Here is a 64,102-nt window from a genome sequence, read left to right on the forward strand (position 1 = left end):
AAATTTATGCAATAATACTCACATCTACTATAAGATCGGCTATTTTCAGAAAATCTTCTCCTTGCATGAAAATTAGAGCGCGTATATGGTGCCACATCCCTTCCTGTGCGATCTATAAAAGATGAGTAAACAAAGTAAGAATGGAAAATTCTTCCCTTTGTCTAGAATCTAATTCTATTATAATTCAGATAGCGCTAAATTAATAATACAAACTTGTCATATATTAACATTCACATACAGTTACCATAAGATGGACTATCAGAATATCTCCTCCTTTTTCCAGGATAACCTGATCGTGAAATTGGTTGATCCGGACCCAGAGTATCAGAATATCTGCCTCTTCTTTCAGGATAACTTGATCGTGAACTTGGTTGGTTCGGAACCACCTCTGCCAGGCGAGCTAAGAAAGATCAGCAAACAAGTTAAGAAGGCAAACTTTTGAACCCTCCTTAAATTGGCACCTTAATAGAGTAATTTGAGCTAACATGACCAAAACATTCACAGCTACTACATACAATAAGCATGAGCAAAAAAGAACATTGTTGTATACTATCTGTACAATGAATCAATCAACATATGAAGTACATAATTCTAAGGAAATATCATACCTTAACTATAACATGCCAGATTTAGCTCGAGCCTAAAAGTATAGTTACTTAAGTACATTCACCAGTCTTATGCAATACTTGTTACTTTGACTAACTAATTTGATTGTTTCATAAATGAAGCATTAAAATGTGAAAATTAGTTATCATAAATAATTTCCTCCAACCAAACATAGCCCTATTTCCACTCCTCCTTTACCCAAATTCCACCCATGAGGCCACGACAAGCCTGTCATGATTCAAAATCTAGCACCATATATAGCCCCATCTCCAAGCCTTTTCCACTACAATGTATACTTTATCAATAAAACAGTCCAATTATTAGAGCGAGAAAGAGACTGAGAGAAGTGCATATCACACTAACAGTGTAATTTACATTTAAATACGGATTATGTAAAAACTATAAATAAACAGAAGAGGATACTTAAATGACTTTCTATAGTCTGAACAAACTTGTGATAAAATTACATTAACAATTACCATAAGATGGAGAGTCATATCTGCTTCTTTCAGGAGTAGGTGATCGTAAAGATGGTTGATCTAGAGCCATTTCCTCATCCGGGTGACCTAAAAGAAAATTAGCAAACAAGTTAGGAAGGCAAAAATAATCTCTCCATCCAAGAACCAATTGTCGCATTGATAGTGTAATTTAAACTAAACATGCAACAACTAATCCTAGCAGAAGTAATACTTAATTTGGATTCTCTTATCCAAAGTAAATTGTAAACAAACTAATGAAATAACACTCACAGCTAATATAAGATGGATCACCAGGATAATCTCCTCTATGAAGAAAATCTGACCGCGATAATGGTTGATCCGGATGCACATCCTCTTCCATGTAATCTCTAATAGTTGCATTTACTGGTCTTATCACTGTCATAGGTTGATTAGTGTGAAATGTTCCAGGGTATTCAGAATCATCCACTAGCTGCTGGGACCTATAACCAAAACTTCTAGAGCGTCCATGATCAATAGGGACTACAATCCCAGAAGACTCTCGTTGTTGGTAGTATTGAATATAATCCCCTTGATTGCTTCTTAGTCTTTTTGGCAACGAGCCAGTTTTTTCCACGTAAAATGATTCATTTATACGCATATCAATCTTCAATGTAAACTACAGCTGGAAATAGGCATGAGTATATTGTGAGTTGTAAGTATACATATATATACAATATGCATGAGCAAGAGCAAGAGCAAGAGAATGGTACTATGTTATGACCAAAAAAAGGCTGTTGTACATTTGCAAGATGAGATAATTAACACGAATGTGATCAGAAGTATCATAGTTAATTAGTTATCACATGGCCAAACTTAGCTCGAGCCTAAAAGTACAACTACTATACTCTCACCATTCTTATGTAGTACTTGTCTATTTAACTAATTTGTTTGTTTGTTCCATGATGATGATATTTTGCATTGTCCATCTCCGTGCTTTGTTCTACAACCATGTATTACTATTTGATAGTCGTAGTCCAATTATTAGTATCGGAACAAAGTCACAAATCAAAGCTCAAAACACCAAGGTAGCCAAAGTGACAAACACCTCATATGCTAACAAACTCCTATACATTATACTTATATACTTCGTATTAAACACCCTAATAGGCAAAATATATCTATCACCTGAAAATATAAGATTACCTGAAAACATAAGATTATTGGATATCTATAACACTTAACACGACACAACTCGATACTGTACACTATGCATTTATTAGATCATCACCCCAAAATCAAAATCTAGGCAGTATTAAAACATCCTATCTTTAATATAATCTATAGTTTTCCAAACTTAGGAATACTTTCTTTGGTAGCCATACAATCCCCAAATTACTCATCTTCACTCTTGTCATCTCTTAAACCAAGATCAAGATTTGCAAACTCATTAAGCCCCCAAGCCTCACCATTCTTATTAGTCAATTAAAATTCAAATGTTTCAAAAAAGAAACCACATGACAATATCAGATTGCCTATAAAATTGAGGGAGAAACAATGCGAAGATATGACTTCAAACACGTTATATAAAACAATTGAGTGTCAACGTCAATAACATTACTAACATGACAATCCCCGTCGAGACAAATCAAACAAGACCGCATGTAGATGTATCAAAAAAATGAAAAACAGAGGGAGTAATTAAAACTAATGTGATTTTTAAACATCAAAATTGTTTTTTTACTTTTCAAACTAATTTTACCAGTCAAAGTTATGTTCACTCTGAATTCTATTCTGTAAAACTCTTAAAGAACAGGGTTATAGTCTTTTATAGTCAATAAACTGTAAAAAAAATAAAAAAAAATAAAAAAAAATAAAAAAAAAAAGCCCTATTTAATTGTAAAATTGACATGTCGGCCATATATCATAATCAAGATCTCTACTTTTTCCTTCTACAGTACTATTTTAAAGTACATAGTTTCTAGAAAATCAAGAACTTAAAAAAGCAATAAACAACCAAAAAGAAAAACTCAAATACATCAGAATTTATACAGAATTTATACTTTTAAGTACAAAAAAAATGCTGAAAAGACTTGAGGAGAAGTATGTATACCTTTACGAGTATTTAAGAAGAAGACGGTTTTTTTTTGGGTTTGAAAATTGTGAGAGAAAAGAGGAATAAAAAGAAGAAGAAAATATTACTGTACTCTGCAAATTTAGTGGTTGGGGTAATTGTTAGCCAAACTAGGGAATGTTGGATTTTTTTTTTTTTTTTTCCTGAAGATTTGCTATACCAAAAATCTTGATGCTATCGATTCAAAAAAAAAAAAAAAAAAAAAGAAAAGAAAATCTTGATGCTATCATTTCGATTTTCGAGGATAAACAGTGTACAAAATTATTTCTAACTTTATTTACTGTTTTGGTGAAAAGATACTGTGATTTTAGTGGGTCTCTCTTGTGGATGGAAACTACGGAGTAATATACTTCAATTTGCACTAATCTTCTTTTCTTTTCAAAATACATATTAGACCTTTACATTATAGTCCATAATAGGTTGAACCCGGTGTCGGAATTTCACGATACATTACGTGATACATCCCGGAGTCATATAATATTGTTTTGATCTATATATAACCATTATCCGGCTACGTACAGGCCCGTGAAAGCTTATAGCCAATACAAGAGACGTGTACGAAAACAAATAATTTAACTGTTTTAAGACAAATTGGGTCGTTCCACCCACCCAATTGGACTACCGGAGGATATTAGGGACCATGGTAAACATCTCGGAAATTTTTATTTCCAGGTCAAAATAAGTGCAAAATTGTCCAAAATTGAAGTCTATAATACACGTTTTTTGAGGTTACGGGCCCGGTGGCGAAAAGTCTTGAGACCCTAAGGGATACATTTTAGGGTCATATAATGCCGTTTGGAATCATATATGATCATTATATGTTGTCATAAATGTCCGTGGTAGGCTTGAGTTCACTAAATCGGTGCAAGTTTCGAACGGGTAAATTGACTGTTTAAAGGCATCTTGGATGGTTGCACTCACCCAAATAGACTCCCGGTGAGTATTGGTGCATGAAAGATAAAGTTAATAGACCATGGATTTAATATTTTAATGAAAATAACACGTATTGTTGTTATATAATTAGGATTCCTTGGTTGGATTATGCAATGCTGTTTTATACTTTTATGAAAAATATTTTTCAAAAAAATTAAAGTATATTGATAATATTTTGAGTATTTGTTATATACACCCATGAGTATTTGTTCTCATTTTGATGATTGTTTTTCATTTTATCATCAAATGAGTAAAAACTAACCTCTTGTCAAAAAAAAAAAAAACTTAAGTTGGGTGTATATAACAAATTCTAAATTCTTTAGTATGTACACTACAAGTAGGTCTATATTTTTCATGGTCCCTTTTAGAGGAATAATTATATAGACATGTCCTTATTTTTTCAAAACAAGTATTGTGTCTGGTTTTGTATTGTGATTATAAATTTATAAGTTGTATGACAAATGAGGTTAGTAACGTAATCAGAACTTACAAGTTTCAATGTCAGAAGTTGTTAGAAATTATATATTGATAATAACTTTGTTACTTTCTTCGTTGATCATAAACTAAAACATACACTACTATTTGCATGATATTGAATTTTTTTTAATTTTATCAAAGCTAATTTAAACTACATTACTTTCTTGTCTTGCATCACATTATCCATTTTTGTATATGAGTAATCCATTTTTTTAAAAAAAAAAGTCGAAGTATCAAGGGCCTGCCCATTGAGTTGAACTGTTATGATTTATGAAGTAGAATAATGTGGTAAATTGAGTCAAACTGAACAAAAAAAAAAGTCCAATGAGAAATAAAAATTTGATTACTCCCTAGCATGGGGGACCCCTAAAATCCCTACAATACAAAAAACATTCTATACAAATAAGTGTTAATATATCAGTAAAGAACATAGAATTATAACAAGACACCACCAGTAAAATCGAACTCAGACACAAGAGCAAGCAAGTAAATGCCCCAGTTCTCGATCATTTCCTCGGCGTTAATGTGATATAAGCAGATAATACAAAAATTCACTGTTGAAAAGAAACCAAGTACAATCCAAGTTCAAGAAGCACTTTTCGGTTCTGAGACTTGCAACCAATTATTCTTAATGTGCCAGTACCAGTGCCATTTGGCATCACTTTTGGCTACTTCACAGTATCTAAGGTAATTGAGGCATGCTAAACCATGCGTAATGTATTAGGGCAGATCAAAAAATAACCTCTTGGCAATTCAATTCATAACAGCATGAAGTCTTACCAAGTCTTCCAAAAAGTTCAGCATATACTGTCAGTTTAAAAGAATGAAGGTCTGTTCTGCACCTTTCTGGAATGGTGATTTCTTCTTGTACTATTTTCACAAGTCACACTCATTAGCAACACCATAAGAAACGAAGTGACATGAAGAACAAGGTCAGATTGGCACATTAGAATCTATCTTCAGAGTGTTGATTTGTAGACTGAAATGATTCTTACAACAGGCCAACAGCCATCTTCAGATTATTTGACCTCAAAGACCCATCACGTCAAAACCCCATGCCTCTTCACAGAAGAAACGATGTACTAAATGTACAATCATGGATCCCAAGTAAAAAGTATAATTTATAAGATGACACTAAATCTATTCAGCGGCAAGCATCACAGGTTCAGCACTATATTCCATAGTTTTCATCTCAAACTGAGGCTTTACAGGGAACACAAAAATAGTAGAAGCAGCGACTGAAGGTTGGAATGTAGCTGAATATCTTGAGGAAGTCACAGTAACTCTGGGCAGCTGTTGCGCACCAGAGGCCAGCGGAACAAGTTTGTAACTTAAGATATGCTCCGACTTAGGTAAGACAAAGATTGTATCATTGTGAGACCCAGATGAAACAAAGCTTTGTGAATCCAGTAATGAATACTTTATCTCCTGAAGTAACTCTGTCTGGTTCTGAACTATGATGAAGTAGGTGAAGGGATCTCCAAGGACACCATGAGGTGGACATTTCAAGCTCACTATCAGTGGAGATGGTTCCACATTCGCATCAGGAAGTTTATGTTTGGTCAAAACCCCAGAAACTCCTTGATTTAGTGGCCCTGTATCTCTCATCCATTTGAGGCACACTGTACCAATTCTCGTCCTAGGGGTATTAGCCACAGGGATGACAGAAAAGACTTTCTTATATTCCTCACCTGGCACAACAATATTGAGTGGTGCAGCATCTGTGTGTTGGTTACTGGCTGGATGCACCGTACAAGAGTTTTCCAAGGAATTATCATCTTTTTCAATAGTCATTGACAATACCCTTAATGGTACCTCAGTGCAATTTTTAGCACTGACAACAAGTATACTTGTTTCATTCAGTGGCAAACATGGCATCTTCTCAGCATCAGCAGGGGGCTTAACTCTAGAAAGCAGTAGTGCATCACGCCGAAATGGCAGCATCATATGATGGCTAATCAAAACAGGAGTCTGCCCTTCAATCTGCAAGCTCTTATGAACATGAATTTTTTGCATATTAACATCATGACCCTGAGACGAATAGCTTAAGGAAACATACAACATAATCGGCTTTGGCCTGTGCCATTTTATTTCTAATTTACAGGACCAAGATTCTCCGCCGTTAAGAAATGGAACGGATATCAATCCAAATGAGTGCTGAATATTTCTGATGTTGTCAGAGGTTGTAAGAGCATTTTCATCACCTGGTCCAGAAACTCCAAGGAGCTCAACATGATGACTTTCAGTTGAATGTGGCTCAAATTCTCTTGGACTCACCAGTCCACCCCCTCTGGTGTCTACAAGGTTTATTTTCAATTCACCAGAGTAAACAGAATGGCCCTTTGAGGAAATAGTAACTGGAACTATGAAATTTTCACCAATCAATGCAGGACCGTCAGCATCCACACTCAGATCAACTTGAGCATCAGGTTCTTCAACTTGAATCGCCTTTTGACCAGAAAATGATTGAGCAGGATCCTTGGTTGGGAAACTCTCTAAACGCTCCTCGAACTTCCAAAGTGGTAGATCATCCATGGAGGCAGGACTTTCAGCCCTACAGCAGATTGTGAAGTGGGATCCAATTCTTAAAATTATCGATATGCAATCAAGCTTTCCACTTCGATCTGTAAAAAAACAAAGAGGCCATACACAATGGAAACAATAGTATTAAGCCAATTATAGACAGGGTAAATTATATGCAAAACCTGACAAAGATCGTAAGAGATACAAAAATGTACAAAATTCTTTCACCTCATCTAAAGATGAAACATGTACAAATTCAAATAAGGATACACTACAACACTCTTAAACAGTGATAATTTTCAAGTAGAATCCACATGGAAAGTGAATGTGAATGAAATCTCGGCGTTTAATTCACACAGTTTGATTATGTCATATACATAATACTTTGTATTAAATTAGCAAACTGCAATATCTCCTCTGCCTTGTAACACTTCAAAAACCATTAATTAGACAGAGTGAACATCATGCACCACTGTCAATTTTCCAATTATACAGAATCAAGTGTTACACTGACTTGTCTTTCCTTTACCTACCTGAGTTTTTTGTATATCATTCTTGTCCTTTATAACTTCCCCGTTTTCAAATCAACACAGGATTTTAGACAGATTACACAAACACAAATTAACATCTGAAATGAATTACAAGCAAATATGCTACAATACTTACCAGATTTAACATCATAGGTCAACCTTAGCCATTTATTTGTAGAAAGTGCCAAAGCTGGAGCAGTCTCTACTCGATAACCTGCTTGATTGGTAAAATTAGTGGGTGATGAAGCTTTTTGAGAGTTCTGGATGACAAAATTACATTCTGACTGATTGAATTGGACATCTATTGCATCAATCTCAAAAGTGAGAGGAAGTTGCGATAGGAGAGACAGCGTAAATTGTGTAGGCATGCCTGGCTTGACTACTTGTTCATGAAATGCAACCGAAGCAAGTAGAACAACTCTTAAGGGGCTGACAAGATCAATTTCAATGTGAAGAGGAGAATCTTTAGTTACCCTAAGATTCTGATCAGCACCTTTCAATGCAAACTCTGATTCCCCAGTAACAAGGCCCAAAATCTCCTTGTGAATAATCTCCCTCTGTTGGAAATTTGGAGGACCAGCTGGGCCACATTCTTTATAGGTAGAATCTCCAGATGTAATGGGCAATGCAGCCATCTCAAGTGAATACTCAAGAAACTCTTTTAAAGAACCATCTTGACTAGCACACTCACGCAAATAACCCAAAATTTCCCAAAGCAGCGTTGTCCAACTTTCATGCCTATATAATTTTACAGCAGAATCAAAATATTGTTTTGCATTCTTTATCTCTCCGAGAGAAAAATATTCTTTAGCAATGTGAAAACTGCAATATGATGCCATCCTTGGAAATTTTAAGCCAGCGTAAACTTCATAGGACTTTTTCAAAAGAGCAATGATTTCAAAAGAATCCTGGAATCTCTTTCCTTCTGCAATAGAATAGCGAATGAACTCCTCATCTGTCAGACTGCAGAGGCAGAAACAATGAAAAAGAAGATTCAACATTAGTTTAATAGACTATAGCTAAATACTTAAGACTCTGTCAGCAGCAATTGAAACTTACGGTTGCAAAGCCACTTCCTCGTGACCTTGCTCTAGTAATCGTGCAAACTGCCCAACATAAGTAGAAGGTATAACTGATTCAGCAGGATTATTACTTTCGCCGAAAATCTCCCACATGGAAAGAGCAAGTTCCAAGCAAGATCTCTTCTCCATCAAGTAACGAGATGCCAGCTGCCAAGAGGTAACAAATGTTAGAACAACTAAAAAATCAATTACAAAACTTCAAATCCTCATTAGAAACCTATTTGAAGATGAGCACAACATGCTAGGATCGGCACATTCAGCAGGATATAGAGTACAAATTTCTTCCCACCATTATTGTCCATTAAGAATCTACTCATGTCATTGAAATATTACAAATGCATTCGCTGCAAGAGGCAATACCGTAACAGGATTTGATAACAGGTGTTAGAAGGAGACCTGATACAAGCTCATGTACCAGAAAGAAAAGCAAAAGAAGAGAACAAAAGGGAAAGCATCAAGGTTTTTCTCAAGAAGAAGGAATAATGAAGCATATAGACATCTCCAAGGACATAACTAATGCTGCTCTACAGCATGCAGGTGCATATGGCTATATTGATGGATCTTTCACTAATGAGTTTTAATAACTTCATTACTTGTCCAATCTTCTAATGATGAGACATCAACAAGACCTTGAATAAAGATCCAGATTTTCATGATATGGTAAAGTTTATGACAGACACCTAAAATATACAAGCCTATTGGCCTTATTCCTTAACAAAATGAAACAAAGGGTCAAACTGAGAGTTAGCAGCATAAACAAATATGGACTTGTGAATGAAAAACACAAGTTTCCTGATCTCATAGGTCCTATGCAAGAATAAGAAGTTGCTCACGTGGGCTGTTGGGAATTTTGATGTCCTCTGCAGTACAGAGCACCCCCAAACAGGAATAACAAAGAAGCACCTCAGTATAGAAAACAATACAGTAGCTTTGTTCAATTAGAGTTGACACACTGTTTAGTGGCATGACTTCATAATATAATTTTAGGCCTCACCCGCTTTCATCAAAATGATATAGCTAATCACCTGATAGTAATAAGCTGGTTGAAGTTCCCACTCAGTCAGAGCCTTGTCTTTGACGCCCGGAACTTGGGCTGGAAGGGCTGGAAGGTTTTTGGAACTAGTTTCTAAAAGCTCGGCAAAGACCAAAAACTGTCTACTTAGCCATTCCCAGTGAAGAAAAGTAGCTTCTGCTGTTCCAACAAGCTTCTTGTAAGAGGTACAGTGCTGACGGAACCATAAAATTGCTTCTACAATTTTACCACCATGCAGTAACAAAGTTGATATCTTGAAATGCAGTTGTTCTGCAAGTGTTTTTATCTCTACTAAGCGTTGTATTGCAGGCAGCCTGGTAGATGTCCCAACCATCTGTATATTAAACCAAGTATCAATTTGAAAGAAAAGGTACATCGATATTCAACATTTCAACTTGAAAAAAAAAATAGTATATAAAACAAAAGTGCATGTAGAACATTCCTTAGACATTTATATATTCAATTATACCATCAAGGTGTGTAGTAAAGCTTTATTTGCAAGGAACACTGCATGTAATAGAGAAGTAAGATGACTTTGACCTATTGGTCAGAGGATCCATAATAGGTAATTCTCTTCTAGGAAAAAGGTTAATAGCAAAAACGATATGCCGTATCTGGTAGAGAAGTTACATTTGCACCTACTATAGCCTAAGCTTCAATAAAGGTGTACAAGGGATGTGAAAATTAATCAAATGATTATCACAGTAAAATGGCTGTCCTAATTCAATTTACTACTTAAGGGCAACTAGTTGCAAATGAACTTAACATATATGACAGGATCTCCTATGGAGAGGGAATATATGTATCATTACCTCTCTCAATGCATGATATGCGTCCTCATAAAACTTTAGTGCTTCAACCCAATCTCTACGAAACTCTGCATATACAGCAACCTGCAAAATTAATAACACGATAACTAGATAGAAATTGTTTCAAGTCTTAAAATTCAAAGATTGATCAATTATGCATTTGACAGTGACTCTCTGCCTTTAGCGGAATATTTTGGTTCCATAAACAACATATTAATATGAACTAAAATTAGTAATTATCACTCTTTTTTATGATCGTTTGATAGGTATAGGGAATTAGCTAAAAAGGATACAAATGTATAATAGGAAGGCGATCAATTACATGTTTACAAAAAAAAGTAACTTCCCTTTTCTTCAAATGAAATTATGGGCAAAATTTACAGAGCCTAACGTCCCTTATCCTCAATGGGAATTATACAGGGAGATATGTACACAGCCAAGTGAATCTGTTCAGGGTTGTATTCATCTGACACTTTCTGAAGAAGGTTTACATTTACGCGGTAGTTACTAACAAACTAAAGCAACAGTAAAAACTAGATAAAAGAGGAAATCTGTGATGTAGAGATCATTTAAAATCCATTTCATATAACAACAGAATATAGCTAAAAAGCATATTCATCTCTTTCATTAGTAAAGTAAAGATGAGTGATCCACCTTGAAGCAACAGCGGATATGCAATTCTGCAGAGTTGAAATTTCTCTTTTCAACCCGTGTTTTTACACGTCTTCCTTCCTCCCGGTAATATATGTGTATTAAGTCGGCCAACACGCTTCCTAGCCTGCAAAAGAAGTACATAAGAAAAGATATACACACAAGATAAAAAAAAAAATAAAAAAAAAATATGTGTACGATAAAGAAACAAGAAGACTATCATGCCTGTTAAGGGACTGCTTCACTTCAGATGAATCTCTCATAGAAAAGTTTACAATGTACTTGGAATCCAATTCCACTCGTTTGCGCAAGGCAGCCATACGATCTTCACTCATATCATCTGTTTAATAGCAAGTTAATAATATTTCATAAGATACTCCACGGCTCAAGATACAGTTCCATTATTCACAACAATTCCGTCACATGGACTACAATGCATGTCATGATGGTTCCTATGGGCATAAGTTTAAGGCACAGCAATTGTTGCGTATTTAGTTCAAGACAATCATAGTATAAAATCATCTACTGAAGATTCAAGATCTACCCCTCAACAGCAAGCATTTACCTTCGGGAGATGTTTGCACCACCACCACAACCAGTTTGGTATTCCTTGTACGAATAACTGTTCTGCCAACGATAATAAATCCAAAGTAAGGAAAAAGAAACTATAAAAAAATCATGTCCTTAACCATTAAATTACTCTTATTTAGTTATTTACGCATCCAAACTATTGAAAGAACTGACAGGAAAAGAAGGATTGAAATATGAAATATTAATAAAATACACATGGAACATTCAAATGAGGAAATCATAAGAAACGGGCATGGTGAAATCCAGGAGTAACCAATGAGATTGACATTGCATCTCTTCCTAACTTACATAACCCATTTCACTTTCACCTTTTAACTTTTCCTCCTCTGCCTCTATTTCCAACAGAGATTAAGAATAAAAACTCTTAGATCATATAATTTGGGCGAACTAATTACCTAAGCAATTTATCTATAATTAATAACTAAAACAAAAGGAAATAGCAACCACAGTACTATGTATTTACACATCACATCCAACTATCCTTCCGGCTCGTATATCTCAATAATATCAGAGTCACTAGAGTGAAACGCAAGGTCACAATCAAGCACGCTGCAGTAGCTAGCATCTTCTAGATCAAATTATGCTCAAAGCCTCCAACAAGTTTTCAAGTTTCACCCTTGGATCCTTGATTTAGCTAGAAGGTTTGTAGGTCGAACGCTACAGTTAAAAGTACTTAAAAGTGGAATAACCATGACTTGCCCGGCCTAAAAATCCGAACTATACCCATCTAAGCAAACTACATAATGGTATGATCTAATACTTACTAATCTCCTGCACTACAATATAATGTAGGGCTAAAAAGTGTCATGGCATTGTATTGAAATATTGAATAGCATGAAGCTATGGAATACCAGTTCATACGATTAAACGGCTTATTCAACAAAACCCCATCAATCAAAATCACACATTCAGTTTTATGCAAAATTCAAGCTCCCTATCAAATTCTAACCCATCAACATTCAGCAAACAATAACACAAATTGCAATAAAATTAGCATTACTTGTCATCATATATTCATATCCCAGCAATCAACTCAAGCATTTCACAAATTAAATTAGGGTTCATCAAAAAATTATCAAAAAGGAGAGAGAAAGAGGGAAAATTACTTGAGATGATCAAGAAGAGTAGAGAGCTGAAGCCACTGAGAAGGGTCACCAGAAATATGATCAGAAGAGAATAAAGCGACAGCAACAGAAGGGATCTTAGTGCGATGCTTAAGCAACCAATCTCGCTTAAGAATGCCGGCAGGCGGCGACGAAGAAGAATCGGCGGAATCGATGGGTTTTGCGAAGACGGCGATCTTGTCGAAATCCGGCAATGCAAGGGTGTTGATCGGGGGTTTCTCGGCGTTGAGGTGGGCGGAGATTGTGGGGTGGAGCTCCGGGCAACCCACCAAGGTTATCAATGGAACTGGGGGTGTTCGTAGCTCTTCTGGGTATTCCTCCATTGTTGTTGAATTGAGGTGATTTGGGGTTTGAATGTGATTTAGAGAGGTGGGGTTGGATCTATCATTGATTTTGGATGAACAGAGAAGAGAGAAAGTGCAGAAATGGGGGTGTTGTGGTGTATTTGACCCGAGTTTGATTGCCTGAAAGTGAAGGTGAATGGTGATGGATGATGGTCCAGGAGTTGTGAATTGGGGCTAAGGAAATGAACGCTCACGGTGAGTGAGCGAGATTGAGGCCCGTTCTCTTCGGCTTAGTTTTAATTCCATTTCTAATTTTCTTCTCTCGTACACAACGCAAGCAATTAACAACACAAGCAGCCTTTTCTTTTTTTTTTTCAAGCGAGTGAGGTTGGATAAATTGATAAAAGTTGTCATATTCTTAGACTTGTCAGTGACAATAATAACTTTATCATCAACAAACGGAATACTGTAATCTTTGTGCAAATGATATAAAAAAAAAAAAACAATGTAATCTTTATGCAAGAATGGTATTTTCGAGGTCTTTTGTAACCATCAACAATGAGTCCTGCAAGTCTGCAACGAGCGCAACCCTCGTGTTTAGTAAAAGTTGCAAGTTTTAACTACAATCCTCTTTTTTTTTTTTAGCTCAAACTGCATACACATTCTCAAAGTTATGTCAATTTAAGAAGGCATATAAGCTACAAGCTTTTATCTAAAAAATGACATGTGATTATACTTAAGTTTCATGTTAGCTTACAATCACACCTTGACATTCCATGTTACCATTATTTTGTGGCTCACTTAAGATTCATTGGTGTCAATTTTGAAGAAGTTTTTCAAATGTGAATTTTATTTCTTTTAAAATACTGAATAAAAAAGGAGATACCAATAACTAGAAACCTAAAATATCGAAGGTGATCATCATCATCATCAACCTCATCAAGTTTGTTGTGGAACACCTATAATCAACTAATTAACATTGTTAACAATGCGAAGAGGTATAGATTGGATTAGGGACCATATGAGCACAAGGTTAAGGTGTTTGTATGCAAAGCAATATGCTCGCGACTTGTGCAAGTTCATGATGAAATGGTTGTTGGATGGTGGTTGATACGGTTAAAGATGATGGTTAGGAAAGAAAAAAAAAATTGAAGTCATGCACCACTCATGTGATGGTTTTGGGTGATTTATTTATAGTCAGTTGCTGAACTTCGCACAAAGGTTCTAGACTTCTAGTCGAACAATTTTTTTTTTAGAACTTTAAAAGTCCCAAATTGACACTTTTTTTTGTTATACTGAATAGCATGTCATTTATCATAAAATAACTAATTTATACAACATTTTCAACATTTTTATTCTAAAACTATTTTTTTTTTATAATCATACTTACATTCAAAATTACATTATGATAAAGAAATAAAAAAAGAGCCGCTAATTATTAAGAAAAGACTGTTCTAACCTTCTTGTACGCCTTCCATTTTAATCTTCCTTATACCTTATAAAAAGTAGGAGATTGCGCTTATGAATAGTGCATGGACCTATATGCCCTTCAAAATGTTTGTTTACGTTCTTACCCCCATATGTAATTTCTTACATTTATGTCCTTCCATATGTACAAATGTAATAATGAGTGTTAAGCTTTCTCTCTCCTTACATTATGCACTTTTATATTATTTATTTATATAAAATATATTATAGATAAATTAAAAGTTCACCTCTCATGATCAAAATCAATAAGATGATTTATTAGATGGATGAATTTAAAAGATCTTTCTATTCAATTAATTAAATTAAATGGAAATTAAATAATAAAATTTAAAATGTTCGATATTTAATGGAGGTTATAGCTTAATTGCATGACAACTTTATCAATTGGACAAGCAAAAAGGTGTTTATTTGTGAAGGTCAAACTTAACGACTTACACATAATTGCGTTTACATGACATTGAGACCAACGAAATGAATCTGATGATTTTGCCAAAATAGATGTACTAGGAAGAAAGGAAACCAAACTGACTACGGTGAAAAAGGGAAAAAAAAGCAAGAAGAAAGTCAAGGGAATTATCAAGGATTTAAAGGCTACAATTGGGGCTGTATAATACTTTTTCTACTGCAAAACCAATCCACATTTTTGGAAGAAAGTTGCAAATGCAAGCTGATATTGTATTTTCTCTGATTGCATGATTGTTAATGATGCGAGTTTGGTGTAACTGTTTCTCTTTTTTAGTTTCATATAGTTAATCTCATATAATTTATGTAGAGTAATGACTAGGTTGGGTTAAAGTATACACTTGTAAATACATGCTTCGAAATTTTTTTCCATTATTATATGCATATGCAATGTTAAATTACTTCTGTAAGTATATAATATGTGCTCTATGAATTTTTAATTATATTTAATCTATCCGTGTTTGTAGATGTTTTTGCAATATTGCTCTATTGAATAATTGCATAGATGTTTCTATAGGAAAAGTTGCAAACAGCTGGTAAAGTTGTGCAGGAAAAATGAAAAGTTTAAACATAACCCAATATAAACATTTCATTAATTTATTAAACTATTTTATCTAAAAACCCAATGTCGTAAAGATTTTAAACACAACCCAATACAAATATCAAGAAAGGACAAGTCACTCCGCACGCATCGCACGCATTTGTTGTCCTAGTAACAAGAAAAAAAAAATGTCACCAATCTTCTCGTGTACACTTATGGTCGTGCACTCAGCTACTAGTACTCACTCCATATAATCTCCCATAATTTTCAAAACTAAAAAATAAAAACAAAACCCCCCCCGCCTTCTCCACTCCCGAAGAACTCTCCTTCTCTTCCCAAAAACCAAAAGCAAAAACAAAAACCCTCCATAAATTATTCTCTGAGAAATTGGAGTTTTACACCAAGCTCAATCAATGTCAACATTGGATTTAGATCCTGACGAAGTTTTCGCCGACGATGAAGACGATCTCAACGCAAATTCTCTTCTTGTATTTCTCTGCTTTTTTTTTTTTTTTTTTTTTTTTCATTTTTACACAATTTTTATCAATATTTGTGTTAATTGGGGTTTTCTGAGTTTGTAGGACAGAGAATCAAGCAAAGAGTATGTGGTTTACGTTGTTGATGCTTCCCCCAAAATGTTCTCCACTTCTTGCCCTGCTGTAAGTTTTTCTTCATTATTAATTACTTTTTTTTTTTTTTTTTTTTTCATTATTAATTACTTATTGTAGGTAATTTGTTGAAATTTAATTACAAAATTAAGCACTTTTATCATTTTTATATATTATAAGGAGTTGTTTATTGTTTGACATTAGTGCATGTGTTGTTCGCCCAATTTTCTCGAATTTTCGTCGGAAGTTAAATTATATACTCCCTCCGTTCTTGGGTATAGTAAATGATTCGAACTTTTAGAAACGGAGGTAATGCAACGGATCAAGTGTTATACTCCCATCTAGAAAGATATTCTTGTTTGGAGTACTATTAACCAAGGATCCAGAACCTTGGTTATTAGAGAAGTACTCAACACCCATTGATATAAGAAAAAGTTAATCATATGTGGTCTTGTTAGGTTCGTCTTTAATTTTTAATAATATAAATTTTATAATGTCAATGCATAAAGATGTGTCTTTGTTACATGGACTTGGGTGCTCTTGTCTAACATGGGTATGTGTCCAAGTGTCTAACTTGCCTGTTTTGTGAAAAATTTCCATGATTTTGAACTAAAATGAAGGTATGACATGGGCAGTCGAGGTGAAATGAAGAATTTGAATAACATAGGATGTGCACATGAAGTTGTGCGAGACAAAGGGAGCCGAGTGTAGTATAACTACCTAGATATGGAAAGTGGCCTATTATCTTGGACGTACAACATAACCTACTAAAGCTTGAGAAGAGAGGGGGGGGGGGGGGGGGAGGGTCGTATCTTAAAAAGTAAGTGCTTTTTGATAGCTTAAAATTGAAAGAGTAATTTTTAATTTTGGGCTATTAAAATGTCTATCATCCAAATAAGAAAGGAAGAAGATAAGGATGCCTGGAAATGTTTTGAACTATTGTACACCATGATTTTATCTATCTACAGTGTGACAGTCTAAGACCAGGCAACACTGTAACAGATGACTGACATATTTCATTTTTGTTGACGTAACCTTTTTTTTCCCCCTTGCAGGAAGATAAAAAAGATCAGACTCATTTTCAAATGGCTATCAGCTGTATCTCCGAGTCCTTGAAGAATCGTATTATTAATAGTTCCTATGATGAGATCGCAATTTGTTTTTACAACACTGTAAGACATTCTCCAATGTTTAGTTAAATCTGTTGAGTGTTGACCCATAGTTCTATCATGAGTTATATCTTTGGAACTATTGTTACCATATACTTTAAACTAGTGCAGTGTTTGTCCTGATAGTTCGTGTATTAGTTTTCATGCTTCACTGGATATTGTCCTTAATGTAGCTGATGCATTTGGCACTGCTTGTCTAATTTACATGAGTCAATTGAAGTTTGAATGTCTTGCATCTGTGCATTTTTGTGACATGTTGCTAACTTGCTAAAATTTCCAAAAAAGATTGAGACTTGCATCTCCATATGCTGTAGTTGGTTGCTCATTGAAATAAAATATGTGACTGATATTGACCCCTGCAATCCTTCAATTTGTCAGAGATAAGATTATACTGCTGGCCTGTTGCCTTGTAACCCGCAACCTGCAACTCTTGCAAGGAGCAAAAGAGTTAGGGACTGTAATAGGAGATTCTAGAGAAAGGTTATTTTAAATTTTTGAGTGTGCATCAAGGCTATTTTGGTGTTTTGTTTGTTAGTTAGTTTGTTTGTTTTTGTGTGTGTGTGTGTGTATGTGTTGTTGTTGTTTAATGTTATTTTCACATGTTTTGATACCTTCTGGAATCTAAGTGTATACTTAGGAAATATCACAATTAGAGGGAAGAATAATATGGTTCTGGTCTTGTAGAGAAATAACTAGGGCTATTGAAATGCTAATATCTGCCATCTACTTTATGAGTTGGTATGTCTTTTCCAGTAATAACTTTGTGCGAAATCTGCGAATCATATCAAAATTGCTGTAGGTTGCTAGTGATTCATCTGTGTTTTCTGTTTACTCCAGTCTTTTCGTTTATATACTATGGTTCTGTGATTTCTAGGTCATTTCAAGTAGCAAGAATTAAATGAGTTCTATCATTCCATGTGCTTCAATATGAACTATGCTTTTATATCATGTATTTTTTTAAAAATTTCGATTGTCATCATTTGCAGCGAGAAAAGAAGAATTTGCAGGATATAAATGGTGTTTTTGTATTTACTGTTGCTGGTGAAGATGGTCTTGGCAGGCCAACAGCCAGGCTTATAAAAGAATTTGATCAAATTGAGGGTAAAGCCACTATTTTTTTTTTTCTTTGATTCGATTTGACATGCCATAATTCTAATAATCTTATGGTTTTTCATCTATACAATGTTCTCCACTTTTTCTCAAGTTACAAGAAGATAAAAAAATCGAGAAGAGAATCAGCTATTATATGTTCATGTTGCAATTGTCAAATCATTGTCCTAGGTCTGAAGAAACTTATTTCATGTTGTCTATTGCCTTACTTAGCCTACTTGGGCCCTCTAGTTTGACTTTCTCTACCATTTCAAGTATCTAGTGTTCCTGATATACTGGATGTTTTGTGAAGGGTTCTTGGTTTGGAAGTGATTTTAGCTTAGATATTTTATGTTTCTGGGGATATAATGCTGGTAGAATTACTTAATGCTAATTTTTTTTTTTTTTTTCTTTTGCTCTCTTTGGTGCTTCTCCCTAGTAGTCTGGTAGTGTTGTCAAGCCTGTTGGAATTAGTTGTCTTGGTACCCTGTGTGCTATCAGCTAGGACTTCGGAGGCTTGTTAGTTTGTCACTAGAGTTGGAAGCTATAACTTCAATTTGAGCATCCTTCTAAGGAAGTTTATTTAGGGGCTTATATTGTCCTGCTGGTTTTGTTCCCTGTCAACTCTTGTGTGCCAGTTCTTCTTCCGTATTAAATATAGAAGGAAAAGTATTTGTTTGAAAACATGAAGATGGAAGGTTATTCCCTAGAGATTTGGATGAGAAATTAATGATAAGCCATGTTTTCTTCACCACAATTATCGGGGGGGGGGGGGGTTTAAATGTGTGCGTCTATAACCTATGGACAACATTTCATGGTTAAGAAAGATTGGACGTGTTTGGGACACTTTGGCTGAGAATAAAATTTTAAAAAGTTTAGGCCTTATCTGTCTTACTCCTATATCTTTTGGTTTTCCCTATTTGCTTTTTGCACACTTTTCTATTTCAAGCTATGTATTACAACAAAAAAAAAAAAAAAAAAAAAATGATTGGTTGATTACATATCTGGAAACTAAAAATCAAGATAAATTCTAGGAAAAATTGTCACGAACTACACGCTTAATAGGGTTATTTGGAAACAACTACCCACTAAAAATTTTTATCAAAAAAACTACCCTAAATTTAAAAAGTTAGAGTAGCACTACCCATTTGCATTTTCCGGCGAGAATGTCCGGCGCGTGGCCCACTACGGTGCAATGACAAATTGGACCTTAATTCGTAACCCTAGGATAACCAATTTGAATTAAAAGCAACAAATTTAACTAATTTCAAATTATCCCCAATTTCTAAGAATCCTAATTTTTCTAATCGTTACACCCTAACATCAAAATTCATAATTAATGGATCAAAGAGAAGAATTACCTATGAATTGCATACCCTACTTGTTTTCACTTCTTCAATTAGAGATTTTCAGAAGAAAAATTGAAAAGTGGGCCCCATACGCCGGACTTTCTCGCCGAAAAATGCAAATGGGTAGTGCTACTCTAACTTTTTAAATTTAGGGTTGTTTTTTTGATAAATTTTTTTATTGGGTAGTTGTTTCTAATACCCCTATTAAGCGTGTAGTTCTTGACAATTTTTCCTAAATTCTACGAAGATTCCACATGACTATGTTTTGAATCTTTAAAGATTCAAACTACGATAATCAAATATAAACGGTGGAGTATATGATTTTGGGTCGTTGCAAGGGATTATATACTAATGTGTTTGTGTTTTAGGCATCTCCACTTGTCAAATTTAACTTATCACTTGATATATGTAATTTGATCATCAATCATCTTTGAGTTTGTTGTTAGATAAGACATGAAATTGTATGGAAGAAAGTTTAAAGGTGCACATAGAGAGATCTAGAGATGTAGGAAGCGGGGGAAATACAGCTAAATTGGACAAAAATGAAAGACTCGGGGAGGGAAATGTGTAGGATGGATAGTTGTAGAGTGACATTGTTGCTTTTATTTATGAATGTATTGCAAATAAGTAGTTGGGGGCCTATATGAATATGATCAACATGTTTGCCTCACGTGGTTTGTTTGATCATTCAGAGTTCTTCATGAAAAACATAGGAAGCCAGTATGGCATTGTGTCTGGATCACGGGAGAACTCTCTCTACAATGCCCTTTGGGTTGCTCAAGCGCTTCTACGCAAAGGGTAATATCATCTCCTGAACAGTTTGTTGTCATTGTTGCTCTATGCCCTAAATAAGCTTCATGCTTAGCTCATTACAGTATGTGAAACTTGTATCTCTTGAACTGAAAATATAACCGAAGGGATTCTTCTTCAGATCTACAAAGACAGCTGAAAAACGTATGCTTCTGTTTACAAATGAGGATGATCCATTTGGGACTTTGAAGGGAGTAACAAAGATAGACATGAGAAGGACTACTTTGCAACGAGCTAAAGTAAAACCCTCAGGATCTATTGAGCATCTCTTTTGCTGGGCTGAGATGTCGCTCTTATTTGATGCTGTTTTGCATATTTTCAGGATGCACAAGATCTTGGTATCTCAATCGAACTTCTTCCCCTGAGTAATCCTGATAGAGACTTCAACATGTCCCTTTTCTATGCTGTATGTGAATGTCTTCCCTTATATTGTTCTCCATTAGCTTCTTTGGTTCATATAAATACCTGAAAACCCCTGCCGGCTTAGGACGTGCTTGAATTGGAGGGTGATGCTCTAGCTGAATTCATTCCCTCGTCTATAGAGAGGTTTGAGATCAAAACTTTTTCCTGGTTTTCTGTAACATTCTTTGCATGATTTATGGGCATAGTATTGCAACAAAGCCTTATGTTTTCTTTTGCTTTGTGTGTGTGTGTGTGTAAAAAAGAGTTTGTTCCCCTCTTGTATTCTTATAAATTATTTGCTGAGATTGTGAGATTGGTTTTCTGTATATCATAACACAAATGGCGTATTCTCTTGTATTTATGAAAATGCAGATTGCAAGACATGAAGGCTCAGCTGAGAAAGCGCATGTTCAAGAAACGCAGATATAGAACATATACACTGTCAATTGCAAATGGTGTATCTGTACAACTGAGTGCATATGCTCTACTTCGTCCTACTGTTCCAGGTTTTTGTCAACCTAATCTTTAAATATTTACCTCAACCTATTTGTTAGCCCCTGATATGATCCCTTGCTTTGGTTTTCTAGGAAATATTACTTGGCTGGATTCTACGACCAATCTTCCTCTCAAGGTTATTATTGCTATCCTATAACTATATCCTTTCTTGGCTTTTAGCATGTATATATTCAACATCTATTTTTTAGCTGTTTGTTGTCATATTACATGCAATGGTCTACAAGTAACTCATGAACTTTATTGTAAGATAGGAATATAGGATTGAGGGTGTAATAATAGAAATCCTATCAACATAAATGATTTGTAGCATCGTTATCTTACTACATTTTTCATATTTTGAGGGGGTGGGGTGGAGCCTGTGGATGGGGGGGGGGGGGGGGGGAGGGGTGGAGGGAGGAGGAGGTTGATGTTAGATAAGGAAAAGAGTATATATTAGCAGAAATGGAGCGAATTCAAGCAAGAGGGCAAAATGTCTATGATGAAATGAGTAATCACAAGAAAATCCAATTCTCGTTGACCTGAAATCAGCAACTCTAAAAGCCTCAGCCAACATTAAAGTGAACACTGAGAAGATATGTGAATGGGCCCTTTCTTATCTATAAATCGGTCTCTCCAGTGAACGATAGGATAGAAAACTTGGGGTTGTTTAATAATGTTCAAGCTATAATAAGCTATTGTTTTTTTTTTTTATTATTTTTTTTTTCATTTTAAATATTTTTATGTCAAATCTCAAATGTAGAGATTTAAGTTTCTTTTTTTGTATTGTATGGTTTAGTGGTTTGACTACCTTGGTTGATTGAGCATGTGATTACCAAATGTAGGGGACTAAGGTGAGGAAACAGGAGAGTAAAAGAAAATATTAATTTCGGAGTCATTTGACTGTAGCGTTTAGGTCCAATTTCAAAGGACGTTGGGATTTATCTTCTTTCAATCAATCAATCAATCAAAGCCTTAATCCCATAAGTGGGGTCGGTTGGGATTTATCTTCTTTATCTTTAGAATTTTATTATTTATTGAAATTGATCTGCTCCTCTTCTTTTTGTTGGGTCTTTTTAAGTTCAAAGTTTTCTCAAGTAAATGTTGTTGTTAGGACGTCCAACCGCCATCCTCATAAACTTTAAAAGTTGAAGTATGTAAACTGCTGTATTGATCTTGGAAAAATATAGGGGGTTTATCCTTGTCACAGGAATCCATGGTGTTTCTGACTTTTTTGCAGACTGAAAGGTCCTTAATATGTGCCGATACTGGTGCACTAATGGAAGAAGCTCCCAAGCAGTTTCAAGCTTATAGGGAGTAAGTTTGTACTGATTTTTAGTTTTTACTTAATTGGTCCAGAACATTTACCTGTTAATAGTTTCTGCCTAGTTCTTCATATAAAAAGCTTTTTTGTAGCTTAGTAAATTTAGTCTTTCAGATTCTTATTATTTGCACTATATTGATTAAATGTTTTGAATAAATGTGCCCTGCAGTCAAGAAATAAAGTTTTCTAGGGAGGAGATATCACAGATAAAAAGAGTCTCTTTAACACAACTTTGCCTTCTTGGGTTCAAGCCATTGAGTTGCTTGAAGGATCATCATAATCTGAAGCCGTCAACGTTTTTGTTTCCAACTGATGAGGTAAGTTGATATACTTGCAATATATGTTGATCATTGATCATTATGGCTGCACAATTAATCATAAGATCCTACTCATCCACAAACTCCATTTGAAAACAACAAATTTAAATGTCTACACTATAACATGTTGGGCTTCTAAGAAGGAGCACATTAAAAAGATGGAGGTTACGGAAAGCGCATGTTAAGATGGATGTGCGGGAACACTCTAAGAGATAAAATCAGAATGAAGTTATTCGCAAGAAAGTGGGTGTTGCAGACATTGCAGACAAACTAAGAGAAAATCGCCTGCGTTGGTTCAGGCATGTAAAACAGAGACCCAGGGTGCCGGTACGAAGAGTGGAAGAGTGAGGTCATGGAGAGGTTAAACGGGGTAGAGGAAGACTGAAAATGACTTTGTTGGAATAAGTATGGAGGGATAAGAAGCATATGAATTTGCATGAGAATGAGTTATTTGATCATAACGGGTGGAGGAGGAAGATTTTTGTGGATGACTATATGGTATAATCACTTTTGGTTCAGCCGACCCCACTAATGGGATTAAGGCTTTGACTGATTGATTGATAGCATATGAACATATACATCACAACAATGCATGCATGAAAATACAGAACCAATATAGAACACCAGGCCAATATTTTAGCATCTTTAGCATAGAGAAGTTTGGGCTTGTTTTGACTTTTATCAAAAAATTTGAGCTAGCTTCAGGGCTTAAGATTAACTCGTCCAAATATAGAGCTTACTATATTAACATCTTATGTAATGATATTCTTTTACTCTTGCTTAACTCCTTGGAAAGTTGTGTCATTCAGTCTCTTAACTTACCTTTGGGTTAATAAAATTTGAGTTTCATTTGGGAAAGTCTTAAGATATTAGATGATTGATAAAGCTTTAATTTTCCATTAGAGACCAGATCAGCTTAACCAGTCTTGTCTCTTGGGTCATCTCCCCCCCACAACTCTTTCATTTGAGGAAGAATTGGTGTCTGGTTCAAGGTTATTCTTATCCTTTTGTGGATTATATTGTGCAAAATCTTAGAATTTTGTTTGTGATGTATGCATCATTGGTCCCCTTCATACACATCTATGGCTAAATGATGAATATAGAAAGAAATGGAGGGTTGTGTGCTATGTATTAACACAGCTTGAGCTTCATAAATGGCAGAAAATAGGAAGAAGATAGTGAATTTTGATTAATAAACTGAATCACAGCACTTTTGTATGATAATTCCACTTTCAACAGGTGGATTCTCTCCTAATTTAGCCTTCGTCTAAAGCTAACCCTAAACATTCAACAGTATTCTACATGATTATCTATCTCTAATTAGCTCTATTTATAGAGCATTTCCCTAACAAACTAACTTCTCCTTCAAGCTACTAACAACTTTATTATAATACTCCCTGAATTGCCCTTCTTCCCTAACATCAGCTCATTGTATTCTGTTAATCTCATCTATTTAGTTTTTGTTGGTCTTTTTCAATTTCTTGTTTCTCAAAATTCTTTGAGAAAACATTATATTTTATGTGTATGCTTTGTAGGATACAATTGGCAGCACTAAGATCTTCATCGCATTGCATAGCTCTATGTTGCGGCTTAGACGGTCAGTAGCCTAATCCTTGATCTCTGTGCAATCAAGTGTATCAACTTGTAGCGATTTGCTATGCATAAACCACCTCGACTGAGGTAGATTTGACACAATTTGTTGATTATGAGATTAAGGCTAGTGACAAATCTACATTTTGGTGACTTGTCATCTATAGAATTGCCAGGTTTTGATTTTTACACATGTTATCCTGAACCTGAAGTAATGCAGCTAAGTAGTTGCTTGATATATGAAGTTCCAATGTAAGTATTACATAGATAAGACTAGTATAGTATCTGTGAAAGACATGCAGAGAAAGCATTTTCCAAAAGCAAATGTTTTTAAAAGTCGAATAGAATAAGTATCAATGTTGCTTCCGTAGCTTCGGTTTCTGGCTTGTCATAGCTTTTCAGTCATTAGTCTTCACGTTGCAGCTTTGCAGTTGCATACTTTGGCAGTTCAACACATCCTCAGTTGGTTGCGCTCATTGCTCAAGTAAGTTTTCTTCATTTATATTGCTTCAAATTTCTTTTTAAGTTAGATTCCAGATTTACATGGTTTTACGAAGTAATATTTTCTTAATTTCCAAGGGATGAGAATTTCAAAACCCTACTTATTTGAAACTATTACATCAGGAGGGAATTCCTTGTCACCGGCTTTAATAGGATCTGACACTTTTATGGTTCTGCTCAAGTAAGCAGGGTAGAGGGTTTTCTGAGCTTAAATGGACCTTTTACATTTTTTTTTTTTTTTTTTTTTTTTGGATTTGCTCATTTCTGAAATATATATAGTGGTGTCTGGTTGGAGCATACTTCTAAACAAATGGAGAATAAGAGAGGTAGTCATAAACGGCAGATATGATATCATATCATCAGTGTGTATTGTGTAGAGTAATATACAAAGTAGTTAGCTTCATTTGCTGGTACCAATAAAAGCTTCATGTTTTCTTAAGAGCACATCTTCCAGACCAAAGCTACAGTAGTTAACTATGATGCTACCTTACTAGTTTATATAAAATTTATTAAGCTCGTTGTGAAATGCTGGATTATACTCAAATTTACATCTATCTCTACCCTAGCCATATGGGTTGGGGGATGGTGGCAGAGAAGAGGGGCAAGAAGTTTTCAATTTCTATCCTCTTTTAGCATTCAATTACACTCCCCCAGTCCCCCTTCCCTCCACATAAACACACACAAGGAACCACCCCCCCCCCCTCCTGCTCGCGCGTGCGCATTTCCTTTATCATTTTTGCATGCCATGAAACAAACTCAGTGCTGGTTTGATCTTCTTTTCTTGCTGACCGCAGGATGAGATAATTACTGCAAGTGGTCTGGTTGAGCCTCCTGGAATGCATATGATTTACCTACCATATTGTGATGATATACGAAACCCTGAAGAGGCAAGGAATGATTTTTGTAGATTACTTTGTAGGTATATAAGCCAATTTCTCAATTTTCTGCTTAATTGATCTTTGGAATGATCTTCAATCTTTTGCAGCTTCATATGGATGTCACTTTTACGACCCCTCGTGCATCGAATGAAGATATTCAGAAGGCTGCAACCCTTATGAAACGTGTAGATTTAGGAGATTTTACAGTATGCCAGTTTTCTAATCCTGGTAATTACTATTCAAATGTTGCCCACTATTTAACCGTGTTCTTATTTGATGCACATTCTGGTCACTTGGGAGTCAGGGCTCCAACAATAGAAAATAGTTACAAAGAATAACAATGCTGTTTTTAACATTCTATTATTATTAGAGTTTGATGTTTCTTAGTCAATTATTCTATAGATTTGTCTTGCATCACAACGTTCAGCTATTTCATCTAAAATCATCTCTTAGCACTACTCAAATCTTGTTGCAGACACTGTGCATGCTGCAGGGAATATTCCTACTACGATCTTGCTATACCTTGGCTATCACATTTATTCTTCCTTTTAATTTTTTTTGTTGCTCTTGCTTCAAGAAAAGGCTCTCAAAATATGAGATTTATTTTCGCAGCCTTGCAGAAGCACTACGCAGTATTACAGGCCTTGGCTCTGGAAGAAGATGATATACCAGATATCAAGGACGAAACCCTTCCTGATGAAGAGGGCATGGCCAGGTAGTGTGCTAAACTAATTTGGTTTCTAGTTTGTTCAACTAACTTGATTTCTTCAGCAGCTCTTGACACCTTATTGCCAGGCTTCCTGATTTTTTTTTTTTTAAAAAAAAGAAAATACTGCACCCCTCTTGTTTCCTACTCTACTTTGCTGTTCCTGCTTGCTTTTACACCATTTTCAATGCACATCTGTGAGCATTAATTACATGTATATTACTTATTATTACACGAAAAGTTAATATTTGAAAACTACGCAAGACTTTAGTCACTCCACTATGAGTATGTTTTTTCTTATACATCAGTGAATAATCATGCATGGTCAACATATTGGCTCATAACCATGAGGTAGTGGGATCAATCCCCACTAGAGGCAACTTGGGGGTGGGGATTCCCTTACTTTCCCCCTCCCACTCCCAAGGGGCCTTGCCTGTATACCCGGGCTGGGTTGACCAGTGTGAAGCTCAAGTCCGGTAGTGCGCATTCTCCTTACCTATAGAAGAAAAAAATTGGCTCATAAAAGTCCTATTAGGAACATCAATATGAAATGGAAGGAGTGTTATCTACAAAGATTGAACTCCTTTTTTTTTCCTGTTATTCTCAAATATTCTCAAAATAGAATTGGACCATGGCCACAGAGCCTTAATAATTGTTTTTCATTTGTGATTCATAACCTGAATCTGCTGTGTTATATCCACGACAGGCCTAGTGTAGTTAATGCAATAGAAGAATTTAAGTCGTCTGTCTACGGAGATAAGTATGAAGAAGGAGAGGGTATTGTTTCTGAAGCTTCCAGAAAACGGAAAGCTATTGCTGAAAAGGCATTACAAGAGTCTGCTAACTATGACTGGGATGATCTTGCTGATAATGGAAAGGTTAGATCTTAATTTGACATCCTCGTTCATCATAATGTTCTGCAGTATATACACTTTCGTCTCTTACTCTTGATTTCCTGCTTGCTTCTGTTTTCTGTGTGGCAGTTGAAAGATTTAACAGTGGTAGAGCTAAAAATTTACCTCTCAGCCCACAAACTTCCTGTTACTGGAAAGAAGGAAGCTCTCATTAGTAGGATCTTGACTCACATGAAAAAATGAATCTGGTATTCACAGATTTATTCTGGGGACATATTAGCTAGGTTTTTGGTTTCAAAAAAAAAATATTAGCTAGGATTTTGACTCATTTGGTGGTGTACAAATGTCTGTAGACAGAGGGCAAATTTTCACAACATTAACAATTCAACATCTCTGCCTCTTGGGCTCTTACCATGCTTGTAGAGGTACAATGCTGTATGCCATCCTTTTCAACTCTATTTTTTGAACATTTGGTGTTAATCTTGAATGATTGGATGCCAAATATGTCGATGGTTTAATGTTGTTCCTTGTTACTACGTATTCATGGTTGTGTTTTCTGCCTCTCTGATTTTGTTTGTGTTCACTTACACTGAAAGGAGCTTTGCAAAATCTGAACTTAGTTAGTTGTATATTCATGAGGTCGCTATATGCCTTCAGTAACGGCATGAGATGTAGTGATGCAGAGTCTTGTATGGTGCTATTATATGCCTTCAATTACTGCACAAGATGCAGTGATGCACTGTCTTGTATGACAGACAGGCGAATAGACGGTAGTAGAGGCAGCATCATCTCTTTTGAATCGTTGTGTCTTAGGTAAGTGTAACCTGGGGAGTGCATATTATGCTGCTTAATTTTTTTTAATTCTTATGTTATCTTATTTTTCTTTTTTAACTTCATCTGACACTTTCCTGAAGATTCTTCAAAAGGCTCTCTTTTTTTTCCACTCTTAAGATTCTTTTGAAATCTTCTCTCTAAGAATCTCTCTGTTGATCAGTTATCAATCTTTGTCTCACTAAATCCCATTTAATAAACTTAACAATGGCAGCATCATTTTCTGTCTTGGTATCTTTTTTGGGTGTTTTTTTTACTATAAATATTTTCTTCCTGATAGTTGAGGGAGGTATGGAGATAAGGCATTATCGAACCCGATAATCCAAATTATTTAATGATAAAGTAGGTTTAACTGTATCTACATAAAATGGACCTACATATGGTACTCAAAAGTGGGACAGAAGATTTTGATTCTATTTTCTCATCGGTTCAAAATTTTGTTACAGTGATATCTAACTACAGCCTGGCCAATTAGGCCTTTATTGGTGATTTGGTGGTAAGATTAGTGTTTCTTTCAAATGCCCCAGAGCTTTTAAATGATACTGAATGATTAAGATTAGATACACAATGTATTTACTCTGTAACTGTATTACTAGTCATTCGAAGAATGAGATCAATTGGACCAGCAATCCAGCATTTATCTTGAAAACTAACCGATAAATTAGCTGCCAAAACTAGCTAATTTTGTGTAAACAGAAGTTGATATTTTACTTGTTGAAACTTTATGACTTCTTATGATCTAATGAAGGTCATTGTCTTGTAAGATTGGAACAATGTACATGTTTTGTTTCTTGCCTAACTAATTTACGTCCATCCATTTTATTCGAATTTCATATTGTAAGGTGATTATTAATTAATGGTGGGAATCCCTTTTGGACAGTATCACTAATGGTACTGCCTTTGATGGATTTGCATGTACCTGTATTTGTAACTTGTTAGGTACCTTATAGAGTTAAAGCAGCAAAATCAACAATCATATCGAAGTGTACACCAAACTAAGCTTGGTCTAATAAGAAAGATTGTACCCTTTAACTCTTGAATATTTAATCCCCACTAAAGATATTACGATGCTTGAGAATTAGGTCAAACTATTGTCAGAATTAACTAAGTAAAACCAATTTCTTAATATTAATTAATACTGGTTTCAAAAAAAAAAAAAAAAAAAAAAAAAAAAAAAAAAACTAAAGTCTGACTTTTAATCTGCATGGTTATTGGTTACTAGTACAGTTACAGGAGCTCAATAATCATAATACGTGTTCAATATAAAATCTAGTTCTCCTTAATTTGTAGATGTAGTTAACACATTATTTAATGATCCACGCTATATAGATGAGTCGATTTCATCTTTTAGTTACATATATTGTTAAGCATCACCCTAATAAAATACTATGGTACGCCTATTTAATTGACAGGAAGTTTACGTGGTCAGCTGTATAAACAAGCTTCACGTTACTCACAAAAGCACAAGAAATTGTCTTTAATTAATTAAATTACGTGGTAAGTTAGAACAATCTGCAGGAAACGGTAGTATCCCTTCAATTCTCTCTAAACCTTCGCTCATGCTCTCTACATCTCCTCATTTTCCTTGTATCTCTCTATCTACTTCCTTCATTCCCTTACCATGTACCTCGTTCGCTGGCGATTCGCCAGCGAACCGCCTCTCAACAACCTTGTCAATGCGTTCTTCCTCACATTGTTCTTCTTTGCAGCCTACTTCCTACTGTGCTGTTGGAGAGTTAACATACATGATTATGAAACGACGACGATGCCTGTCCCTTTATCTATATCTTTGTTTGAGATCATTGTTTTTTTCTCTCTTCTGGCCTCTCTTGTTTACTTCATTGGGTTCTTCAGCATCTACTTTATTTTCCCACGTAAATCTAAAGTAGATGCTGAAGAACCCGTAGTCCCCGCCACCTCAGACTATGTGCAGTCTGTGGTGGCGGTGACTGACATATGGTATACTGAAGAGCAAACCACGGGGAAGTCCGTAGTGGGCCTGCCCGTGGAGGGCTTTGACTACGAGGCTGCCTACAGGCAATACCGTGAGATGGCAGTGGGGTACGTGCAGATGCCTGTAGGGGTGGTAGGGCCCTTGTTACTCAATGGGAAGGAGTATTATGTTCCAATGGCTACGACTGAGGGGTGCTTGGTGGCTAGCACCAATCGAGGATGCAAGGCAGTGTACCAATCTGGTGGGGCTTACAGTAGGGTGTTTAAGGATGGGATGACTCGGGCCCCTGTGGCGCGATTCAGGTCAGCTAAGAGGGCTGCTGAGGTTAAGTTCTTCTTGGAGGATCCTGGAAATTTTGATACCATTGCTGGCATATTTACCAGGTTTTTATGGTTTTATTACAATACAAACTACTACTAGTAAATGTACTTGCTACAATATAGGCGTTAATACATTATTAGAACAACAGTTGAAAAAAATAAGAGACAATTTGTAGATAATGTTCATTGTTATATATATATGCAGATCAAGTGGTATTGTAAGATTGCAAAGCATTAAAAGTACAATAGCAGGGAAGAATTTGTACATGAGGTTTAGCTGCAGCACAGGAGATGCAATGGGTATGGATATTGTTTTTAAAGGTGTACAAAATGTCCTTGCTCACCTTCATGCACAATTCCCTGACATGGATGTTATCAGCATATCCGGTATATAAACATATACCTGTACTTTATTTTTCATGGTTTTCAAGACGCATCTTTGACTATCCTACATATGACTTCATTACGTGTTGATATACATTATTATTATTTGTATTAATACTTGTTGAGTTCTAACAAGATTTTACATGATTATGTTTTTCTTCATATAGTATGACACTACAACCTTACTCGTAGTATCAACTATCAAGATATGTGGTTAATTTGATTGCAATTATTTTGAGACGAAAGGAGTATCACATCTAGTGATCGATGATTATTTGTTGTATACATAATTTTGGACAGGAAATTACTGCTCAGACAAGAAACCAGCAGCAGTGAATTGGGTGGAAGGCAGGGGAAAATCAGTGGTATGTGAGGCAACCATAAAGGAAGAGGTGGTAAAGAATGTGTTGAAGACTAGTGTGGAGGCCTTGGTTGAGCTTAACACCCTCAAAAACCTCGTTGGATCGGCGATGGCCGGGGCTCTTGGTGGATACAATGCTCACTCAAGCAATATTGTTACTGCAATTTTCATAGCAACAGGACAAGATCCTGCTCAAAATGTGGAGAGCTCAAATTGTATTACTATGCTCGAAGCTATTAATCATGGCAAGGACCTCCATATTTCTGTTACCATGCCTTCTATTGAGGTAACTTTCAACATCTTTTAATCTAACTACTCGTATATTCTATCAATATGTTACATAGTAAGGTTTTTAAGATTTTTATCAAAGCTTAAGCTCGAAAATCATAATCATGAGTATTATGAAACGGGGGGAGTATATGTATAGTACTATAGTAGACACGTTCCCATATTCCATATATGTAGCTCTGCTACGGAAGAACAACTTGCTTGTGTTGAAATTAATGCTCTAATTCACCTGATCATATCCTGACAACGATTCCAATTAGTGAAACTATGAAAATCTTATTTCATGAATGACACCTGCATATTGTATTTCCATGCATGAACCATCCACTTGTATAATTAGTTATTAAGGTTCAGTCTGTGAATAACAACAATTTTATCATACAATATATATCTAGTTGGTCCCTTGTTTCTATATTCCGAAAATATCTTATGCAACTGTTATATATCTTACGTGGCACAACCAATAACCCATCAACCAATTAAACAATTACTCCATATAAAATGAAACTATTATGCAACCGTTGTATATCTTCCTTATACAATATTTACTTTAGTCGTGACGTAGTGTACTAATATAAAAAAGACTTCATTATTTATTAATAATTTAGGATTATATGATTAATAAGAAATATAATTAAAATAAAAATTTTCTCAGGTAGGCACAGTGGGAGGAGGGACCCAACTAGCATCACAAGCAGCATGCTTAAACCTACTAGGAGTAAAAGGGGTAAACAAAGAGAAAGAAGGAGAAAATTCAAGGGTATTAGCAACAATTGTAGCTGCTTCTGTTCTTGCTGGAGAGCTCTCTCTTTTATCTGCTATTGCAGCTGGTCAGCTTGTTAAGAGCCACTTAAAATACAACAGATCTACTAAGCATATATCACAACTTAGTACTGCTTGATTAACGTTCGATAATTAGGATTATGGACAATCTAATTGAGCGTATTTAAATAGTTATAAAAATAAAAAATAAAAAAAGACGAGATGTTCATTGCATGTATTAAGAAATAACATAAGTATAATTCAATGTTGGTCTAATTTATAACTTTTAACTAAACTTATACATCAACACATGCTTTCAACTTTGGAATACAGTATTAGAATTCCCACTTGATAAATCTAAATGTTCCTTTCAATGAAAATAATACTTCCCCCAAATTCCAGATGATTTAACTTCACAAAATACAAGACTATTGTTGGCAGCCACCACTGTTTACTTTTTAATTTTGTTCTATGGAACATAATAAACTTCCCCCAACTTCCAATTGCATTCCAATATAAGCCTGCATTCTATAACTCATCTCCCATTGGTCATTATCCTTTTGACTAAAATGTGTTTTTTCTTAAGCTAGTCAAAGTAAAATTTGTGATTAATGTCGAGAACTAAAATGTGTAATTTGAAACGGATGGAGTAAGACTCGTAAATTCCATCAAATATACAAATTACTACGGAGTAATAGTTATGAAAACATTATCAAAGATATTCGGAATTATTTTGCCACTAGATGATCTCAAGTGGCTGTGTCACGAAATTCTTCAAATAATAGTAACAAAAAGAAAAAAATAAAAAAATGATTTATTCAAACTAACCATAAAATCAACATGAAATTTTTCCAAGCCTTTTAAATCATCTACATCAAGCTTACGGGTCATAATAGTCTCTTATTTAGAGAATAATCCTCCTTTTTATTTTTCTATATACTCCTTCCACGAAACATCCATTTTTCTAATATCCTATTTAAGAGAATTAGCATAGCAATGAACCTTCATTTGAAGTTAAAAAAACAATTTTCATATCATATTAGAAAAAAAGATGGATATGCAGAGAGGTCACAATTGGCAAGAAAGAGAACTAGAGAATGACAAAAGAAGCAGAAGATCAGAAAATGGTAGGTTGAGCAGAAAATCGTTGAGAAAAGAAGCGATCAAGGTTGTGTACATCTCAACCCCCATGAAGGTTACGATTTGTTCTTCAAAGTTTAGGGAGATAGTTCAACAGCTCACCGGGCCGGAATCCGATGTGGCGAGGTTCATGGAGAGTTGTGAAAGGGATAGTTGGAAAGTTCCTGGTGGTCATTGTAATGGTCATTAGGGAACAATCACTAACAATAGCAAACTGGCCAAGACCTCCTTCGAGTTTACAAGGGAAAGTTGAACCATTTGATAATGTTTTTGTTTATAGGGAAATGGTGGCACACCATGACACCAATTTTTGTAAGAAAAACACTTATACTTGCTAGAATTTTGTTTCTATGTTTTGAAAAACACCCCCTGTATTTCGTATATATTATGCACAATGAGAGTCTTCATGGTATCTTTCACTCTTTCAATAAGGATTATAAACCAAAGCAACAGACAAACTAACACATTATTTTGGAAAAAAAAAAAAAAAAAAAAACATGAATAGCATTAAGAACTGAACTGTTGCATTAAAGAACTGTTGAAAATAAGGAGTCTATCAATTACAATCCATAAATAATTTCATGAAGAATAGGAGCCTAATATCAGGGGCTAAATTTTGGAAACAATTTCAATTGGAAGCCATTCCGTGTCGTTCAATAGTCATTCACTCTTGCCTTCTTGAGCACCAATTTCTTGCAAGTAATGTTCCGCATCTAAGGCAGCCATGCAACCTGAATCATCATAATCGAGACTAAGGTTTAGTTCCTAAAAAACGACCAACTCACTAGAGTCCACCCATTATATGCAAAGCACTTTTTCAATTACTCCTGAGCTAAAACCCATCTATATCTACCAGCTACAAAAAGATATCATTTACTACAAGTAGCAGCAGGTATTTTGACTTTAGCACGGAAAACATCCCAGATAAATGGAGAGATCATACAGAGGGGATGCCGTAGGAAATAGACAGGAATCAGGCCTAGATGGCTATATTTCTCATTTGCAGCCCTTGGGCAGAATTAGTAATAATTGGCAACTAAGCAGTAACTTGTACACTAGCCATTCGAAATCATCTTCCACCCCCCCCCCCCCCCCCCTCCCCCCACAAACACACAAACAAACAAAGAAAGAAAAAAAACACGCACACAAAAGAAAAGAAAAGCTCTGCCACCATGAGGGGATGGTGTGTATATTATGTCTCAAGTTCAAAAGGAAAGAAAAGAAGGATAAAAATGGATTAAAGACATGGAACAGTGTAATAAGGGGAAAATCCTGGAGTGTAAGTTGACACATGCTTGATAGTTATCAAGGTAAAATCAGGATCAAGTTGAATAATGCCCAAAGCTTTATAGGTCTACTCCCCTAATCTACCCTAGTGGCTGTTGCCAATAGAGATCCTTGAGGAGCTTGGTGAACCATTACTGCCACTCTGGAGATAACTCTTTCAGCTGATATACTAATATTCACCTTATCATAGGTTGATAATTGAATGCATGAAATCTGCTAGGCTCTCACAAACAACCAGAGTTGAGATAATTGTCGTACATGATAAGGATTTAGGTGTAATAGGCAGAGAGGCAGGTGAGACACATAAGCTATAAGGCAATACTTATAACTGTCTGAGGTGGGGCTGGTTGGTAGCTGGTATTTGTGAGCCCGACGAGTATCAACAAGTGAATTGTCATGAAATGTTGAGAACTTGGGGGAATCTCAGACATTAATTTCTGAACATGACTATAATGAAAACATGCAAGTCACTTTTCACTAACAGCACACCAGCAACAGAGAAAAATTGACATGATAACAAAGGGGAAGGGAAAGATAATATAGTACAGAAACCATTGTTTCCTCCCATCCTCACCTTTCAAACACCTAAGCGTTCTGCCCTTCAGCCACATAAACCTACAGAATCTCCAAGTAACAAGGATACAACTATAGAATCCTCAAACCATTACTAACAACTAGAATTTTTTAGAAAATCCAGCATTCTACCTGGACATCAGAAAATCAAGACAATAACACTATGACATATTTCCTTCCAAAGCTCAATTAAACCCACTCACGAAATTGCATCATACATCCAAAGCTATATTGCAAGCCACTTGACATATTATAGCACATAAAGAAATCAAACCACAAAACAACAACAACTAAGCCTTATTCCAAAATGACTTGGGATCGGTAACATGAATTGTCATGAGGAAAATCAAACCACACCATTAAAAAAGATTATTAAAAAAAAGGGACTGCCCGAAAACCAGAAAGTAAACACTGCCAGTCTATTCAGCCAAAAGCGAAGGATTATCAGCCAAGGGAACTGATATTGGACAGCGAATAAAGGATCCTACATCTGTCTGTGATATTGTAGTGGGAGTGGACATCAACTTATCATCATTAAAATAAACAAGATTCAATTCTCAAAAAACTTAAATGAACTGGCATTTCTTCTGAGTTCATACAAAGAGTACTCTTCAAAGGGTGCCACTGCTATCATAGCAATATGGTGAACTACTCTGCCTCTCAGTGATATAATCAGTACCAAATTTCATCCTTCTGGGGCAACAAATAAGGCTAAACTTAATGGGCTATAAACCTACACATTTCCCTATACACACAGCAATAGAAACACCAAAATCTTCAAACTTATAAACCTACACCTTCTTGGAATAACAGAGTTAAAACAACTCAAATAGTCAAATCTTCAAATTCATCCGCTCTAAGACTTCTAACTTACTAGATGTTATAAAAATCTTATAAAATGCACAAAGTACAAACGGAATTTATACCAAAATATAATTACAATGACAAATGTCCAACCTAAGCTCAATTGCACTCATCCACAAACTGTATCATACTCTAAGAGCATTGCAATTCAACTTAACAAGCTTTAGCATCAAAACACAACATTGCAAATCTTGCAACAACACAAGCAAATCAAACCGAAAAATCACCAATGTCTTGGTAGCAAAAACTACATGACAGAGATGTATGCCTAATCAAGGCTAGACCAAACCTACATTTCTAGGATGAATTACACCTCTAACCTATATTTTAGACATTGCAACCTAGATTTGTAACCTAAAACTATTACGCACACTCCGCCAATTCTAGCCACTCTCCCTCATTCCCTTTCACATACATACCTATAGCATAACAATACCCAAGCCCTTCAACCACATGAATCCACACATCAATCAACATAAAGATATAAACACCCTAAACCTCGAGATTGTAATAACATAGCATATCATCACATATTCACATACATAACATATGCATTAACATGAATAACACAACAATGCAATAACAAATCAAATTAAACAAACTTTAAACACTTACCAGTCCCAGCAGCAGTAACAGCCTGCCTATACTTCTTATCCTGAACATCACCCGCGGCAAAAACACCCTTAACACTCGTCTTCGTTGTCCCGGGCACCGTAACCACATACCCATCAGCATCCAACTCCACCTCATTCCCCAAAAACCTAGTAGCAGGTTCATGCCCAATAGCAAAAAACAACCCAGAAACCTGCACATCCTTAACCTCCCCACTAACAACATCCTTCACCTTCAACCCTCCCAAAACCCTATTCTCCTTCTCAACATCCCCAAACGCCTCAACCACTGTCGAATTCCACAAAACCTCAATCTTAGGATTCTCCAATGCTCTCTTTTGCATAATCTTCGACGCCCTAAATTCACCTCTCCTATGAATTATATACACTTTCGACCCAAATTTCGTCAAGAAATTCGCTTCTTCCATCGCCGAATCACCACCCCCAATCACCGCCAACGGCCTATTCCTAAAAATCGGCGCCGCGCCGTCGCACACAGCGCAAGCCGATATCCCTTTATTCCAGAACCCTCCATTTTCACCAGATCCCGGAAAATCAAGCTTCTTCGCAACAGCTCCAGTAGCAATAATCACAGAATCAGCAAGAACAGTCTTCTTCGCATCACCCCAAAACACCTTAAACGGCGTCGTTTTGAAATCAACAGCAGTCACCGTTTCGGTCATAATTTCCGTACCGAAACGCACCGATTGCTGGCGAAACTTCTCTGTAATATCCAAACCCGAAATCCCTTCAGGAAACCCGGGAAAATTCTCGACGTCGGTGGTGGTTGTAAGCTGCCCACCTGGCGCGATCCCATTGGCCATCCAACCTTCAAAGAGAATGGGCTTGAGTTCGGCCCGAGAAGCGTAGATTGCAGCGGTGTGGGCCGCGGGCCCGGACCCGATGATGCAGAGGCGGGTTCGGATAACGTCCTTGAATTCCTCCATTGAAGAATTGGTGGGGTTAACAATGGCGGTGGAAATGGCGGTGGAAATGGCGGCGGAAGAAGAAGGGTTGAGGAGAGGAGGGAGAAAGTTGAGGGATTTTTTAAGGAGAGTTCGGAGTTTTAGACAACGAGACATTTGGTTGGTTGAATTATTTGAGGGAGTCATTTTTTTCGAAAAAATGGGCGCGTTTCTTTTGGGGGATTAGGCGCGAAACGGGGTTTTCATTTCCTTTGATTTTCGTTATTGCGGCGTTTACTTTGGAATTGGAATGTGAGAAAGGAATAAAAGAGAGGTTGTAATGGAATTGGATTCGGTAGTTGCCTGTGGAACAAGTTGAAATTTGATTTCTTTTGGGCTGGGTTTAAGTTATTGGGTTGTTTGTAATTTATAACGAATCTAAGTAGGGTTATGGTCTTTTTTTAATAAGTGTTGCAAGAGATAATGGGGGTATTTGGTCAATATTTTTTTTTTTTTAAAAAGAGGAATCAATTAGATGTTGGTGTAGTGGTGATTGGGATTATACTTGGTAGAGAGGATCGGAGATAATGGAGCCGAAAAATAAAAAATACACATTTGAGGCATTTAGTAAAGACATTTGATAAATCATAAAGATAAGGATTTGATTGAAGAATTTTATGAAAACTTTTTCCGAATTTAATTACAATTCAATTAATTAAAATGTAATCGCTCACTCAGTCAAGAGAATTATTAGAGTTGAGACTCCCAAAATTCCGACCCTTATAATTCGTAGGTGATAATCATCAATTGAATACGACCCGACAAATGGTAGAGCATACTTGATTGTCAGATTTGGGTAGAAAATTCTCAATTGTTCGAATGAGTTTGAATTGAACATTTCATAAAAATAAATTGCATAAAAGTTCTATTTTAAGATGTTCTTCCATGGTACCCTGTGAGTATGGCAAGCCGATTTCCGCAATAACCAATCTAATATTTGGCTGTTTAGCTATCCTTAACAGTGAATAAACGGCATCAATGGTGTAGTGTAAGTCACTGAATCACAGATTTGTATCATTGTTCAAGCTGTGTTGGTCAAGCTTCACCAACAAAGGTACATTTGTCCACGATATTGAATAAAGTAAGGACAATAAGGACAATTGCCCGACATAAGACGTAGTAGCGATTCTATAAATAGAATCGAGTGAAATTAGAGAGTAGTCATGTAATTCATAATAATAAGTAAATTTGTCGTTGGGATAATGTAATTTGATTTAAGAATTTTATGAAAACTTTAGCTAAATCCAATTGCAATTCAATGGGTTTATATGTACTCTATGAAATCATGATTTTAACCATATTATATCGAGCCTCTCCAACCACTTTCTATCATACATTCATACCTATCTTCATCCACCTCTCATCAAATCGTAATTACCATCCATTTAATCACAATCCATGATTTTCACTTTACCGAAAATTATTCATCAACATGCATCAAATCTTTTAGAAAACACAAAATTCGACTTAAATTTGTGATGGTGAATTGTTTCACGGAATAAAGTATGAAATAACAAAATTATTTGATGTAAAAGTATACAAGTAGTATATAGGAATCTTACTTCAATTCACTAAGAAATTAAACTAGCAAATTCAATGGAAGAACTCCATTGTTAGTTGAGAACAATACAAGGTTTTGCAGAGAGAATATCGAGGAAGTAGAGGATTTTATTTCATCAAATTGAATTAATGTTTATTATAGAATATCCAGCTATTAATAGCCTGTAATTACAGCTATTGCAAAATGTCTAATTATGTTAGGTTTAGGTCGTTTGGGTTAAATTTAGGTCGGGTTTGATTTTCTCACATCAATAACTTCTTATTGTGATATCGAGTTGGGCCAAGAATCTACCATTTTGCTTGTCTAAGAGGGATTTATTTATTTATTTATTGTTGCATCTTTGAAGACAGTAATATTTAGCAAACTTGAGTGGACATATCTATGATTAAAAAAAAATGGACTAGTATGAATGATTTGCCCAAACGAGCATCCATGCTTATTTATAGGCCCCTTGACCTTAGCTTGTTCTAGAAACTTATTTGGTTTAAATACTTCTACGCTTTTTTTTGGGTGCAATCTTCTACAATTTTCTTTACATTACAAACTATGTATATATATATAAGTATGTCCTTCTTAGAATTATCGTCTAAACCATTTTATATTTGAAAATACAATAATTGACTCCCGTAATCTACAAGATTATATTAAGACTTCCTCAATCCCATTTGTTTAGGGTAAAAATACCCCTGATACGCGGTCCAATCCTATAGTGACACGTGGCCCAATTAAAGGGCGACACGTGTCTCTATGGGAAGATGACGCGTGTCTAAGCTCTAAAAGAGCACCTGAAATAAGCGTAAAAAGGGGCCTTTCTTACATTAGGGCCCAAATCCTGAGAGATACTGTTGAAATCCGCAAAACGGCGCCCCCATCTGACACGTGGCATCACCTGATTGCGCAGCCAATCAGGTCACGGAATTTTAGGGTACAAACCCTAAAGGGGCACAAACTCCCACCCCTATAAATACCCTAATCATTGATGATGGAAGGGGTGGATTGTGACATTACATCAAATAGAGCACTAAAAGAGCTTCAACTTCTCTCTACTTTCTCTCTCTAGCTTTTTCGTTTTCGATCACTAACTTGATCGTCGGAAGCAAATATTCCAGTAAAGGAATATTCATTCATTTTGCAGGTGTCCACGTCTACTTGCCTGGAGAACGTGACCAGTGTCCGAGGGATTCCAAAATCACCCCAAACACCATTCGTATATAATTTTAAAAGTTTTGATTGGATAAAGTTCATGAGAATGAAATATGTTGAAAATAAACCAAACCAATATATATAGCGTATCCATTTTTTGTAAAAGTCGGTTAATATTTTTGCCGCTAATCCAATTCAAAACTATATAGGAGCGATGTATACTGGATGGAATTATAAACTATAAAGAGTGAAAAAACTTTGGAATTATGTTTAGTAAGGTGGGTTGATTATTAAAAATGCATGGATCGACAATTATGAATTGTATACGACAACATATACTTGTATAAGGAAGAGCTAGAGGATGTTAGAGGTTCAACGTGTATCAACTTCTTGCTATATTTTACCATACCCTTCATTCAAAGATTATTTACCCATCAAAATTTTGGGGGACCTAGGATGTTACGCTAAGAAAGTGACTTTGATGATCTGATTATATACATTTTTGTATTGAAGAGCAGGTGGATTGATGATCTGAATTGATGATAATTAAAGTATTTAGTGAATCAATGACTTATATATTGTAAGACTCAATGCAATGTCTTTGTCCAATGTCCAATTGATTATGCTAATTGGACAATTGGTGTTATACTATATAGTGAATAATCTAAACCTTCCCGTCCAAAAAAAAAAAAAAAATCCAAACCTATTTTGTCGGAATAAGTTAAATTATTCGTGTAAGACCGCCTTACTCTTATCATCATAAGACTTTTTTGTAAGTGATCGGGTTGAATTAGAGCGGAGGAGGGGGGAGAAATTGAGATAAGGTTACATTATTGCATTGACGAGAGTGAGGGATAGCTCAAGTTGTTAGAGATTCCCTCCCGATCCCAATATTTTGGGATCGATTCTCACCCCTGCCCTTGTGGCTCTCTAAACAACAAAAAACATTATTGCATTGACTCATTGATGGGCCAAGGTCGAGATCAGAAATTGGGAAAGAATCACATGCGTTTTGTAATAAGACGATATAAAATTTGTATTATCATTATAAATGTTTTAAAATTCAACTAGATTAATTCGGAATTAACTTTTAGAATAGGATCTAACCTTTTTCTTTTCTTCGTGTTAAATATTATGTTTAAAATTTCTTAACAGTTGCAATAGAAGTACTAGTTAGTCTTTACTAATATAAAAACACATCTTAATTCCTTTAAACTAATAACAAGCAAGTAAATGGATTGTATTATATTTATACGTTATAATGATATAAAATTACGTCAAACGTTTTTCATAATCATATCATAAGGAATACTTAAAAAAAAATAATTCTCTATTATCTTATTAACTCTTCTTTTATTTAAAAGCAAATAGTAGAACTGATATAAAACCTGTGTATGACTGTAAACGATAAACAAGAGGTAAGTGATACAAGCAACTTGGACATGTATGATGTATCATTCATGTAGGATTGTAGGAAGTATACAAATGCATATGTATGTAACAATGTAACATTCAAAGACAATTGATCATATATTCATATGACACAAATTTTCAAAGAATTCTTTAAGATGGTCCTTAGCTTGATGATATGATGAACAGTCAAAAAGCAAAAAAACAATTCATAGTTTAATTTTCAACAATCTTCATTCAATTTCAACAAAAAGTAGTTCCTCCACTTTCTTTATAATTTTCTATCATTCAATAATTTTTCTAAATAAAACTGTAAAGTCGTACATACATTATTATTAATATTTACTACTAAAATTGTTTTAATTAAAGGTTAGTCAAATAATTCAACCATATTAGGTGCTGGCTAAACAGCTTTATTTGATTCTTCATTCCCACCAACCAACCCAGAAACTCCCTTAAACTCCGGAACATTTGCTTCCCTAGATTACTGCATAATTCATATGCATCCTTCAAATTTCAACCTACATTAACATAATTATTCATCAATCATCATTTTTCTTATTAATACTTAACTACTAATGTCTAAATGTCTAATCCTTTTGACAATGTTAACCAACCCAACCATATAATCAAGTTTTTCTAATTCAATCACTTCGTATTAGTAAACTCTTGTTCAATCTTGTTCTTTTGATACACTCATCATTTACATTGCTTGACACTGATACAGAGTACTAGGGATTACAGAGTATGTGGATAATTAGTTTGAATATGATAATAATTTTGCAAGGACAAAAGAAAAAGCGCGAAAATAGCTTAGTTGTCTTAAATACTTTAAATGATCATTGTTAGAAAATAAAAATATAAGTGCTTAGCTTGTCCTCCTACTAGACACTTGATTCAAATTCCAACAATGATCACCTAAAATATTGAGGTACTAGTAATTTGAAGTATATACGTTTAAAACTACAAAGGACAATTTAAGATAAAAACGAAGATTAGCTAATTAAATTACTCCGTAGTAAAAAAAATATATATTTTTTTTTTTGTCGTGTTTACTTAAAATATTCAGTCGGGTCAGTACATACAACATACTAGACCATCCGTTACTGAATTGAAAGTAACATAAAAATAAAATAGGGATGAGTGAAAATAAAACAATGAACAAAACAATAATTACTTAATTACTGGCTTACTACAGCTAAAATGGAGTTTTCTTCTTTGTCTTCCACTTTTTTTTTTTTATTTATTTTTTATTATTTTATTTTTCTGCAAGAGTTATAGGATGTTTGGTGGTAACTGGTAAACAATCTAAAAATGAGTCACTAAAATGCAAACACTTGTTCATATTTGAAAATATTGCAATACACTAATTTAATTTCACTCAATTATATCCATTTATAACAAAATTACATGATTTTTTTCAAACCAAAGTTTCAACAAAAATTAAAGCATCATCTACCAAATTTACATTTCCCAAAATTTAACCTTCTAAATTAAGGGATTTTTTAAGAAAATTGAAAGGGCTTGTAATTAAGCCAATAAACATAAATATCTACAAAAATTGTTCATATCTAATCCAAATATTTTTTTTTTTTTGTTTAAAAAAAAAGACAATAATAATTAATTATAGTTTAAGAAAATTTATCTAAGAGCAGCAACAATGGGAGCAGCTTCATTTTCATCAGCAGAGTAAGAATTACGCTTAATAAACTCCAAACAATCTGCAATAGCTTCGGTATAAAAGGAGTTGGTCCGACCCAAAGACCTTAATCTACAATCCATTTTTCTTTGATCTTCTGATATTAATCGACTTTTACCATGATTACTACCATTATTGCTGTTGTGATTAATGCTATAACAATTGCTTCGCCCGCTTGAAATCCCTTTTTTGAAAGATTTTACGACGCGGTCGTAGGATTTTCTCCACTTGAACAACACTCTGAAGAAATGAATGAACCTTACCCTTAGCCTTTGGATGGACAACTTCTTAATGTTGAGCCGAAAACCTCGAAACCCGTTGTTACACCTTGTTGTGCCTATTACTCTTTTGTAGCCTGTTTCATGATTAATGTTGCTCATTTCTACAAGCTTGTTGTTGTTGTTGTTGATGTTTTTTTGTTGGGTTTTTTGTGGGTTTTTTGAAAGAGAAAATAAAAGGGTGGAAGAAAGGTTTGAAGGAAGACTTTTTAAGGAGTGAGAGAAGAGGGAAAATAAAAAAGAAGGAAGAAACTTGGAAATTTGGTTTGGTAGGATGTTTTTTGGACGGTTTTGAATAAGAGGAAGACTTTCTAGGGTTGTTCACTAAGCACAAAACATTTACTGATTAGTGTTTACTAATTGCCTTTTTATTAATTATTTGTTTATTACTTTGCTAATCATGTTGTATTGGTCATTATTATATTATCATGCTAATAATGAATTATTTTACCTACCTACCATTATCAATTTATCATGCATTTAACTCTTGACTTCAAATCTTGAAGTTAGTGTTGTTTGAATTTGAATTAGGTAAAAAGAAAATGCTGTGTTTAGTAATTATCTTGCCCACATAGTGTTAGTTTACTTACCTCCTGACCCCACCCGAGTCTCAAACTGTCAAAATTACGCTATTTTGAGCACCAATGAACAATGATGTCGCAACTTCATAATATTTGACTACTTAACTACTACATAATCCCATACTGTTGTATATATATATGTGATTAGTACTTACAGATCTAATCATATGGGTTTTACAAAATTAGAAAACATTTTCAACTCAATATTTCATTCAAAGCTTAAATTTAGTTCATACTTCTCATTGAATCGGATTTAGTAGTGATAATTGAATAAAAACCAATAATGTATGAAAATACATATTACCAAAATATGGTTCAAAACTCATAGGCCCTATATAGTTTCTTAATATTTTGTGGTTTTGTTAATATCTTCAATTGTGGGTGACATTAAGTTGTATAATACACATATCTCATCTTAATTTTTGTATGATTATTAAAATTATTGTAGAATACTGTAAAGATCATGTCACAAAACTTTATTAGACACTACCTCCCACACCCACGTACCAAATAAAAAGGGAAAGAAAACAATATTGATCAACCAATTTTGTTTGAGCATAATTTGTCTGGTCCAATTTGAATTCGATCTTGATGAAGTTAGGTTCGAAAAAGACTGATTTCACGTGTAAACAATATTTTCTTTAATTAAATTTGTTTTTATTAAGATACTTTTTCCCATTTTATTTGCAGCATATTTGGGATGAAATCTGACAAAAAATCCTTTATGATTTCGATAAATATATAATAATAAAAATATCATAATAATAAGTAAAAATTGGGAAGGGTGGAGGGGACAGAACAAACATAAATCAAGAAGAACAAGTGAAGAAGACAAACATCATAATATACCAATCTTGTTCAACGGTTTGTTACCGTACGTGTTCGTCAAACCAACGTTAATCTTATGTGTACACAATTGTACACCCTCTTCCCATTTCAAAATAAACAAAGGAAAAAATTCGTCTCTTTTACCGAGTTCTTATACGTATTAAACTAAACTAAGAACCAAGAAGAAGAGTAGGGTAAAGGGATAAGGAAATTTCCAGCAGCCCTGAGTTTTTTTCTAGTCGAGATTGATCATAGGGTCTATTCACATTTATTCCATACTTAATTTTAGTTCAGTTTAGCTCCAATTAATTTAATTCAGTTCAGTTCCGCTTCTAATTTTCTTCTTTCATAAAATATTCAGTTCAGCTCAGTTCAGTTCAGTAAATGTGAACAAGCCCTTAGTCATCCTATAATCTTATATATTATGAGATACAATCTTTATCGTGACATTAAGTATTATTTGTTGTATATTAGTTTATACTCCATGATTTTATTTAAAATAAATTAAAGATTTTAATGATCAAAATTACATATATGTGTCAGCATATGTAATGCTTAAAATTGGGAATTGCTTTAATTTTAAAGAAATGGATCGGACAATTTGTCAACAGCTTACGAGGAACACTGGTCCACTAATAAATTTCATTTAGAGTCATGTCTTAAATTAATAATTCACTAACTAATGTTAGAATAGGCCATTGTTTTTTTAGAGAGCCACAAGGACAGGGGTGAGAGTCGATCCCAAAATCTCCTAAAATCGAGAGATAAGCTCTAATCATTTGAGCTATCGATCACTCTTAAGAATAGGCCATTGTAAGTTTGAGTAAGAATCTGCTGGCAAAAAATAGTCACTGATTAAAAGATACATACCATTTCAAAGTAAAACACGAACCTATCTTGTATATGAATTACTACGAATATAGCCATCTAGAACGAAAACAGTCTACTTGATAGTTGATACTATGCATATTGCATATTCCACATAAAATATACATTCAGGTTTATTTTACACCCGCTACAATTCATTTTACTTTACAAGAAATAAAATTCAGACAATTTATATATAAATATTAAATCCAATACAAGAAATGTAAATAAATAAGAAAAAACAATTAAGTTGATTTTGAGAGATAAGGCTTTCCATCAAGTTAAAAAAATTATCAGTAAATTATTAAACTTTAAACTTTTGCTTTAATTAAAAATAAACAAGTACTACATACTAAACTTTAATAATTTCAACTCTATTAAAATTTAAAATAGATAACTGACAAGATTTATGTTGGCCTTTACAAATATCACAATCTTAATACGACATCATGAATGTATAAATTATAATTATGCAACCGTGTTCATTTTTTAATTTGATTAATTAAATTGCTGTCTTTTGCAATCCAGTTCAGAATAGTGTAAACAACATTCATACATGAACTATAATTTGTCGAATGTTGGTTTTAATACTCTGTAACAATCAAATTACGTACATTTGTAGAGTACAACTAACATTGTGGTGTATGGACAAATTCTTAATCAATATACTAATCTTAGCCTAAAACTCGCTTACACCATGAAATTTGAACCGACCATGTTATTGATAGCTTTATTTTATGAGTGTTAACAATTAAATTAAAGGAAGGTGCACATCACTTAGCTAGCTAGAAGCCAATGCTATTGCATATATGGAATAACATTTTATTTGGACGGTAAGCCTACAATCAACATATTCAATATTCCGTCAAATATTTTCTGAAAAAAAAATCCCCTCAAAATATTGAGGATAGTACTTAATTTTGTTTAGGGTCTTTTCTTATTTACTGAATCAAACTAAATTGAAATAGAGCTTAAATGAGGAAATCAGGAGCTGAATTGAACTGAACTGATTGGAGCTGAACTTAACTAAATCGAACTGATTGAAGCTGAACTGAACTGAAATTAAGCTAAAGTGAACAAACCCTTATTTTATGTTGATTGGAATAAAGAGTCAAATAACATTTCCAGGGTAATGGTGTAGAAAAAATCCGATCCAAATCTTGGATTGATACTTAGATTTGTAAGTAGATTTCATCTACATCATTTGTTATTTATATATTTCTCTCTACCAAAAAAAATAAAAATAAAAACATCATTAATAATAATTGAAATTGAGAATGATCTTTTTTTCTACATAAGTTAGCTTTTTAGAAAATACATTTATTAGCTAAGTTGGTTAAATTCTTGATGGTGGTACCAAAATCAAAGAATCAAATCACGTCCACTTCACTGCTCTTGATGGTGCTTTATACCTATATATAATAGCATTAAACAAAATGAATTTGAAAAGAGTTTTCTTTCTACGTAGAAAATAAATTAATATTAGTTAAATTGAGATAACTTAGGAAAGCTAACCTAAATAATTTGTTCGAATGAAAAATACGTGATTTTTTATATGATAATAAGCACAATGAATTCAAACTTTGGGGTGTACACCAGGGGTGAAGCCAGGGGCTTTTGGGAAGGGCCCTCGACCCAAAAATTTCATTGAAGATTAGGTATGTATGCGTTATGTTGATTCTAGCTTATGATTCATAGCTTTGGCCCCGATAATTGATGATTCATAGCTTCGCCTCTAGTGTACATCTTCAATTTATTTTGTATTATCATAAGTTATCTTGCCTTATTCGAACTAATTTAAACTTAGGGTCTGTTCACATTTACTGAACTGAACTGAACTGAACTGATTAGAGCTGAACTGAACTGAATTGAGCTGAACTGAATATTTAATGTGAGAGGGAAATTAAGAGCTGAACTGAACTGAATTGAAATTAAGTAAATGTGAACAGGTCCTTATTTTAGCCAATCCAATCCAAACTTAGCCTATCCAATCCCAATGGAAAATGTAGACGTAGATTATAGTAGCATTGATAATACTTGTAAGTACAAACTTGATCAATTCAGCTCAATCCGACTACAAAAGTACAAAACTAATCTTGATAATACAATTCAATCATACATTCATACCCCTTTTATTCCAACTCGAAACAATATGACTAATCCTATCCCTTGGAAGATGAATCATTGAATCAATGCTTCATGGATCAAATTCCTAGTTCCCAGCTAGCTCGATCTCATTTTGACCTAATTTCCACAAAAAAAGTGACCCATTTTGGCCATTTATTGACCCAAACACCCAATTGGCCATTTCTTGAACATAAAGCTCCCAAAATCCCAAAAAACCTCAAACTTAACTAACCCAACTTCACAAATTAACAACTCATCACTTTCATTTCAACTTCACTATGCAATTCGATGCAGATTCTTCTGCATCAACAATTGCAACGAACAATCAATCTCCACCCCCAATTCAATGGCCGCAAGATGGAACCCTAAACCTAGATTGGGTCCTTAATTTAATGTCCTCTTTCGATTGGTCTTCACGTAATCTCCTTCCTACTGATCTTCCCTCCATTCTTCCGGTCCCTGATTTCGACAAATTGATCCTTTGTGGGTCGAAGATTCTTCACAAAGAGCCCAATTGTGTGAGAATTGACGATGTTTCTTCCGATTCTAGGGTTGTTGTTGTTGGGGATGTTCATGGGCAATTGCATGATGTAATTTTTTTGCTGAATGATGCTGGGTTACCTTCTGATAATCGGATTTTTGTTTTTAATGGCGATTATGTTGATCGAGGTGCTTGGGGGTTCGAAACGTTTGTGTTGCTTTTGGCTTGGAAGGTCTGTTCATGGTAGTATCTTTTTATCTTTCTGAAATTTACTCATTTCATAATCAGTGATTGTTTTTATAATTTGATTTTGATAATTTTGTCGGTGTTTTTTGAATTGAGGTTGAAATTGATGTTAATTGTTCTTATTTTTTGATCAATTTATATTATATTCATGTTATTGTACATTGGAGTTTAATTGTAGTTGTCAAGCTGGTTGCTTTACATATTACATGGTTGGGACTTGAGATGTGCTACTTAGTTTGAATTTGACTGTGATAAATTCGCTTGGTTCTGGTTGATTTGTATTTGTAATATGAGACTATCAGTTCAGTTTCATTTCGGTTTTGTCATTGTGCTTATATGTATACCACATAGGGCAATAGCAATAAGAGGTTTGTGGAGAGGTTTGTTGGAACAATTTAGAGGTTTGTTCACAAACCTCTTGTTGTTGGGTTGAGGTTTGTTGTGGAGAGGTTTGTGTAGACAAACCGGTTTGTCTTTGCTTAGTTGGCAAAAATGTGAAGCTTTTCTCTTTTTTTTTTTTAAGGAAAAAAAGTTATAGGAATGAATTTAATGAGTTGTATTGATAGTGGGTCCCCTACATAAACCTGCAAATAGGTTTATCTATTGTTGATGAAAGGTTTGTTAGGGAAGAGGTTTGTGTAATGATGACGTGTCAAGTGAACAAACCTCTTAGGGGGCGTTTGGTTTGCGGAATATAGGTATGAGGTATGGATTTAGAATGGACTAAAACCCATACCATTTGTTTGGTTGTCAAAAGTATGAGTTTTAAACCCATATCTCAAACCCATGAGGTATGGGGTTTAGAAACCTTGGGGGAAGGTGGGTTTGGCTCATTTCATTCCCTTAGGTATCAAATAAAAGGAGGAAATAGTTAGAAATTCCATTCCAAAATTGAACCAAACACATGATATTAAGTATCAAGTTCCAACCTGATACCACCTTAACCCCATTTCCGATTCCAAACCCATACCACTCTACAAACCAAACACCCCCTTAAAGGTTTGTGCTATTGTGGATGCCTAATGTGCTATAGTTTGGTGGCTTAGGTAAAATCTATATGCTTGTTTGGTGAATAATTCAAACTTTAAAGGGACGGAGATCGGATTAGCTTGTATGAGTTATTTTATCTATCTAGAGATATTTTGCCTTTTGACAACGATTTTATATATTAACATATTGACATATTGTGGATAACATGTACTTGCCCTGTTTCTGAGGGATATGGAAAATTGGAAATGCACTCATTGAGTTATTGGAGAGAGGTTAATAAGTAATTAAGTATGCGATATGTAATTTGGTAGATGGAAAGCTAGGCTGAGGAATGGAAGTGGATAAGTTTATCTTGAAATAATGAAGATCAAATGCCAAGTTTATGGAATACCTTGGACTTGTAAACTCCTACGAAGTATGTCAGAGCTTACATTTGAGTATAGTTATTAGCATAAGTCAGTCGATGAGCTGACTGGTGGTCTTTTATGGATTCTCATTCATCTTTAGTTACATTTGCTTTGTTGTGTGACTTGTCATACCCAATGATACTATTTTTTTTTTAAAAAAATTTATTATCTTCAGTTTCTTTGTTGCTGGGCTGTTTCTAAGCTGGGAAATAAATAGTGGCTTTATAGATGGCCTGAAGGCCCTAAGCAGCATTTCAGACTCTGGAGCATTAGCAGCAATGTATTGTGGACTTGTGGTTGGCGTGAAGTTATTGTGGAGAGTAGATTGTTAATTAGCTTGTATGAGCTCGTAAAGTTGTTTTTCTAGCATAAGTGGTCATGGACATAGGCGGTCTAAGATCTTATTGATTGTTATTTATTTATTTATTTATTTTTATTATTATTATTATTATTATTATTATTATTATTATTATTATTTTTTTTTTTTTTTTTTTATAAATTGAGGTGTTGCACTAAGCTTGGGCATCTCTAAATACTCAACTGAAAATTGGGATGGGTGGGGGGGCGGGGTGGATTCTTCATTCATTACAATACAATTTTCCTTTTCCTTCTTGTTGATTTATTTTTATGCATCCTTGTAAAACAACATATTTCCTTTTCAGATTTATTTGCCCAATCGAGTATATCTTCTCCGTGGAAATCACGAGTCCAAATATTGCACCGGTGTTTATGGTTTTGAAAAAGAAGTTATGACCAAGTATGGCAGTCAAGGGAAGCATGTCTACCGGAAGTGTTTAGGTTGCTTTGAAGGACTTCCTTTGACAACTGTTATAGCTGGTCAAGTTTATACTGCTCATGGAGGAATTTTCAGGAGTGTAACTGCTCCTCCATCCAAAAGAAAACAAGGCAAGAAAAGAAACCGGAAGATTAATGTCAATTCTGAGGAAAACTCTGATGACAAGTTGTCACTTGGCTCCTTTGAGGAATTGTCTAAAGCTCGAAGAATAGTTCTGGATCCTCCTTGGGAAGGTTCAAATCTGATACCTGGTGATGTATTGTGGTCTGATCCTTCACCAAAACCTGGACTTTCACCAAATACACAGAGAGGCATTGGACTTTTATGGGGTCCTGATTGCACTGACAATTTTTTGAAAAAGTTCAACCTGAAGGTGACTGTCAATCTTCTCATTCTCCTACTTTAAACAATTTTAACATAGTGCATAATGTTAATATTACCAGTAAAACAATGAAAAGTATAGGCCCCCTTCTAAATTCACGCATTGGAAGCTGTACATTAAAACCACTGGTTGTGAATCTTGTGATGCACAGATGCAGCATCTAGCAGACATTTCATTGAAGTTCCTGGTTATGACATTATTTCATCAGCTCAAGAGAGACAAAATTAATTTCAAACTTATTATCAAATTTGAGTAACTGGAGAAATGCTGGGTTGTAGTTATTTTAAAAGCTGAAGTAAAAAAAGAAGCATTCCCCTCTGGATCTTTACTAGTTTCTTTGTGTGCAATGACTGCCATCATAAGCCAATGAGGTTGTGTAGTGGTCAATGTGATAAAATAATAGCCTGTAGCAAGTATCATGGCATAATTTTCCAAACCATGTCAGTATGTCACATATTGGTTCTGTACCAGAACTACTACTTTTCTGTGGGTCTATTAGAGCCACTCTCTATTGATCAGTTAACAATAGTGAAGTTGTGTATTGAGTCCCTCTGGGGCTCTAACCATGCATCCATGTATCTTGACCTCCTATATCCTTGATGAGTGGTGCTGTTGTGTATTCGATTCAGCTTCTTGTTCCATAATGATAAGAGAATAGTCTGACATTCAATTTAGCACTTTTGATGGAGATAAGATGGTTGTTTCTGCCAGCTCATCATAACTTTTGGGTGCAAAGTATTTTTTGTCTTATTTATTATGTTCTTTGCTTACAAAGTTTACTGTTATCTTGATTGTAACATTTGCTCTATTTTCTCTGGCCTACTCAATTAGTTGTAAACTTGTAACAAATGTTAATTGGTAGAGTGCTAGTATTGAAAATACCATTGACATTTGTTTTATGACAGTTGATTATTAGATCACATGAAGGCCCGGATGCAAGGGAAAAACGGCCGGATCTTGCAGGAATGGATCTAGGGTACACAATTGATCATGATGTGGAGTCTGGAAAGGTTATCACTCTGTTCAGTGCTCCAGACTACCCGCAGTTCCAGGTAAATTTCATTCCTTACATATCCCGCCTTTTCTATATTTGTCTTCATGTATTATATGTTTTAGATTCTTTTAGTTTGAATTTAGGATACATATGTCATCTGCTCATGCTTGATGTTCCTTTTTTGGGAAAATTGTCAAGGTTACTGATTAAACCATTTGTATGTAAGCTCTTGTTTTCTTTATCATGGAAAACATTCTTCCATGTGCTATCTCCTCATAATGGGCTATCAACATTACTTGATGCCATGCTTTTTTTTGATATATTAAGGCAACCTGTGTTGCCCCTGCATGTTCTCTTTATCTGTTACAGGTATTCATTCTGTATCCTTATTAAAAAAAATCAGCATTAGCATGCATCTTATGGCACCTAGAATGCAACTAATTTTTTGAAGGGATTTGCTTTTTATTCTTTTTTATACAAAAATGATTTTTCCCAAAGTATATATTCTCTAGATCTTCCTGCTTTATACTTCATACTTCATACTTCGTACGGCTTAAGTTATCTATTTATGATTGAAGAAACAATGGAATTCTTTCTGATTGGAGTAAAGGCAGAATTTACAGATTTTTGCTTTTTAATAAGTTGAAATCCTGTACCTTAAGTGATATGCTCCTTCTGTATCAAATCAATAAGCCACATTCGTTCTAGCTTTATGTATCAAGCAAGCTAAGTTACATTCTTCAATTTTCAAAAATATTGCACTTATTTATGTTAGCATATGAATGTAATCTGCAAGTTTGATTCATGTGATTCCCTGTGGTTTCTTGTTCAAACTTGTATTTTTTTTTAATGCTTTTATTGACATTAATGGATCTATAAAATTTTCTTAGCTGATTTATAAAGATAGGGGGAGAGAGAAAGAGAGAGACAGAGAAATGGGGGAGTAAGCTACGAGCAATTGATCGGTGACGGGCCTAGCCATAATTAATATTGCAACAGGAAAAAATTCCTTGCAAGAAGATTTATCTTAGTTGAGGATCTTGCTGTGCAAGCTCTCCGGATTTTTAATTGGCTAAGTTGAAACTCCTGCCCATTCCTGGACCAATATGTATATGGCACACAATTTATTCAGGTATTGATGGTGAAACTAAAACTAATAAAATGTCGTGTCCTTTTGAATATGGATTAATAACGTGTGATTAATGTTTGTCTACATCTTGAAAATGTAGGTTATATAAGTATAATGTCCAACCTCTAGTTATTTTATTTTATTTTATTTTTTATTATTATTATTTTATTTTTTACCTTTTTCCTTTCCTGGTTAGTGTGTATGGGGTAAGGTCCCCCCATAGTTATGGAGTAAAGGATCGAGTTTTATTGATGAAGCTTGAACAAAACCTCTCAACAGGTGAATGGACCATGTAGTTTTTGTGTTACAAGTCTTTTTGACCCTGCCTTGATGCCTAGTTTTAAGCATAGAAGCTGTGAATGAACTCAAATTCTTTTTTATGCTGGTGCGAGCTAGATGTGAAAGCTCCTTTAAAAGGTTGGTATATCACTACCGGTGATTGAAATATCAATTGAAAAAGAGGCAATAAGAAGCTTTAAGTGCTGGTTCAATAACCTATTGTGGTGTGCAATTACATGTGTACGTGAAGTTGGAGACTGCCCTTAAAAAAAATAAGTTGGAGATGTGGAGTGCTCTATATTGGAACTAAATGATAAAATTATACCAACTTCTTCAATTGCAGGCAACAAAAGAGAGATATAGAAATAGAGGAGCATATATTGTGCTGGAGCCTCCTAATTTTGATACTCCGGTGTTCCACAGCTTTGAAGCAGTCTTGCCTAGACCAAAGGTACAATTTGTTCTACAATTGATTAGTAAACCTGACATACCTGTTTTTCCTTGGGTGATATGGTGCATAGCCTGCATCAGAGGCAGTGCACAATATGAAAATTTGTAAATGTATTAAAGAATGGCCCATCATTTATATGGTCCTTTCATTTGACCTTCATCCCATCTTTCAACTTTTTAAATGGAATTTTCTTCCAGTTTTATACATTCATTATTCAGAACATTGCTGTTTGGAATTTTTGCTAGGTTAAGTTACCTTTCTAGTGAATTTATATTATATGATCTTTGTGACAGGCTAATCCTTATTATGACTTTGAGGAAGTGTTGGATTCTGACGAAGAACTGGACTTAGCATCTATGGTGTCATCCTCATGAAGGAATTCTTCCCCTGAAGAACATCACATCTTTGGTATGTAGATTAATTCACCTCTGTATTTTTTGCATTATTTGTTGTATATAAGTAGCTGCAGTACAGCTGCTGTGCCCCATTAATCTATTTGTATCACTAGCCAATAGTAAACCTTGGAGGAGTGTATAATTATCGGCTCACATTTTGAAGTTTTTGTCACTGAAGGTGTGACTTTTGCTAGAAGAAATAATCTCTCTGTTTTCCAATGCTTCATTCTGTTGTATTTCTTGAAGGAGTGGGTTGGTGTATGTTTTACGGTGTTTAGAGGTTAATCAGTACTCCATATTAATCTATAATCTTCATGCCATAAGTTGTCTTGTTGAACTTAACTTTGTATTGGAGTTTTGTAGTCTTGCGTTCTTGCATTAGTATTCTCATCTGTGTTTTTTCTGTCATATCAAGTGAAATATACATGCTGACGTGTTCTGATTGCATATCTTCTTGCTGCTATGTAATTCTTGGTGCATTAAACCATAAGGATGATATAGCCTGCACTACTCCTCTCTAGTTACACAACACCTCAATGTTACAAATTTTGAAAAAAAAAAATTAATCTTGATACTTAACAAACTAAGAAGAAAAGCAAATTGATTATGGCATCGCTTGTGTTAAGAGCACATAACTTGTGCTCTCATAGTGAGAATGCAAACATTATTTTTCGGAGTGCTAAAGTTAATTTTCGAATGAAAACCCACATGATGTTTTGCTTTTTTTTTTTTTTAATCAATGTCGAAGAAACAAGATTAAGACTTGTAAACCCTCTCCAAGAAATTTTCATCCATATGATAATAACGTCCTCAAGTTTATACTCTGTATTGGTATTTGATAATTGATATTATACGATGTTATTACTTAGTCTGTCGCCTCCCATTAAAAATCACGATGGAGGATAGACCATTGTTGTGTACTTGAATGCTAGCTAAATCATTATACTTTGTATCAAGTATCAACTCACTAGTTTCTTATAAAAGCGAGAATAGTCCATACAACTACTAAAAACTAAATACGGGTTAAACTTAATTAGAAATACGCCATATGTTGTATGAATGGAAGAATTGCATAACATTTGTACATTAATTGTATGCATGTGAAATGTGGTTGAAAGGGTATTATCAGATAAAAAATTAGATCATCGACCTGTCTTTCATCATCCTCACGAAATCTTTCATCGACATCTAAAGGTTCAACAAAATTATTTCAAAGAGTAGGACAGTATAATGTCGCATCATACTTAAAGACTTGGAAAATGGGTCATTTAATTGAACCAAAAATGATGAGAAAGTCCAAATATTCCCAATATGTTCAACACCTCGATGGCATCTTTACGTCCTCTGTTTTGTGGCCATTCGAAGAAATTTTTAATATTTTTTTTTGGTAAAGATAAATAAATTTTGAATTAGTGACTTTGCTCTACATGTCATAATATACATGTTAGATTAAACGTATATACGTATATACTATTTAGGGCCTGATCATATTTACTGAAATGAGCTGAATTGAACTGAGCTGAAATGAATATTTTATGAGAGAAGGAAATTAGGAGCTGAACTGAACTGATTGGAGCTGAACTAAACTGAAATTAAGTAAATGTGAACAGATTCTTAGTTTTTTTATACTCAGTAGGACTATATATGTAGCTTCTTATAAGAGCCAATTCATTGACCGAAAACCAACCAAAAATTCATTATTTAGACTAAAATTCAAATCAGTTTTGTAAGGTTACGACCTACAATGGATTAATAAAATCAGTCTAAAATCTGGAGCGCTTGATTTGAACTAGTTCTAGACTTAATACTGGATTTTTTACAGAGTAGGTTTTAGGCTGCAACGAATTTGGGACTGTTAATTTACTTAATTATAGTATTCATTCCACATATTGGTCTGTCTTATTCAATTCGATTCAGAGCAATTTTTTAGCAACCCTACCTTTGAGTTGGGTGGACCGAATTTTGAGCAACCCTACCTCCAATTTGGATGGAAAGGAAAGTGAAGGTATATTGTTTTTTTTTTTTCCATCCATTATCCTTATGAAATATCATGAAACTTCTTCCTTTTCTTTCTTTTAAACCCAAATCCTCTCTACCAAATAGGTTGTCACAATTCAAATCACATCGTGTATTAAAACTTTGTCTTAGGTTTATGTCTCTCCTAACTCCTAAGTCTTAATTAATTACAATGTATAATAAACTTTAATATCGAAAAAGTTTTCTTCTCATAGGCCCCAAAAAGGTTTACTCTATTAAATTCTCTGAAGCTCTATCAGTGTCAATCAAGCTCAGCATTGTTTTCCCTTTGTTAAATTAGCTACCCCTTGGGCTGATGGACCTTGTGCTAAGTACATGAATGGAAAGCAAAGTGTACCCCTCACTATTCACTAATGTCATGGTTTATACGAGTATATATTTTGAATTTTAATTTCTCTAATCCCTTTGGATTATATCTAAGTATAAGTAACTGATTATGTTGGATCAGATGTCAGCTAATTTAGGTGGTTAAAATATGGATTATATTCACAATGTGAGATTGGATTCTATATAAATCATTTGTTTTTTGAGAGACACTAGCATCTATTGTTACAACCACAAGAAGGAAGAAAAAAATGTAGCTATTGAACGAAAAAGCCTTAATTACTCTAGGATCCCACAAATTCTTAAATTTGGCTGGACACACCGTGTGGGCAGCCATCATAAAGGTTAATTCGTTAGTGTAATACTTGGTTAGTGTTACAAGAGCTACTTCATCAATGTTATATGGTTACTCGATCAGTGTTATAGGGGTTACTCGGTCAGTATTACATGAGTTATTCAGTCAATTTTATAGGGGGTTACTTTGTTCTTTAATAAGTGGTTATACGGTGTGACCAGCCACACACAAGACTTGTTGTTAGGACCCGCAATCAGACAATAAGCATGCATGTCAATTTATCGTCCAAGACAAAGGGTCAATGGCGAAGAATGCCAGATACACATGAAAAAATGGTTAAGTATTGACTACATGATTTTGGTAGATCTCTCTTCCCTAACTACCAAGATAAATGAATTTTTTTTTTTTTTTTTTTTCAATCAATGTAACATCATATAATAAAGTTCCTAGTTTGGTTAATGATAATATAATGACTTAATGAGCCCTTTCAGCATAGTTGGGATCGAAAACACTAAATAGTATATAATCCTACGACGAAGGATATCTTTGTTCAAAATTAATTTTCATATTAATAGTATTATGCTCTGTATCAACTAAGGCAGAATAATATAACAACAAAATTTCATCAAAAAAAAAAAAAAAAAAAATATAACAACAAAATTTAAAGGCAAATGTACGCAGCTAAGGTGCCAAAGGAGTAAAATATGCAGAATGTTCTCCAATAAATATGGTGCTATAATAGGTACAATCCCATCTTCTAACTTAACTGACGGAGGATTAATCTGTTGAATTTAATGCTATCAAGAATTAATTAGGTTAACATGTATGGAAGTCCTGTTAATCAACATCTTACATAATTTTAGAAATTCTTTAATTTTTTAGGTGGTATAAGCTCAATCATATTCCACTTTATATTAACTCTTGGGCCCTTTGTCACTTCTATACAGGTAAGCAGTTTCATATATTAATTTCAACTTAATTCTTTTTATTATTGGTGTTCTACACTTCTACGTATTACAAATCTTCATCTCATTGAATAAAAAATTTATCCCATTTGTCGACAAAATATTACGAGTAAATAAAAATAGAATAAATGATCTTCAGTCTTCCTAGTCGATTAGCAAAATAGTGAAATAAATTATGTGTGGTTTACGCTGATTTAATTGGTAATATCTTTAAGTAATAAGTAATACCCAATACTTGTGATTGAAAATATTTTTTTTAGGCATGAAAAAAGAATATGTGAGTAAAGCATGCTCAATTAATGGATAAATCGCGATTTTAACACTCCCTCCATGGCTCCATATGAGAATACGAAGTATAATTAGGGTTGTAAATTAGTAGAGTATGGATGGATCATTTTAAGAGATCCTTTATATGTACTCCGTATTGACTAATAATGTTGCACGATGCAATATAAGATAACAAGAAGAAAACAATTGATTGTTTTGAATTAGAAACTACAGCATCAAGTAATTATTGTACTAATTAATTTGTAATCGATCTCAACGTAATTTTTAATGAAGGGTCGATCTCAATCTCCTTTGTTCCCCACTAAGATTATGCCTGGCCTAAGTTTTTATACAAGGTTATTAATTCATTCTTAGTATTTTAGAAAGAATACAATTATACTTCAAATAAACAAATTAAATGATAACATAAATTTAAGTACTTAATATGAAATGACTTGAAGAGTACACATTTCAAAACAGAAATTTTATATGTTCTAGAATGAGTAGTACATTTCAAAACAGAAAGAGTATACATCATCATAACCAATAATGTCCAACCAATTTAATTAGCAATGGTCCAAAAATGTATAAAGACTATGATCATCGGTTGAGCAATAATATATTTTAATTTCTATATATCCCTCTCTCTATAACAACCACATCATACGCAATTAAATGCAATTTCTAGGGTTACATCTACTAACCAATGTACTTAATTCTTATTTATCTAGTAGCTAGCTTCAAAAATTCATGCCATAATAAAATGGGGGTCCAATCTAGAAGGGTGGAGGTTGGAAGTTGGAGTATTAATCCTATGATTAGAAATTTGTGATAGTGTTACATTATATATAAACTCATCATAGAACCATATTCTATACTTTTATTTTGTTACTTGTTTAGTAATTAACCCTCTTAAAACCTGATATACACCGTGATGGATTTGGGGTCATGGAGAACTGTTCTCTTTCTTTTTGGAGTCATTTCTTTGCTCTTTTCTACTTGTTACAGCGAAAATGGTACGTACTCATGTATGAGAAACATAAATTTAATAATCATGTACTAGGTTTTTTTTTTTTTCCATGAGTTCACACTTTTCAAATTATCTATACTAATAAGATTTTAATGAAGAAAGTTTAATGTTGTACTTCAATACACAATTATATTTTCAACTTAAAAATTTAGGATTTTTTGTACTCCACATTATTCCGTATAAGTAATTGTTAAAGACTTAATTAAAAAGTCAATTTCCAAAATCGCGGTGGGGTAGACCTGTGATACATATGTTTGTACTAGCTATGTTTGTACTAGCTAATGATCAAAATCAAAATCTCCATTTATTTGAAATTTACATTCTCTGACAATGTGATTGTATGCAGCTCCAAATTACTCTTTCATGAAACCAGCAACAGTTGCACCACAAGTCTCATACTATGACTACATCATCATCGGAGGTGGGACCGCGGGTTGCGCATTGGCAGCCACCTTGTCCGAGGGTGCACACGTCCTCCTCCTAGAGAGGGGCGGGGCACCGTATGGAAACAAAGTTGTGGAAGAAATGACTGGCTTCGGAGCCAACCTAAGCGATGATGATGTTCACAATTACAACGCCACGGCTCAACAATTCGTGTCAGAAGACGGGGTGGTGAGTTCACGTGCTCGAGTGCTCGGTGGTGGTTCGGCCGTGAATGCAGGGTTCTATAGCCGTGCAGGCACAGACTACGTAGCTAAGGTTGGATGGTTAGGGTCTTTGGTGAACGAGTCTTATGCATGGGTTGAAAAAAAGGTAGCATTTAAGCCTCCAATGTTGCAATTTCAATCGGCTTTTCGAGATGGGCTAGTAGAAGCCGGGGTTAAGCCCTATAATGGGTTCACATATGATCATATAGTAGGAACAAAGATTGGAGGAACTATATTTGATCACAATGGAAAGAGGCACACTGCGGCCGATTTGTTGGAGTATGCTAATCCTAATACAACCGTCGTTTATTTGTTTGCCACGGTTCATAAGATTATGTTTCGAACGAAAGGTAACACCCCTAGCCTCTTCTTTTTTACATTTCATTCGATAACTTGTATTTTGGGCTGTCTGCAATCATTGACACGAACTTGACACTGTGACTTAAAGAAGTGAAAAGTGTTGTATATTTGGTTTAGTGTCGTAATATAGTTTTGATAATGATGCTAATTAATACTAGAATTCAATTATAATATTCTAAAAATGGAAATTTGATGAAACAGGGCAATATTCACAAAAACCAAGAGCTCATGGTGTAATATTTAGGGACTCAAATGGGATAAAGCACAAAGCATATGTAAAAGCAGGGGAAATGAATGAAATAATATTATCAGCAGGTGCATTAGGAAGCCCACAATTGTTGATGTTAAGTGGAATTGGGCCAAAAGCCCATCTTAAGAAAATTGGGCTTGAGGTGTTAGTGGACCAACCAATGGTGGGCCAAGGCATGACTGATAACCCAATGAATGCTGTGATGATCCCTTCACCAACTCCTGTTGAAGTTTCTTTAATTCAAGCTGTTGGTATCACTCAGTTTGGTAGTTACATTGAAGCTGCTAGTGGTACAAACTTTGCCAATTCCATTATTCACTCAATTCCTGCTTCTTACAAGGTGCTTTTTTTCACTACTCGAGTTCAATTCAAATCGAAATTTAATTCATGTCTATTATTTAACATTGTTGCGTCACCTGAATATAATATTATCTACGGTGAAAAGAACAAAGCCTTAGGGCCTGTTCATATTTACTTAATTTCAGTTCAGTTCAGTTCAGCTCCAATCAGTTCAGTTCAGTTCCAATCAGTTCAGTTCAGCTCTTAATTTTCCTCTCTCATAAAATATACATTTCAGCTCAGTTCAGTTCAGTTCCAATCAGTTCAGTTCAGCTCTTAATTTTCCTCTCTCATAAAATATACATTTCAGCTCAGTTCAGTTCAGTTCCAATCAGTTCAGTTCAGTTCAGTTCAGCTTAGTTCAGTAAATGTGAACAGGCCCTTAATTGAAATTTGAAAAATAATAATATTCGGGTTGGTTATACCCGGACTAACTTTTGAAAATTTGATTTTCTTTTGCAGACTAGCCAATCCACAAGCAACCAAGACAAAGATCAGAAGACACAAGCATATGAATACATTAATGCAGTTGGAAGTGAAAAATTATATGCTGGCCTAATACTTGAGAAAATCATTGGGCCTATTTCTTCAGGACACCTATTACTTAAGACCAAAAATCCAAGTGACAACCCGTCAGTCACATTCAACTACTTCAAAGAAAAGGAAGACCTTACAAGGTGTGTTAAAGGGATAGAGACCATAATCAAGCTGATTAAATCAAAATCATTCTCAAAATTCCGGTACTCGGAATTATCAATCGTAAGCCTTTTAACCACCATGGTGAACCTTCCCCTGAATCGATGCCCTAGGCCGGCCAATGACACCGGACTATTTACAACACTTGAAGAATTTTGTAAGCAAACGGTTATGACAATATGGCATTATCATGGAGGTTGCCAAGTTGGTAGAGTGGTTGACAAGAATTACATGGTTTATAATGTTAGTGGTTTAAGGGTTGTTGATGGTTCTACATTCTATGCCTCTCCTGGGACTAATCCTCAAGCTACAGTCATGATGCTTGGAAGGTATGCCACTAATAATTATTTTTACATTATTTTTACAACGTCTAGACTTTTTTTGCTTATGTCTGTGCATGTTCAATTCACCTAAAAATCTCGTATATAAACCTATTGATTTAACTTTTTTATTGGATTTTATCTGAACTTATAGGACTTATCTTATACTCCGTGTAGAGCAAAGTTGTGAAACATCTTGAATAGAGACCTAAAAAGTTTATTAGTATGAAATGATAAATGCAACCTTTGTGTGTGTTATGTGCTACAAGAAAATAAACTAATGGATTTATACATTTGTTATATGCAGATACATGGGAAGAAGGATTTTGCAAAGCAGATATAATGCTGCATCAAAGTAGAAGAATATCAAGGATTAATCATTTTAAAATGTCCGATTTTTTTCACCTCTTTTTCCTCTAACTTGAAGGGAAAAAAATCAACATTGTCAGAGAGTTTTTATTGATAGCATACTATGTGTCTTCTTCCATTGTTAATCACATGACTGGAAATTTAGAACTGATTCGTTTTTGAGAATTGTCAATTAAAGGAACAACAAATATTTTGCTTAAAAACAAAATGTATACATGCTAACGGGCAACATTGGGCCTGTGACGGGCCCAATGTTCAGTGATGTATACGGTATATCTGGGTATGGGTCTTAAACTAACGGGCTTGTACAAGTACAACTAATTGCCCAAAAAAAGGTTCCTCTTTAAGAGTCCGGCTATGTATTACTTGTATATTGCTTTCTTCTCACAAATCACAATTGACTTTGACGGATCAAATTACATAATTTTATCGAAGTAGGGGATTATAGACAGTGAAAAATATTTAAACTAAACAACTTGAAGTTCCTATCAATTATCAAATCACCTTAATTTTGACTAAGAGACACAACCTATGTCACTGTCTAACGAAGACTTAGGCGTGATCTTGTCACTTTAAAATATTGTTTTAGGTCACAAGTTCTAATAAATACCATTCAAATCCAATAAATTATAATACGTGTATTCTCCCTATAATTAGGTCCAATCAATTTAGATAAAGTGTAGCTGTGTGTTATGTAGCGAACATATTCTAAGTTGATTTTTTTAAGAAAAATCCTCCCCTTAAGCTAATTAGAATCAAATTTCCAAAGTATGTTATGAAAATATTCTCCAAACCCCCATAATGCCCCAAAAAATATATTCTATATATGTGTATGTATACTCCATTTATCTTCAATTTTTTTAAAAAATAAGGTTTAACTTGAAGTAGGGCATTAATTTTAGATGTACTCTCCTAGTATGGAGTAATAACCTAGCCATGAGAGATTGAGAGTGAGGGATAGCTCAAGTGGTTAGAGCTTTCTTCCCGATTTCAGGATATCCTGGGATCGATTCTCACCCCTGCCC

General features: G+C 34.6%; 6 protein-coding genes across 7 annotated transcripts; 4 read left to right on the top strand and 2 right to left on the bottom strand.

Annotated features, from left to right (window-relative positions):
- Window positions 1-4,912: 4,912 nt before the first annotated feature.
- On the bottom strand, window positions 4,913-13,414 carry LOC145602125 (uncharacterized). The gene is made up of 9 exons (XM_081658287.1): window positions 12,913-13,414; window positions 11,781-11,842; window positions 11,441-11,555; window positions 11,219-11,342; window positions 10,568-10,648; window positions 9,748-10,089; window positions 8,700-8,869; window positions 7,777-8,603; window positions 4,913-7,211 (listed from the first exon to the last, which is right to left on the bottom strand). The coding sequence occupies exons 1-9, from the start codon at window positions 13,251-13,253 to the stop codon at window positions 5,728-5,730; spliced, it is 3,546 nt and encodes a 1,181-aa protein (XP_081514413.1). The 5' UTR covers window positions 13,254-13,414; the 3' UTR covers window positions 4,913-5,727.
- A 2,573-nt stretch (window positions 13,415-15,987) lies between these two features.
- LOC145601939 (ATP-dependent DNA helicase 2 subunit KU70-like) lies at window positions 15,988-28,322 on the top strand. Its single transcript, XM_081658028.1, has 19 exons — window positions 15,988-16,193; window positions 16,287-16,364; window positions 17,369-17,485; window positions 18,469-18,583; window positions 20,613-20,718; window positions 20,852-20,969; window positions 21,053-21,136; window positions 21,218-21,276; window positions 21,505-21,638; window positions 21,720-21,763; window positions 22,865-22,941; window positions 23,118-23,265; window positions 24,801-24,862; window positions 25,279-25,339; window positions 26,151-26,243; window positions 26,342-26,462; window positions 26,847-26,949; window positions 27,647-27,818; window positions 27,924-28,322. Exons 1-19 carry the CDS (start codon window positions 16,119-16,121, stop codon window positions 28,035-28,037), a joined length of 1,881 nt encoding a protein of 626 aa, XP_081514154.1. The 5' UTR covers window positions 15,988-16,118; the 3' UTR covers window positions 28,038-28,322.
- Window positions 28,323-30,246: 1,924 nt separating this feature from the next.
- Window positions 30,247-32,833, top strand: LOC145602697 (3-hydroxy-3-methylglutaryl-coenzyme A reductase 1-like). Its single transcript, XM_081658863.1, has 4 exons — window positions 30,247-30,962; window positions 31,105-31,286; window positions 31,584-31,930; window positions 32,588-32,833. The coding sequence occupies exons 1-4, from the start codon at window positions 30,247-30,249 to the stop codon at window positions 32,831-32,833; spliced, it is 1,491 nt and encodes a 496-aa protein (XP_081514989.1).
- Window positions 32,834-34,336: 1,503 nt separating this feature from the next.
- Window positions 34,337-38,380, bottom strand: LOC145601250 (thioredoxin reductase NTRB-like). Its single transcript, XM_081657224.1, has 2 exons — window positions 37,174-38,380; window positions 34,337-34,565 (listed from the first exon to the last, which is right to left on the bottom strand). The coding sequence occupies exons 1-2, from the start codon at window positions 38,279-38,281 to the stop codon at window positions 34,495-34,497; spliced, it is 1,179 nt and encodes a 392-aa protein (XP_081513350.1). The 5' UTR covers window positions 38,282-38,380; the 3' UTR covers window positions 34,337-34,494.
- A 10,454-nt stretch (window positions 38,381-48,834) lies between these two features.
- LOC145601089 (serine/threonine-protein phosphatase 7-like) lies at window positions 48,835-55,404 on the top strand. 2 transcript variants are annotated; one of them, XR_014104343.1, is made up of 5 exons: window positions 48,835-49,341; window positions 51,415-51,921; window positions 52,836-52,982; window positions 53,815-54,056; window positions 54,676-54,783. XR_014104343.1 is itself a non-coding variant. In XM_081657020.1 (5 exons), the coding sequence occupies exons 1-5, from the start codon at window positions 48,907-48,909 to the stop codon at window positions 55,155-55,157; spliced, it is 1,278 nt and encodes a 425-aa protein (XP_081513146.1). In that variant the 5' UTR covers window positions 48,835-48,906; the 3' UTR covers window positions 55,158-55,404. The 2 variants fall into 2 exon arrangements, 1 of the variants encoding a protein (XP_081513146.1); XM_081657020.1 differs by lacking the exon at window positions 53,815-54,056 and adding an exon at window positions 55,077-55,404.
- Window positions 55,405-59,862: 4,458 nt separating this feature from the next.
- On the top strand, window positions 59,863-63,187 carry LOC145601487 (protein HOTHEAD-like). The gene is made up of 5 exons (XM_081657507.1): window positions 59,863-60,082; window positions 60,443-61,093; window positions 61,305-61,693; window positions 62,155-62,717; window positions 63,016-63,187. Exons 1-5 carry the CDS (start codon window positions 60,001-60,003, stop codon window positions 63,065-63,067), a joined length of 1,737 nt encoding a protein of 578 aa, XP_081513633.1. The 5' UTR covers window positions 59,863-60,000; the 3' UTR covers window positions 63,068-63,187.
- Window positions 63,188-64,102: the final 915 nt, after the last annotated feature.

This window comes from Chenopodium album, chromosome 21, assembly GCF_948465745.1.
Source record: "Chenopodium album chromosome 21, dcCheAlbu1.1, whole genome shotgun sequence".
In the NCBI taxonomy this organism is placed as follows: Eukaryota; Viridiplantae; Streptophyta; class Magnoliopsida; order Caryophyllales; family Amaranthaceae; genus Chenopodium; species Chenopodium album.

Coding starts and splice junctions, on each gene's coding strand:
- LOC145602125 (XM_081658287.1), bottom strand. CDS start 13,253: ATGGAGGAATACCCAGAAGAGCTACGAACACCCCCAGTTCCATTGATA. Junction 10,090..10,567: donor CATATCATGCATTGAGAGAG/GTAATGATACAT, acceptor TTTAATATACAG/ATGGTTGGGACATCTACCAG. Junction 7,212..7,776: donor GACCTATGATGTTAAATCTG/GTAAGTATTGTA, acceptor GTTTTTTTACAG/ATCGAAGTGGAAAGCTTGAT.
- LOC145601939 (XM_081658028.1), top strand. CDS start 16,119: ATGTCAACATTGGATTTAGATCCTGACGAAGTTTTCGCCGACGATGAA. Junction 20,970..21,052: donor CTACTTTGCAACGAGCTAAA/GTAAAACCCTCA, acceptor GCATATTTTCAG/GATGCACAAGATCTTGGTAT. Junction 21,137..21,217: donor ACATGTCCCTTTTCTATGCT/GTATGTGAATGT, acceptor CTGCCGGCTTAG/GACGTGCTTGAATTGGAGGG.
- LOC145602697 (XM_081658863.1), top strand. CDS start 30,247: ATGTACCTCGTTCGCTGGCGATTCGCCAGCGAACCGCCTCTCAACAAC. Junction 31,287..31,583: donor GGATGTTATCAGCATATCCG/GTATATAAACAT, acceptor AATTTTGGACAG/GAAATTACTGCTCAGACAAG. Junction 31,931..32,587: donor TTACCATGCCTTCTATTGAG/GTAACTTTCAAC, acceptor AAATTTTCTCAG/GTAGGCACAGTGGGAGGAGG.
- LOC145601250 (XM_081657224.1), bottom strand. CDS start 38,281: ATGACTCCCTCAAATAATTCAACCAACCAAATGTCTCGTTGTCTAAAA. Junction 34,566..37,173: donor TGTTACTGCTGCTGGGACTG/GTAAGTGTTTAA, acceptor ATGATGATTCAG/GTTGCATGGCTGCCTTAGAT.
- LOC145601089 (XM_081657020.1), top strand. CDS start 48,907: ATGCAATTCGATGCAGATTCTTCTGCATCAACAATTGCAACGAACAAT. Junction 49,342..51,414: donor TGTTGCTTTTGGCTTGGAAG/GTCTGTTCATGG, acceptor TTTCCTTTTCAG/ATTTATTTGCCCAATCGAGT. Junction 51,922..52,835: donor TGAAAAAGTTCAACCTGAAG/GTGACTGTCAAT, acceptor GTTTTATGACAG/TTGATTATTAGATCACATGA.
- LOC145601487 (XM_081657507.1), top strand. CDS start 60,001: ATGGATTTGGGGTCATGGAGAACTGTTCTCTTTCTTTTTGGAGTCATT. Junction 60,083..60,442: donor TACTTGTTACAGCGAAAATG/GTACGTACTCAT, acceptor GATTGTATGCAG/CTCCAAATTACTCTTTCATG. Junction 61,694..62,154: donor CAATTCCTGCTTCTTACAAG/GTGCTTTTTTTC, acceptor TTTCTTTTGCAG/ACTAGCCAATCCACAAGCAA.